The sequence below is a fragment of the Natrix helvetica genome (assembly GCF_964273705.1).
Source record: "Natrix helvetica genome assembly, chromosome: 11".
NCBI lineage: Eukaryota > Metazoa > Chordata > Lepidosauria > Squamata > Natricidae > Natrix > Natrix helvetica.
Window position 1 is genome coordinate 3,023,744 of NC_138562.1, and position 71,205 is coordinate 3,094,948.

The following is a 71,205-nucleotide window of genomic DNA, read 5'->3' on the forward strand; positions in this document are numbered from 1 at the left end:
TCAAAATCCCCATTCCCTCCCCACTCCAGGGGAAGAATACTATAAAATCCCCATTCCCTTCCCACTCCAGGAGAAGGATACTTCAAAATCCCCATTCTCTCCCCACTCCAGGGGAAGGATACTGCAAAATCCCCATTCCCTCCCCACTCCAGGGGAAGGATACTTCAAAGTCCCCATTCCCTCCCCACTCCAGGGGAAGGATACTTCAAAATCCCCATTCCCTCCCCACTCCAGGGGAAGGATACTTCAAAGTCCCCATTCCCTCCCCACTTCAGGGGAAGGATACTGCAAAATCTCCATTCCCTCCCCACTCCAGGGGAAGGATACTTCAAAATCCCCATTCCCTCCCCACTCCAGGGGAAGGATACTTCAAAGTCCCCATTCCCTCCCCACTCCAGGGGAAGGATACTGCAAAATCTCCATTCCCTCCCCACTTCAGGGGAAGGATACTTCAAAGTCCCCATTCTCTCCCCACTCCAGGGGAAGGATACTGCAAAATCCCCATTCCCTCCCCACTCCAGGGGAAGGATACTTCAAAGTCCCCATTCCCTCCCCACTCCAGGGGAAGGATACTTCAAAGTCCCCATTCCCTCCCCACTTCAGGGGAAGGATACTGCAAAATCTCCATTCCCTCCCCACTCTGGGGCCAGCCTGAGGTGGTATTTGCCGGTTCTCCGAACTACTCAAAATTTCCGCTACCAGTTCTCCAGAACCAGTCAGAACCTGCTGAATTTCACCCCTGGCTTGTCAACTTTAAACCTTTCACGCCAAGGATCTGGGTACTCACAGGACCGACTCTCTCAGGTGCCTTCTGCTAGCCTTACTAGATCTGGCATCATAGGCACATGTCACATGGAGGAGGACCCGGAAAGCAGGCCCTCTCTGCCCTATGGAACACCCTCCCCGGAGACATGGACAGTGTCAACCCTACTGGCCTTTTGGAAGACTTGACTCTTCCCCTAGGCATTGGCGCCAGACTCTTGGTGGAGGATTAGTAAGTAGTTTTCCCCCCCTTTTCCCATTCCTCCCTTGGAAAGCAACATCTTCCATGGATCAGGAGCTCCCCAAGAGCCAGCGAGAAAGACCACAGCCCGGATGGAGAAAAAGTCCATCTTTCTCCATCCTTCGAACCTCCCTGATGTTCCCCATAACTGGCCAGGCGAGACAAAGGCAAGTTTGAGAAAGCCTCCCCAGAAAACTTCCTTAGAAGATAATCCAAAATGAGTGGGAACAAGCTGACCCAATTCCAGCAGCCAATGTGAAAGCCATCCCGGCTCCACCAAAATCTGGAAAAGCTTAGGGAGAGGTCAACAGATGGTCTTCGTTATTGACGGAAATTAAAGTATGTTTTGGAAATGGGAAGAGGGCTGAACAAGAAGACTCCAACACAGAAAACTGAATTAAAAATTAAAGCGATTCAACTATTTGGGATAAAATGAAGAAATACTCTAAGGAGTCAGAATTTTGCAGAGCAGATATATGAGGCCAACACCATAAATGTCGGAGTTCCAGAAAAAAATTAATAGTAAGGAAATTATAAATACTTGAGAATGTTGAAAAATAGCAGGTTGCAGGGATAGATGGGATAGACCGGTGATGGCGAACCTTTTTGGCACCAGCTACCGGAACGTGCATGCATGCGGCTGTATGTGCGTGCATGTGTGCGCCAGAGCACTGGAAAGCCAAAGACCAGCTCCTGGTATGTGCATGCCTCTTTCTAGGCCGCTTTTCAGGCCATTTTTGGCCTGGAAAATGGCCTGTTTTGGGGGCATTTGAGGGCGTTTTCAGGCCGTTTTCTGGCGCTCCAGCACCAGCAAAAACCAGCTGGTCAGAAACCAGAACAGCTTGCGATGGACCACGTGCCCACGGAGAGGGCTCTGTGAGCCACCTCTGGCACATGTGCCATAGGTTCGCCATCATGGGTATCAGTGGTGGGTTTCAAAAAAGTTTGGAACCTACTCTGTGGGTGTGGCCTGCTTTGTGGGAGTGGCTTGCTGGCCATGTGACCAGGTGGGAGTGGCTTACTGGCCATGTGACCGGGTGGGAGTGGCTTGCCAGCCATGTGACCGAGTGGGAGTGGCTTGGTAGTCATGTGACTGGGTGGGAGTGGCCAAGACGATGTCACTGAATTCTTTGCCCCAATGGATGAACTACAATAAGATTAAAATAAGTACAAACATAAATAATACCAACTGCAAAAGAAATAAAACAATATTGGACTCAATTGTGGTTGTAAACTGAGGACTACAGGTAACAGAAGGAACCTCTGCTTTCAACCAACAATGTACAGTCTTTTCAGGAAGGATGAGAAACAGGAAAGATATAAACAAACAGGAAAGATATAGTCTTTCATCCAAGAAGTTAGTTCAAGAATGAATGTCATAGGTAGATTCACAGAGCAATACAGATTTCCTTTTTCTGAAATTTAGTTCTCAGTTCCAAAAAACAGGAATATATTAATTAGGTTCAGTTCGGTGCAAGTAGCTATTCAGAAGTTAGTGGTTAGAAGCAATGGTAAAGCAAGATATGGAATTAAAACCAGAAATATTTTGTTGGCTATTTGAAAGGGAGTACAATATATATTTAATTTTGCACAACAGTGGAAAAACAGAGATATGAAAACGAATAAATATTACAATGTGCAGGAATAAATAAATTGACAATTAAAATCAAGAAGGCTTTGAATACTTTTTCACGTGGGATTTGTTTTAGCAATTGCTAACTAACAGAAACAGAAATTAGAAATCCAAAAGTATGAAAGAAAACACCAATTATGTAAGGAAAGGTCACCAAAATGTATAAGGAAATATTATTTGTTCTTGATCATTATTAATGTGTAGATAACTCGGGGACATTTCACACCCACACCCACACAAACTATGACAGTGCCAGGAAAACACCAAAAAATAAGAATCCCCCCCCCCAAAAGACTGCAAATGAAACCAGTTTTTTCCCCCTAACCCTAAGGACAGGAAAGACAAAGCCACTTGAATAAAAGCCATCAAGGCATTGTGGGAAATTATAAAGGACAGTGCCAGGAAGCTCACAGAACCAGCAACCACCTCACAATTATCTAAACAACCAGGGTGAAACACATTAAATGTGGCAAAGCTGCCTTGCACCAACCTGGCCTGCCCATAGAAAAGCAGCCACTTTGAGACACATAAACCTGGTCTGAGCACTTAAAAGCAACATATTGCATCACAAAGAAAACATTTGCAAAAAGGAATAACATTTCTTGTAGTAAATATATTTTATAAACAGTTAAAAAATAAAATTTCCCTAAAAATAATTTTAAAAAAGATATTCTATAAATAAAAATATCCTTAAAAACCATTGTTAAGTATTCTGCACACAATAATTTATACTGTAACCATTTCAAGGTATTCTACACACAATAAATTGAAGTAAGCCATTTTAAAATATTCTATACTCAATACTTTTAAGGAAAAATATGCACAATAAATAAAATATTCTTTTAAAAAACATTAAAAGAATAAAAGAAAAAAAACCTGGGTCACTTACCAGCAGGCAGAATCAGAAGGCCTTCCCTCGTGAAAGCTAGCCTGCTGCCACTGCCCACCCGCTTTCGGCCGCGTGGCGCCAGCTCGCGGCTTTTGCAAGGCAAGGCCTGAAGGCCCTCCCTCGCGAAAGCTTGCCCGCCGCTGCCACCCACACGCTTTCAGTTGTGTACAAAAGCCACCGACAGTGCCATCACCGACGAGCGGCTTTCAGCCACGCACCATATGCCAGCTTGCAGCTTTCGCCAGGCAAGGGCTGAAGGCCTTCCCTCGCAAAAGCTAGCCTGCCGCCGCCCTCGCCACCCCGCTTTCGGACACATGGCGTACGCTAGCTCGCGGCTTTCGCGAGGCAAGGCCTGGAAGGCCTTCCCTCTCGAAAGCTGCGAGCTGGTGTAAGCTAGCCTCCTGCCGCCCCACCTCGTGCTTAGTTGCTTACCTGAGGAAAGTAGCAAGCTGCTGGAAGGCAAATTGAAGCGAAGGGAGGACCGATCAGCAAGCGCAATGTGACAGCTGCTCAGGAACGAGAAAGACTCTGGAGCCATGCTTTTAAATGGGTCACCTCCAGCCCACTCACTGATTGGCTGGACTCCAGCCAATCAGTGAGCGGTGGGCCGGGCTAGTTTAGTGCGGATGGGCAAGGGAGCAAGGGAGCTGCGATGGGACGGCCAGGGCGAGTGAGTGACAGGGCCGGGGCAGGCGTTCCGGAAGTTACTTCCGGGTCCACCGGTCGAACCTCCTCTCACCGGATCGGTAAATTTCACCAACTGGTTCTCCCGAGCCGGTGCGAACCGGCAGAAACCCATCACTGATGGGTATAGACAATTATAGGCTAAAATATGCATGTGGTTTGCTTGGGGAATAACTCTGCTATTTGCTAAAAGGTAGACTGTGTTGGTGTGGGATGACTGTTCCCCTGTGAAAAGTGAAAGCGAGTGCCAAACCGAAGGGAGATGAAGGGTGAAGGGTGCCTGGGGGCCACTGGAAGACTTCTGAAGGGGAATGAGGAAGGGAAACAAGCAACATTGGAGCAGTGCTACTCTCCCTCTTTGGAAGGTCCCTGAGAAATGTGTGAATGTGAGAACGTTTACATTCGTTGATTCACACAAATGATAAAGCAAATGCACTTGGATCACCAAATGGTTGATATAATTGTGAGGTTGAAAGTTTGGGGGTGAATGCAGTAAGAAGGATTTATGATGAAAATTAAGCATATGTGGAAGTAAATGGATTACTTGGCATATGATTCAAATCAAACCACGGAGTAAGAACATATGGCTGTGCAATATACCCTTAATGGACACATTTATGGTTAGTGTATAAAGAACACTTTCACTGTTGTTAGAGGTCTTAGTTGGCGACATAAAAAACGTATACAAAGATGCTGTGTTGTTGGTTGAAAAGCCAAAAGTTGGAAATACCACAACAAAGAAGGAACCTTTTAACCAATGAGATAGTTCTGCAAAATGATTCAAAAGTGCTAGAAAAAAATACACAAAAACATTCATAAAGTTCTGAAACTCAAATACAAATTAAAACCATAAATATTTTTATTAGATATGATTCCAGTGAAGATAAATGAAAAGTATCACGATACATGTGTTCCGATGTATGCGAGTGGGACAAAAATCAATCTTGGTACAGCAATAAACACACAAGTAAATTCCTATTACGTGGAAAAAAGAAAGCAGATTTTATGCACCTGACTTCCAGCTAAAAGATCTATTGTTCAGCACTGCAAGGATAAACATATGGCCCCAACTATTCACTGGTCAGCAGAATTGATGACATTCACAATTTGCAAATCGATAACTTATCAATATTGATTGCTTATGGATGTGAATGAATTAAGGCTTCCATTCATTGAACTGTTCACTCTACAACTTTATGTTTGTCTGTCTGGGAGTATAAAGTATTTGCTTTATATGTTTATGTTTCCTTTTTAAACTCCCCCTCCCCTTCTTTTAGAAATGCTGTGTATCTTTTCCTTTGGTGTTTGTGGTTAGCTAATAAAAGAATAATAACCATAATGATAGCAAAAAGGAGCCAAATGATTTGTAGAAAACATTAGACAGATCATATGATGCAACAAAGCAAATAGTCCTGAAAATGACAGTGTCAAGGACCAGGTTACTTGACAGAGAAAATGCAACGTGCATGCACCTTACTGCCTCCGTGCCGCTCCAGCTGCTCAGCGGAGCGTTGCACAGACGCTGTATGTGCAATGTGCATGCGCAGAAGCTTCAAAAGACAGGTAAAGAGCTCGGGCGGGCAGTTGGGCCCTCTGGAGCACCATAATGGAACGGTATCCGTACTGCTTGCAACCCACCACTGGTATAGGGTCTCCTTCTTTTGGGGGGGTTGGACTAAATGACCTACAAGGTCCCTTCCAACTCTGTTAATCTGTTAATCTAATCTGAAACACAGGATTGAACGATCTCTGTGAAAGACACATATTGAGGTAGTTGGGCCATGCAGAAGCTGTGAGGATCAAATACGAAAACAAATGTACGAAGGAATTGTGCAGGAGAAGACAGATAAAATCATGGCTGGGCAAAGTTAGGAAGAGTAAACCTCTGTCTCGATGCCCGACCCAGATTGGATCTTGCAACATTATCCTGGAAGCCATACATTTGTCTTCATTCATTGGCGAGAGTTAGAAACCCTTAAAAAGGTGCCAAGTTAAAAGAAGGCGACACATGGAATTGTGTTTCATGAGAGCAAGCATGGAAAGCTAAAGAGGAACAGTGGTGCTTGGAGCCATGTTTCCTGGCCTGAAAGGGCCTGCCATTTGGGGATGCCTTCCACCACAGACCCAGGCACCCATGGCCTCAGCAGATGCTCCGACTGGCAAAGACCACCCCCACCCCCGATCTTAGTACAAAAGCTGTTCTCCCAAGGTCATTTGAGGCTGTGCCAACAGGCTGGTCTCTTGGCAGCTGGCAGTGGGGAGAAGGCAGCATGGGAGAGTCTGAAGGAAGCCCTGAGCCCAGACCAGCCCTGCCATGCCTCCATCACAGTCGCCCCACCCCAGCACCCACGCAGGACCATCTCACCTGCCCAACTGCCAGTGCCGGCTGTGAGGGTAGCCAGAATCCACAAGACTTCCCTTCCCAACGATGGGCCTCAGTTGCTCCGAAGGACCATCCAGGGGGCGACTCAGTTTCCCTTTTCAAGCTCTATTAAGGCAATGAAAAGCCCTGAATGCCACCTCCTCCGTTTAAGGAACTCAGCCAGACGCCCCCTCCCATCAAAGAAGCGTCTCGTGTTCTTCTCTCTTTAAAACGGTCCTTATCTTTTTCTATGCCCTCCCACCGCCCCCATCGCATGTAGCACGCGCAGCCTTAACCACATAGCTACACCAGCGAATCCAAATGTTGAATCCAAAAGGAGAAATTAGTCAGGCAGCCGCAGTCCAGCATTAGCTAATCCAAAGTCTGACATTCCACTCTAAAGCAACTATCAGAAAGGATGAGAAGCGCAGACCATCTGGCGGAAGTTACAGTTGAAATAAAACTGAGACTAGGGCAGCTGTGGGTGGTTGGATGTTCTCTGAGTCAGTTAGGCGGGATCAGCAAGAGCTCACTCTCCAAATATGCCATTGAGACTGGATCCAACACACACAAAACCAACAACAACAACAACAACAACAACCGGCTTCCCTGATCTGCCTTCCCATTTTGGAGACCTTTCAGCCACCCTCGGCGAGTCTCTAAGGGCCCCCAAGAGCCGCAGCCCCACCAGTACAGCAACATACAACACTCCAACGCCTTTGGGCCGAAGTGGTGGGGGGGAGAGGGAGTCCCGTCCAGGGCGCCACACCGACAGCTCCGGACCGGCTTCTGCCTGCCCAGGGCAAGAGACCCGCCGCCCGAGGTCTCCGCCCGAGGGCAGAGAGCCTGCGGCACTCCGGGCCACAAGAGGAACACAGGAGGCATGACAAGGGGCTCCTCGAGGGCAGAGTGCTCGCTGCACCCAGCCGGACCTCAACTAGAGAGAGCCGGACAACCGCTGCGGCCGGAGGGCTCCCGCCTGGCTCTTCTCCGGGACGGCCGCTCCTTCCCTGGGGGCAGCTCCGGACCCCCGCCAAGGCAGCAGCTGGCCGGGCAGAGAAGGGAGGCTCCCCGCCGGCTCAGCTTCCGCACCTCCCCTACCGAGCGCCCCCGCTGCCTCCTCCACCCGGCACTGCGCTCCGTCGGCCGCCTCCCTGGAAACGGAGAGGCGCGCGAAGCAGCCCAGCCGCAGGGGCTCCCAAGCGGGACTGCGCGGTATCCTCCGCCGGAGGTTCAGGGCAGGAGAGAAGTCCGGGGAGGGGAGGGGAGCGGGCTGCCTGTGGCTCTGCCCCAGGAGCAGCTGGAGCCCAGCCCTCCCGCCAAGGGACCCCCCCTCCGTAGCCGATCTCCGGCCTGGGGGCAGCCGGGACCCCGACGAGCGCCCGAGCAAAGCCGACCGGAGTCGCAGGAAGCCAGCCCCGCCAGGGCGTCGGAGGAATGGTGTCGGCCGTCGCGGCTGCCCCGCAAGGGAAGGAGGAATCCACGCGCCCGGCCGCTCCAGCGCTGGAGCCCAGAAACTTACCCCGAGGCCGCTTCGGGGCCCCCGGAGCTCCTTGCGCGCCGCGCGCCATCCCCGGTCCCGGCATCAGCCGCCAGCCACGCGGCCCTTTCCGCCGAGCCAGCGAGAGCAACCGCCGGTGCCGCTGCCGGCCCTCGTCCGAGCGAGCGAGGGAGCGGCTCTGGGCGCAGGTGGCCGCCTCCCGCCCGCCCCTCCACAGCGACCCTGCGCGGTTGGCCCGACTGAGAGCCGCGCGGAGCTTCCCGAGGCGCAGGGCGGACCCGACGTGGCTGCCGGATCCCTCCCTCGGGGCCCGGTCAGTTTTCAGGCTTGCCGGATGCGCCTTCAGCCTTCGGTGCGGTGAAGAGGTTGGAAGAGGAGTGGAGAGCCTGGGGACGCCGGTGGAAGAAGCGTCCCAATTGTGCCCCTAATGAACAGAGTTGGAAGGGGCCTTGGAGGTCTTCTAGTCCAGCCCCCTGCTCAAGGGAATCAGTATTAGACCCAAGGTTGTCCAGTCCCTCCTTAAAAGCCTCCCGTGATGGAGCACCCAAAACTTCTGAAGGCAAGAATGTCACATTCTGAACGGTTTGTGCATGGGATGTTGTGTGTTCCCACATAAAGGGGTGGCAGGCCAGAGTTTGTGCAGTGACACACCCGTTCTCAATTGTGGTAAAACCCCTGGGCTTTGTGTCCCACTATCCCAAGTTCCAGAGCCCCATCTGCCTTCTTACTCTCAACTCAACCTATCTCATCAAGTTGTTGTTACAGAGAAATTAAGAGGCGGAATTAATATATAACACTTTGAAATTCTGCCCAAAAGGTGAAAGGCAAATTAACAGATAAAAAGGTAAAGGTTTCCCCTGTCCAATCATGTCCAACTCTAGGGAACGGTGCTTATCTCCAGTTCTTAGCAGAGAGAGCCAATATTGTCCGAAGACATGTTTTGTGGTCATGTGGCAAACATCACTATACACCAAGGCTTCCCACCAAAATGGTACCGATGTATCTACTCTCATTTCCATGCTTTCGAACTTCTAGGTGGGCAGGAGCAGAGGCAGAAACAGGAGTTCGCCCTGTCACACACTACTTGGACCTCAAACTGCCAAACTTCCAGTCCACATCCAGGGTCTTAACTGCTAGGCCATCATGCCCCAATGTTACAATTAACAAAGAACTCCTATGGAAGGAGTGGTACAAATGGTTAGAGGACAGGTGTAAAGCTTAAGGAAAGACTAAGTGAAGGAGACAGAGGAGTTAGAAATTAACAAGGTACAGGTAGAGATGAACAAACATGTATAAGTGGAAAGAAGGATTGTAAATTAAGGACTGTATATTATAGCATCATATGCATGTAGTCAAAGAAACTGAAATAAGGCGGGGGGGAAAGTGTATTTACAATGGATGTATATCGAGGTGGAAATGTTGTACAGAAGGAAATTGCAAAAACAAAATTTTTCTTCTTAAAAAAAACTGTTTAATAAAAATTATTTTTTTAAAGTTGAACTCCTATCAAAGGCACCACCCAATTCTATCATCCATTGTATTAGCTTTCTCCAACATGGTGCCCACCAGATAGCCCACGACTGCAGCTGCTCTGGTTCACCCGAGAGCACAGCTGCAGGCCTGTGAGGCTCCTGTCCCGACATCTATGGAGATTCTCAGTCCTCCGGGTGATAGTTGTCCCAAAGGTGCTATTTCAAGAGGCAACTGGACTTTCTGGTTTTTCTTTGAAGACATTTTGCTTCTTATCCGAGAAGCTTCTCCAGCTCTCTCTACTGTCCCAGCATTTCTGCAAGGAAGACGGGCTCCCAGGCTCCAGTGCTGCTACCTCCTGGTTAGCAACTCTTTGAGAGATGGCTGAACCTGCAGAACTCCGGCCAGAGGGTGAAAGGAGAGAGGAGGTCTCTGCCTGTCAGGGTCCAGGCGGATTCTGACCAGTTGGAAGAGCTGAAAGCCCAGCAGGGGACATTGTCCAACTTGGCTCCCTTCTCCTGCTGGATCATGGAACCCCTCTCCTGCTGCCAGCTGGGCTTCCACACCGGGTTGGGGCATTTCTGGGGCTGGTCCAGGAACCTGGCTCTTAAGGGAGAGCCCAGATGAAAGGCTCCCCATGCCAAGGCAGCCAAGAAGGATTTAGTGGGTCCTGCCTCCTCCCACACCCATCCTAAGGTCTTTAGGTCAGCCAGGAATGGCTTCAACTTGACTCAAGTGCAGGTTGGGAGGTGATGAAACCAGGATCAGGTGTACATGGCAGAAAAAGGTTGCCAGGAGGGATTGCCAGATGGGTCTTCCCTCTAAACTGACACATGGGATGCCAAGAGGATCCTGCCTTAAGATAACCTTAGGCACCCCCCTGCCCTCATTATTTCTCCCAGCTTCTTTATTTCTCAAATTTATTTCTCACCTTTCAAGGCAGCTTCTTAGAAAAAGTGCTGCTTTCTCACCCGGGGTTCCCTGCATCTTACAAAGAAAGAAAGCAGATCTGATTTCTCATTTCTGAAACAAGCTGGGCTACCAACAGTTTGTTTCTCCTATCCCCCTAACTGTAGGAAGACGGTTGGTGCTAAGACTGCTCCCATACATTTAACAGATTAACAGAAAATAACAGAATAACAGAGTTGGAAGGGACCTTAGAGTCATCTAGTCCAACCCCCCCACCCCCAGCCCATTTCTGACAGATGGCAGTCCAGTCTCTTCTTGAAAGCCTCCAGTGATGAAGCTCCCACAACTTCCGAAGGCAATTTCCGTTCCTTTGGTTGATTGCTCTCACTGTCAGAAAATTCCTCCTTATTTCTAGGTGGAATCTTGACCAAATCCATCTGTGGGATGTTACACACAGCATCTAAGATTTAATCAGCAACATTTGCTTTCCCTTTTTCTTGCTCCAAGATGCAAATCAATTATTCTGAAAAACTTGAGCTGTCCTCAAAAAGGAATTCAGAGTAGTCCCCCTTGTGGTCAATGCAGATGCTTTGGACATAAATACTGGATAATATTCATCAAGTTTAAAAGATACACTTCTGAAGTTGTGCTGTAGCCCCCCGTGCATGCATTCCCTATAAAAGCTGGTATTATGAGGGGGGGTCCTTGGTGCTCGTTCAGCAGCAAGAATCTTCTTTTTTTTTTAACATTTTTTTTATTGTTTTAATTAGACAAATAACACACACCCAAAACACTCTTCAATACAACTGCCAGCTAGCATGTCAATTGGTTACATTTGAATTCCGTGCATTACTACAATCATTCTTTATACTTCATTCACATTAAATTGTGCATTTTAAATCAAAAACGATACCCACATTCTCCTTTATCTACATTTGTTTTGAGAGTACTTTTATCAAGAGACATTCGTATTTATATTATTCAATGGATAACCATTTTAACACCGACAACCATCTATGAGAGCTACCACATTCTGTTTATTTATCGCCTATGATTCCTATTTCTTTCCTCCATCCACCTATACCATTTATCCCATATCTGATAGAATTCTGATTCTTCTTTTCCCTGGATTTCTTTAGTTAATTTGTCCATTTCAGCACAGTCCATCACCTTTCTTATTATTTCCTCTTCGCTTGGGGTTAGCTTGTTTTTCCATTTCTGGGCAAAGGCAATCCTAGCAGCAAGAATCTTCTAAGTGTAGCCCAAAGGAGAGAAGGATCACAGAAGCAGAATATCTGACCAGTGAAAAAGGGCCAACACCAAAATGAGGACATCGTATCACAGATTTTAAACAAAACGAGGAAGGAATCATGCTTTTGCCTCTGAATCAGTTCCCCTTTAAATGCAAATGATCAGATTTGCATTTAAACACATAATTTTTTTGCAAAAGGCACAATATGCTGAAAATGAGAGAGGTTGAAAGAATGCGAGTGGGTTGGTGGGAATTTTGGTTATTCCAGGAATCGAAATGAGATTAGGCACTGTTGGAATGCCACTTTTTGGACTGGGGGAAAATGACTGAAGGATGATTTCAAACGATTTTTTTTCCAAGAAAGATTGATACGACTTGTATTGTACCTGGCCTTAAGGCTGTAATAAATTGATTTGAACTCAGCTATTTTTTTTTAAAGGATTTGGGTATAAAATGATGCCCGTTGTTGTTGTTCAAATATCTACTAAACAACCCAGACATTCGTTCTCCTCTGTGTGGCAGGCAGAGAAATTCCACTAGGAAAATACCCACTTGGAAAAAGGATTTCCCCAGGAGGGGAGCAACGCAGGGGCAGGAAGGAACGTTCCCCAGGCACAAACTCTGAAAGGCACCAAGTGGGTCACATCTAGCTGTCAGCCATGCTTCTGTTCCTCAAAGGTGCTGTGTGGGATGAGAGTCCAGGCAGAGGAAAGCCTGCCTGCTCTGGCCAGACTCAGCCAGCCCGATGAACAGCTGGGATTAGGAGAGACTCGGACGGGGTGGGTGGGGGTGGGGGGCTTTAGAATTTGCAGCCCAGCAAGCCTGGGCTGGCTGATAATAGCAACTCACACAAGTGTGGGCACATGTACACATGCGCAGGCATGCATAATCACATGATAAAAAGTGAAATATGAGCTAATGATGCCTGCTGCCCAAATGTTTCCAGTCCTTGCTCCGAGAGGATGGGGGCGTAGAAAGTATTGGCCAATGCAGTTTTTAGCAGAAGCTAAAAGGACGGGTTTCCCCATAGATATGGCTGTGGAAATTCTCAATCACCCAGCTCATGACTGTCCCAAAGCTGCTCCCCCTCCCCCCCAACCTCCAAAGGCAACTAGGCTTCCTTGTTTTTTTTAAAAAAAGTTTTCTATTAGATAAACATTAAAAACATTGGACATAGTGGGACATTTCTGGCATAAACATTTCCATAGAGTGATTGGATCTTACAGCAATTACATTTTATATCCATTACATAGGTGTGTGTAGTCAGTCAGATTACCTGTCCGTTGATCCTTTCTTTTATATAATTGCTAACCATACAAATACATATCCAATTCACACATTCTTAACACCAAGTTTTCCAACTCTTAGCTTGTCTGTGTTTTTCTCTCCCGGACTTTTCCCCTCATTTCTAACCTTTGGTACCATTTGTCCCAGATTTTGTAATATTCCCTCCCTCCCTTGTCTTTGAGCTCTAGAGTCAGTCTCTCCATTTCTGCGGACGTCAATATCTCATTTATTATTTCTTGTTCCAGGAGAGTCTCCTCATTTTTCCATTTTTATGCAAAAACCAGTCTTGCTGCTGTTAAAATATGCAGCATTAAATATAGTCCACCTTTGCCATATTTTTCTTTTGTGATCCCTAGTAAAAATAATTCACAACTTCTGGAGGCAAGTTGTTCCGTAAAACATCAGCTGGCAAATAGCATCCAAAAGTAAATCAGAGTCCGAGGCAAAGTATTGCTCAAAGTTCCAATTTATTAAAGAGAGCCATGTTGGCCCATCTGGGAAAACCCGAATCTGAAAGCTTCCCGGTTTTCTCCTACCCAGTTGAAAGTTCAAGATCTTGCCCCCACACCCACAAGCCCATCCCATGGTCCAATGTCCCACTCCCATGCTGGCAGTTCCACCCATCCAGTTCCGGTCAGGTGCAGAGGTGCATAGACAAAGGATGACCTTGGCTTTCTAGAAAGAATGTTATTATGGCTACATAGCATCTAACTCTGTACAATCCCCCCTTCCCATTTTCCCACAATAGAAAATGCATAGTAGAATAATAGAAAGTGTGGCAGGCCAAAGACCCAAAAGAAAAGATGGTTGCAGGCCCGACAGAGAGTCAAAGTGGTTTCTGGATAGTGAAAGAATCATAGAACCATTAAGGCTGGAAGTGCCCTTGGAGGTCTTCTAGTCCAAGCCTCTGCCCAAGGCAGGAGTCCTTATACCTGGGGTGTCCAAACTTGGGAACTTTAAGACTTGTGGACTTCAACTCCCAGAATTCCCCAGCCAGCTGGCTGGGGAATTCTGGGAGTTGAAGTCCACAAGTCTTAAAGTTCCCAAGTTTGGACACCCCTGCCTTATACCAACCTGAACAAAGGGTTCTGCAATCTCTTCCTGAAAATCTCCAGCGATGGAACACCCACAACTTTGGGTGGAAGGTTTTTCCATGGGTGAACTGTTCTCGCTGCCAGGAAATTCCTCCTTATTTTCAGTTTCCTCTGATGAGCTTCCACACATTTTTTGTCTTGTTCTGCCTTCAGGTGCTTTGGAGAGTCAACGGTTGCCCTCAACTCTGTGACTGCCCTTGAAGGACCGGAAGACAGGCTTAAACCTTCTCTTTGTTAGGCTCAACACACCTAGTTCCCTTAGCTCAGGGGTGTCCAAACTTGGGAACTTTTAAGACTCGTGGACTTCAACTCCCAGAATTCCCCAGCCAGGCTGACTAATAGCCAGGAGCAGCTGACAGCGTACTGGTAACGGTGGCTCATTTGTCCCGCCCAGCTGCCCGCGTTCTATACCTTGTTTTAAAGCGACAGGCCAATTGCGCGCACGCGCATAGCATGAGCCCCCAGCCTGAGCCCCATCTAGCAGCTAGGTGTCACAGGGGGGGTGAACAGCATACCAGTAGCGACGGTAAGAGCAACCCACCACTGGTTTGTCCCTTCTTTTTCCATTCAGCCAATCTCCTGCCCTGCCAGGACCTCCTTTTCTGTACCTCCCTTAGACGCTGCCAAGGCCCATCTGGAGACTGGGGAAACACGTTAAGGGAAGAAGCCCTATTTCTAACAGTAATCTGCAAGTGATTCATCAGCGGAGAACACATTCGTGAGCACACCAGTTAATCCATCTGTAGATCCCCTCTGGTCATGGGACACATGAAGTGGCAGTTGGGGCTCTAAATTCTCGGAAAGAACATTGGTTTTTGTTTTGATTCTGGCAAGCAGTGGAGCTTCTCTCCCTTCAGCAGAAGCAACAGGCTGCAGCTGAGGGGGGGGGGGGAAATCCCAGGCTGGAAAGCAAAAACATCCAGATCTACTCCACACATCCTCCTTCCACTTCTCCACTCCTGACGTTTCACCTTCCTGTGGAATGAATGAGAAGGACAAATAGAAGAGACTATTTGCAGTTGAGGGTGGAACTGTGGGGTCCTTGGTGCTCTTTGAGCTTGGCAGTTTTCCTCCAGACGTTTCATGACCCAACTAGGGAACTTCACTGAACCTTAGAACCAGGCTTTTCTGTTTATCAACACCAGTGATGGCGAACCTTTTAGGGGGGAGCGCAGGGAGCTTTGCATGGGTGTGCCACACCCATAATGCTATGAGGACAGCCCCAGCGTGCATGGCCAGTGCTCCCCCCTGGTTTTGCCGTGCTTTTTTCACCCTACCCAGGCTCCAGAGGCTTTATAGGAGCCTGGGGAGGGTGAAAACAGCCCCCACCCCCCGAGGCTCTCCGGAGGCTTCTGGAGCTTCCCTGAAGCCTCTGGAGTGCGAAAAACTGGCCCTATGGTTTGCTCGTAGGGCTGGTTTTAGTCCTCTGGAGCCTTCAGGGAAGCCTCCTGAAGGTCCCTGAAGGCTCCGGAGGGATAAAACCTCCCCTACGAGCAAACCAGAAATCCATTCCTGAACTTCCGGTTTGCCTGTAGGGCTGGTTTTTTGCCCTCTGGAAGCTTCAAAAGAAGGCCAAAGTCAGCTGGCCAGCACAGGCTAAAATGTTACGGCTTGAGTCATAAGGTGAAGAACAACTGACGGAGAGGGACATCCAAGTGTCAGGGTTCAAATAGCATCCAAAAGTAAATCAGAGTCCAAGTCAAAGTATTGCTCCAAGTTCCAATTGATGAAGAGAGTCATGTTGGCACATCTGGGAAAACCCGAATCTGAAAGCCTCCCAGTTTTCCCCACCCAGTTGAAAGTTCAAGATCTTGCCCCCCACCCCCGACCCACAAATCCATCTCATGGTCCAATCTCCCACTGCCATGCTGGCAGTTCCACCCATCCAGTTCCAGTCAGGTGCAGAAGACAAAGGATGACCTTGGATTTCTAGAAAGAATTTTGTTATGGCTACATAGCATTTAGCTCCGTATAATCCCCCCCCCCCCATTTTCCCACAACAGAAAATGCATAGCAGAATAATAGAAAGGGTGGCAGGCCAAAGTCCCAAAAGAAAAGATGGCTGCAGGCCAAACACAGAGGTAGTGAAGTTGGCCCTGATGACAAAGGGCAGAAAGGCCAAGGAGGCAGGGACATGCCACAAAGTGTGGCGCTGGAATTGGCAGCAAGTCTCACCAAGACTCTGGAGAAATCCCCCATGAAAAAGGGTTGAAGTTTTCCAGATGCCTTCCTGGCCAGCAAGAGTCTCTTGGGCCTTCAGAGAAGCATTTTAGAAATGCTCTATGATGATGACTTTACTTTCCCCAGAAGCCATTCGAGAGCTCCCTTCCTGCCTAGTGGTTGAGAGTTTTAGGAGGTAAAGAAGAGGCAGCACAATTCTCCTTTCTCGCGGTTTTTCTTCAGTCAGAATGAAGAAGAGGCTTTAGTTGAATCCTGTCAAACTCCCATTTTATGATTCTAGAGATCCTATGAGAGAACTCTAGATATTTGGTTAGGATTTTAAAGATTTTTATGAGAGTCTCTGAGCTATTATTATCCTGCCCTGGAGATACTTTGGTCACCTGGTAACTAACCATCCATGCCTGGTTAATCGTATCCCTCCAGGACAGGGCTTGGCAACCTGAAACATTCAAAGAGCCACATGGGTCCTAAACAAAAGCCTGTAAGCTTCCATTGGCTGGTAGAGCCAGGCTAAAAGCAGGAACCAAAAATCAAGATAGCGCTGACAATAGAACCTGTTTGGGGGAGTGGCAGGCTGAGTTACTACCTACTCAGCTGAACTGGTCGGAACCCACCTCTGCTGGGTTATCATTTGAAGAGTGAGAAAAGATACAATACAATAGTAGAGTTGGAAGGGACCTTGGAGGTCTTCTAGTCCAACCCCCTGCCTAGGCAGGAAGCCCTCTACCATTTCAGGCAAATGGCTATCCAACATCTTCTTAAAGACTTCCAGTGTTGGGGCATTCACAACTTCTGAAGGCAATTTCTGTTCCACTGATTAATTGTTCTAACTTCCCAGAGCCTTGTTCATTAAAGAAACAGATTAAACACTCAACTGTTTGCAAAGGGGATGTTTATCTTTGACCTCCCCAAGCACAACAGATGACCCATCAGCCAGAGGTGGCTTCTTCACATTGGACCACTTCCAAGAGGCCACAAGACTCAGAAGCAGCTTCCAGATATTTTGGAGCTGCTAAAACTCTGTCCTGATACCCATCAAGAAGGGGGCAAATTGTGCCCGGCTGTGGGAGGAAGCCAAGATATCCAGGCCAATAGGCCCACATTTTGCCACTATCAAATTCAACAAGCACGGATGGAAAGAGAATATCACAGCTGCATTTGCACAGTTCTAACCTGTGGTTAACTGAATCATGGCTTCCGAGTCCCTTTTGGGAGAGGGGGCGGTCTAGAAGTGCAAATAAATAAATAAATAAATAAATAAATTTATCTCAATTCTGTGGTTTTGCACAAGACACTTGATTACAAAAAAATCATCACCCCGGTTTGACCCAACAGCCTGAAGTACAAATTATGCAAACTGACTTAACTTTAGGGATTTGCAAACTCAGCCTGCAGGAAAGAATACAGGGGACACATCATGTTCTCAATCCTTTGGGGGTTACAGAACTGTAGCATGAATGTGTCCTGTTGCCCAGTTGTGCCTTCAGTTTGTAGGAAGGCCCTGATTAAAATATTCTTTATTATTAATATTAAAGAGGCAGGATGTTATATTTCTCCAAAGGAGAAATGGAGAAACATGTTCTTAAAGCCAGAAAGCAGCCCCCAGTCTTTCTTAAAAGCCGCAAGCCAATGCCTGAAGTCTTTAGAGATGGAGATTTTGTGCTCATTAAGAAAGATTGGGCCAATCAATCAATCTAAATAAAACAAAACACCTTCAGCTCCAACTGATGGGATTAAGGATTTACATCCCCCACCCAAATTCAAAGAACAGGACATGACTTTTAGGACATAGTAGGATTAACCCACTGCCATTAGAACAGCAAAAGACGCAAGGCTTACTACATTGCATAACCTCCTGGAGCATCTCAGAACCCTATAAAAACCTATCCATTCCTAAGCCAAGAGGTCAGCCACCCCAGAATCATTTGCTGTTGTCATTGAAGCTTCTGGCATCCAAATAAGCAGAGTCCTTCTTTCCAATCAGCCTCCGTTTTATTTCTAGAGACTTTCTCCTGGCTTCAAACTGGACTGGATTTTTCTTCCAACAAGTTCAGTTAGTATCAACGGAGTCTGCTTATGAGTAAATGGGCCCAGATGTCCTGCACACGTAACAGGGACCAGACAGATTTATTGAAAATTCACACACAAAAATGCCCAACTCACTGCACTGAACTCAATGTGGCTATTTACACACTCCAGTCCAAAGCGCATACACAATTAGGCATCTCAGCCATTGTTTTTTGTATGATCAAACAATCCTCAAATATTCCCGAGGTAAGAGCACAGATGTCAGACGAGGCTTGGCAGTAAATCTTAGCTTTATGACTCATTAACCTTTTATTCCACAGGAGCCTTGGCCTGACTGAGGATTCGAACTGCAATTCAGCTACTGTATTTTTTTGGAGTATAAGACGCACCGGAGTATAAGATGCACCAAGATTTTTAAGAGACATTTTTTTTAAAAAAAAGTTTTTGCGCTCTGCAGATCTCCCAAAAACACAAAATGAGCCCTTTTCTGTCAAAAAAAAGGGCATGCATAGCCTTTAGGAGGCTTATAGAGTGCTCCTGGGACTGTTTGTGCTCATTTGTGCCCTCCCCAGCCTCCAGGAGTATTCTGAAAGCCTCCTAAAGGCTATGCACGGCCGTTTTTGCAAAGGGGGCGGGGGTTCGGGAGGCCAAAATTGCTGTATTCAGTGTATAAGACGCACTCAGATTTTCAGCCTCTTTTTTGAGAGAAAAGGGTGCTTCTTATACTCTGAAAAATATGGTACATTGTCACTTTTATTGCAATTAAGAATGGAAGATTATATACACCAGAACATTTGTACACTGAAGTGCAAATATAGTATATACATAGTCCAGGCAGCCTAAACTTGAGAGATTTTCTTCCAGCTTTCTGAGTGAACAGATGCTTGATTGTTTGGTTAACAGCCCCAAGAGCAGCTGAACGGGTAATACCACCACCTGCACAATGGTTCTCTCTCATCTGGAAATTTCCCGTTCTTGCCTTGCCCATTTCAGCCCTTACACAAAAGAACACGGAGATCCACAGGTGTTTTTTTGTCAAAAGGCAACTGGACCGTCTGGCTTTTCCCAGAAGTGGTTTCGCTTCTCATCCAAGAAGCTTCTTTAGCTCTTCAGAAGCGAAATGTCTCCAAAGAAAAACCAAACAGTTCAGTTCCCTCTTGAAAAAAGCACCTTTGGGACAACCATGAGCTGGAGGACTGAGAAGCTCCATAAACATTTAGAGTACGGAGTCTTGAGCAGGGGGTTGGACTAGATGACCTCTAAGGTCCCTTCCAGTCCTAGGATTTACATATTCTACTTGCCTTTTCATGCTGCAAGTACAGGGGTCACCCCTGGGCCTGAGACTTGGTGTGAACTAGCGCCTCTCAGTTTACTGAAAGACGGAGCTGCCCTTTTGGATAATAGCTTTGGGAGGTTTTTTTCCCAAGTGCTCTATAAAAGTGGTCCCACTTGTGATCTTAAGGTTGATCAGTGCAATCTATGCTGAAAATATTGGGAGTCACTTTTGGAGATAGAGAAAGGGGGACATCTGTGTTGCTGCCCACTTCTGGCAAGATGACCTCTCAGCTACACGAGGCCCCAACTCTCCACTTCCAGATGTGCTGTGTAGAAGTGGTGGCTCGTTGAGCTCGCAGGCAAGACTTTCTGCATCGGTTCATGTGAATTTTATTGAGGCTTTTGCTCTGGCAAAATATCTGGGATCAGCCAAGGCCCTGTGCTTGGAAGCATCTCCCAGAAACACAAGCTGAATCTCCCAAAAGACCCTGAAATGAGTTTATGGTTCCATGCATCGTGGGAATGAACGCTGACCATCATACTAAGCCCTATCAGGGTTACTTGTTTAGGCACAACGACTGATCGTTATCCAGAGTTTAGGATCAAGCACCTGATGCGAACCTGGCACAGTGATCCAAATGGAAGGGTGGGCCTGATTCGGGGGCCTGCCTGCCTCCTCCCCTTTTCTTCAAAGCCCTTGGGGGACACTGGCTGCTCCCCCACTAAGATAAATCCCAGGTCCAGGTCCAAGATGAAATTAACACGGAGGTGACTGGAAAGTTGAATAGAACCACCAACAGGAGGTGATTCTGGGACAGCTGATCGGTTGGTTTAGCTTCTACATGGACTATTATAGAGCTTTTACAGCATCTTGTAATCTGGAGTCCTGCTTTGTGTGTTTTTATTATTTGATTGGCTTTACTTGTTTCGCAAAGGTTCGTGATGGGTCTTAATTATTACTTTCTTAGTCCTAATCCTATCAGGCATGTGTAATTGATTTTATCCTGTTATCTATTGCCTCTAGCCTAACTTTTCTTAAGGGATTGGTATTGTTTCCACTTTTTTTAATGAATGGGGTTAAGATCATCTCCTGTCCTTTCTTAATGCCATCTTACCGTATTTTTTGGAGTATACGACACACCAAGATTTTGAAGAGGCAAGTTTAAAAAAAAAGTTTTTGCACTCAGCAGACCTCCCCAAAACAGCCAATTTTTCGCAAAAATGCGTCTCTTTTTTGTCAAAAAAAAAAAAAAAAGGGCACGAATAGCCTTTAGGAGACTTATAGAGTGCTCCTGGGGTCTTGGGAAGCAAAAATGAGCACAAAACAGCCTGTTGTTCATTATTATTATTTATTTCTTTGGATTTCTAAACCGCCCCCTCTCCCAAAAAGGGACTCGGGGCGCTCATTTCTGCCCTCCCCAGCCCCCAGGAGCACCCTGGAAGCCTCCTAAAGGCTATGTACAGCTATTTTGGTGAAGGGGATGGGGTTTCGGGACACCAAAAATGCTGTGTTCCATGTATAAGACTCATCCAGATTTTCACCCTCTTTTCTGAGGGAAAAAGGTCCGTCTTATACTCTGAAAAATATGGTAATTCCTAAAGGTGTTTGTGGATAGATTATACAATACAATACAATACAATACAATACAATAGTAGAGTTGGAAGGGACCTTGGAGGTCTTCTAGTCCAACTCCCTGCCTAGGCAGGAAACCCTGTACTGTTTCATTGTCCCAGTCTTTCTTAATGGGCCCAAAATATTTGGTGGGGGCTATTAAGACTGAGGCTGCTTTCTGTCTTTAAGAGCATGTTTTTCTACTTCTCCCTTTCAGGAAATATAACTTTCTGCTTCTTTTGATATCCCCCAAAATATTTCATTCTTCGGGGGGTGGGGGGTGGAGCACTTCCCACAAGGGCTGCTCCAGTCTCTTCCGCAGAGGTGCCCCGGTTTCACCTTTGGGGGGGGAGGTCTTTGGGGACCTCTTAAAAAGGGCAGAGCTTGGACTGAGTCGGCCATCTATGGAGACCTGGCGGCTGCCCTTGGGATCAATGCAGCTCCACAGCCCCTTCCCCGCCGTACCCAGCCAAGTGTAGAGCCCCCGAGCCACCCAGCCTTCCTTCCTTAACACCACCCTATTTCAGATCCTTTGGGTATAAGGTAGCGGCTCTTGAGTTTAACTGTTGCCAGCCGGGTTTCCGATGGTGAGCTCCCACTGGCTGAGTTCCCAGCTTCTTGGCGCAAGCTTCGGCTGAGCCCAATGTTGAGGAGCTGTGCCCCTACTCTGTCCTCCTGAAAGCCACTGGTCAGATGTCCAGCCAAGGAAGCTGGGGATTCCCGCAAGGGCAGCGCTGAAACTCTCTTGCACCCTGGACCGCGCGGCGGGAGAAAAGCCCTGCCGTTGCTGCTCTGGTACAGGGACAGATTTGGTGCAACCGGACTCAATGTCAGTGAGAGGGACCTAGGAGTCCTAGTGGGGCAATCATCTAAATAGGAGCCAGCGATGTGGTAGGTTGCATTAATAGAGGGGGAGAATGAAGATCATGTGAAATACTGGTACTGCTTTACAATGCCTTACTAAGACCACACCTGGAACATTGCATGCCGTTGGTCACCCTAAAAGTGTTGAGAAACAGTGCAGTCAAGAGCAACCAGGGTGATTAGGGGCCTGGAGGCTAAAACATCCATTGCAGGAATTGGGTAGGGTTAGTCTAGTGAGTGGAAAGAAGGACTAGGGGTGACATGATAGCAGTCTTCCAATAATTGCTGTAAGGAACAGAGGATCAACCTATTCTCCAAAGCATCTGAAAGCAAGCCAAGAAACAATGAATGGAGACGAATCAAGTAGAGATCCAACCTAGAACTAAGGAGAAATTTCCTAACAGTGAGAACACTCAATCAGTGGAATGGATTGCCTTCAGAAATCGTGGGTGATCCATCACTGGAGGCTTTGAAGAAGAATCTGGCAAACCACTTGTCAGAAATGGTGCAGGGGATTGGACTAGAAGACCCCAAGGTCCCTCCCAACTCTGTTAACCGATTATGGAGTGTAGAGATCATGGGAAGCAATTGTTCTACTGCTGGCAGTTATTGTTATTCGTTACAGTCACTTACTCCAGTAGGTGCTGGTGGAAGAACACTAGTTCCAAGCAACACGAATGAAAAGCGTAGCGACAAATTGGAACAAATCAGAGGAGAACTATCAAGATGGTTAAGGGTCTGAAAAATAAGCCCAATGAGTAATAGTTAAAGCATCTAAGTCAGGGGTGCCCAAACGTGGGAACTTTTAAGACTTGTGGACTTCAACTCCTAGAGTTGAAGTCCACAAGTCTTAAAGTTTCCAAGTTTGGACACCCCTGATCTGTTTAGACTACAGGCTATGGGAGAATATCTTCATTTTCAAACATCCAAAGAGTTGTCATATAATACAAGACGTGGACCTCTTATCTCTTGCCCCAGAACCTGTTATCTGAGAAGAACATACTCATGGGAATCAAGGGAATGAACGGCTGGAATGAAAAGCTGCACAACCCACGACTCTGGGTTGGGGAAGTGGTGGGCTTGTGGCTAACGAGGCTAATGCAATTTTGAAAGCAATTCCGCAGTCTGACTATTTGACAATTTATATATTCCACAAATTGGTTTTTCATCTGGAATAATAACTCCATGCTTCCATTGATTAAGCCTGTCTACCTGGTAATGTAATTAGAACAAGGTTTCTCAACCTTGGCAACTTGAAGATGTCCGGACTTCAACTCCCAGAATTCCCCAGGCAGCTGCCTGGGGAATTCTGGGAGTTGAAGTCCGGACATCTTCAAGTTGCCAAGGTTGAGAAACACTGAATCAGAAGGTCTTTTTTTTTTAAGAAAGATGCACTTTTATTAACAGCATGCAGATAAATCAAACCACTCATTTCACAGCACATATAAAAAACAAATGGAAGATTTTTAAAAATCCAAGATAGGGCCATTCAATGCTTTTTAAGACAGAAGGAACCACATCCAAAGGCCCATATTATAGAATGGTCAAATCTCTACAGTTAATGGAAGTTTAGCATGGACTTAGAACTGTGAATGGCCAAACTACGGCATACGTGCCACGGGTGGCATGTGGAGCCATTTCTGAGGGCACGCGTGGCGTTGCCATGTCAGTTCCAGTGCGCACGCGCAGGCTGGCCAGCTGATTTTCACCCTTGATTTTCATAGTTTTTCACCCTCCAGAGGCTTCCCTGAAACCTTGGGAGGGCAAAAAACCGCCCAACGGGCAAACCGGAAGTTCAGGAACGGGCTTCTGGTTTGCCCATTGGGCTGCTTTTCACCCTCCGGAGGCTTCAGGGAAAAACTGGGTCCATTGGAAGTCGGAAAATGGGCCTCCGGGAGGGTTGGGGGGCAGGGGAGGCTGTTTTCACCCTCCCCAGGCTCCAAGAAAGCTATGCACATGTGCACAGGGGATGGGTGGGTCACGCATGCATGTGCAGGGGGCACAGTGGGTGGGGGCATTAATTGATGGGGGTGGGCTTTTGGCACCTGAGGCAAAGAAGGTTTGCCATCACTTAGAACCTGCACAAAGCCCATGTTTCCTAGCGATCTCAGACAAAAACCATTCTATGCAGGGGGAATGACCTTGGTTCTCAGGGGAAATTGTTTTGTCCTGGCTGTAAAACCCCAGCTATCTTTATTCCCCACTCCCTACCCCTCAGCTCCACTGTGGCAGCACTGAAGCCTCCAAGATGGTCTCAGTCAGGCCAGCTTCAGCGTTGACACCGTCTTAAGCAGCTGTTGTAAAAAAAAAAAAAAAGATAAAAAGCAAGATCCTTACCTCTGGTTTTGACCAAGAGATTTCCTTTTCAGCAAACTTATTCAATTACCTTGTAAGCGCACACACACACACACACACAAAATGAGTGACTTAAGTCTGATTCAAAAGAAAACTGTTTATTTGTTAAATGTATATGCTGCCCATCTCACCTCTAAATGTAAAGTTTTATTTCCAGGCCAAACCTGGAACAACATATATTGATCAAGAGAAGGATAAAGTTCACATTTGTGCCCATTTAGAATGATATGTGAAATAAAATGTCACCACAAAGATTAATTTTAAAGGATCCAGCAAGTATTTTAAAAAGAACTTTCCTTACGCAGAGATTACTTAAGTTGAGGTTCTTAAAGAGGTCTCCCCACAGATACCTTCACATTTGAACAGAAATAATATTCCATATCAGCTTGCTCTTTTCTACATTCAATGGCAAACAAAGCAAGGAGAACAAAACCATTTATCCCATACTTTATTTAGTTCTGTAAAACCCATGGTAAAGAAAAAAACTGCAGATATTTTCAGTAAGAAACACAAAGAAGCAATTTATATATTATATAGGACAGTTTTTACTCTTCAAAACCCCCGACAAGTGTGCAACAAAACAAACTTAATTTAACAGGTAATATAATAATACAAAATAAGGTATTACACCGTGTGAATTAAATTACTTATCGCTAAGCTGTCAGCTGCCGCCTACATCTTGCTAGACAAGAACAAAGAATTCCGTTTCAAGAGCAGCTTCTCCCAGAGGCTTCACAATGGATGTGAATGTGCAGAAGCCAGGAAGTACAGCTTGTGCCACACCTTGCTGCATAAATAAGTTTCCTCGTTTTGCAATTAAAAAGCCAGAGCTCACAGAGAAAGCCCGTAGCCCTTTTCCCAAGTCAGACCGACCATCCCTGCAAGACACACAGTGGGATGACCCAACTGAAATCCTTTCTGATGACCAGGCTCTATGCAAGAAGGTCAGAAGTTGAACTTCATGTTTCCAGAATCAAGACCTCCCGTGCCAGAATCACTCGGCATCTCTACACTTAGCTGCTGATTATTCTGGTACAACTCATATTCCCCCTCCTGCATTAAAGAGAGATTCAAGATCTCTTGCGGCTGATCTGGGCCAAATGGCTTTATTCTTGTCTTCTTCCACAAGGCCGTTTTGAACCCATGCGCAGGGAGCCAAGAGGGTGCGCCAATTTGAACGATTAAAAACAGATGAAAAAAACTGGAAAAAAGAGACACCTCTTTCTTGCACCCTTTCCTTTTCGTTTTTGGACAGTAAGTGAAATTGGATAACATTTCCCATCCCAAGAAATCAAATGTTTTGAAACTGTAAGACGGTATTCTCCTAAAGACCGGTGGCCTTCTGATTAATCCGGTAACTGTACATAGTCAATATTTTCTTTTGTCGACTATCTTGATGGCCCAAAATACGACCGCCTCTAGCCTTTCTCTTATTGGAGGCTCACGCAGAATCAGTAGAAAAGAGGACTCAACAGGGGGAGGCATCAGTAGTTCTCGTCAAAGAAAGCGGAGGGAGGGAGCTGGAGGCCTTCTGTGGCTTCAGGCGAGGAACCTGCCGGCCTCTTCAGAACATTCATTATAAATATCGGCAGAAACAGAGAAAGAGGCGGGGCAGGTCAACCCCCAGAGAGAGGTTTTTCATTGGAAAGCAACAAAAACACCTTCCTTCACTTTTGTCGTCTTTGCCAAGAGCGCCTCTGCTACGGCGTGAAGGTCAGGATCATCCAGCTGATGACGAAGTAGAAAAGGAAAATGGGATAGACGACCAGAGCTTTGCGGTTTGGGGGTTGGCTGTCTGCCAGGAAGGCCGTAGAGGCTGGGAAAAGAAACAAGGGAGATGTTTCACATGTTGGAAAAACCGGCACCAGGAATATAACACATCAAATAAAACCAGCCTCACATCCATACACCCAAAAGCTATGGTTCCTTGCCAGCCCCGGCCCGTTCCCTCCCCAGGGGGGCAGTACAAGCTGATGCTTGGATCTGGAGTGGATCTGGCCCAGGAGGGCTTGCTCAGACTGGCCAGGAGGAGAGGGAGGGGAGAAAGGCATCCCCTCCACTGGCCACGGGAGGCTGCTCTCAAGCCGATGCTCCAGGAAGGGAAGCTGGGCCCACCTGGAGGGCAGCCTCTCCACGAGGATTCCTGGCTCAGCTCCTCTGCCTTGTGGAATTGGCAAGAGCCAACTTGGGAAACAATAGTCATCCTTTCTTTTTATTTATTCGCAACCCGCCTTTATTGTTTTTACAAATAAATCGAGGCAGCAGAATCAGTAGATACACCTCTAACGCCCCTTCCTCCTCCTATCTTCCCCACAATGACAACAACCCTGTGAGGTGGGCTGGGACTGAGAGGGAGGGACTGGCTCAAGGTCACCCAGCCGGCTTTCCTGGCTAAGGCAGGACCTGAACTCAAAAAGTGCTTTCTTGCTAGTGCCTAGGCCAGGGGTGTCCAAACTTGGGAACTTTAAGACTTGTGGACTTCAACTCCCAGAATTCCCCACCCAGCCAGCCATTTAAGACTTGTGGACTTCAGCTCGCAGAATTCCCCATGCTGGCTGGGGAATTCTGGGAGCTGAAGTCCACAAGTCTTAAAGTTCCCAAGTTTGGACACCCCTGGCCTAGGCCCATGACGGCCAACCTATGGCATGTGTGCCAAATGTGGCACGCAGAGCCATATCTGCCAGCGTGTCAGCCATCAGCAAAAGCATGCCAGCTGATTTTTGGCCTTCCGGAGGGCTGGGTGAAGCTGTTTTCGCCCTCCCCAGCCTTCAGGAAAGCCTCCGGAGCCTGGGGAGGGCGAGAAACGGCCCCAACAGGCCAACTGGAAGTTCGGAAAGGATCCGTTTCCAGAGGGCCTCCGGGATGGGGGTGGGGGTGGGGGACCCCTTTTTCGCCCTCCCCGGGCTTCAGGAAAGCCTCCAGAGCTGGGGGAGGGCAAAAACTCCCCCCACCCATGAGGGGTGGCAATGTGTGCATGCATGGGGGGGATGCACATGCGTGCACAGGTGGGCGGGGCGCATTGCACAGTGGGTGTGGTCACGCGTGTGCCCTATGGCGATTTTGGCACGTGGTTACAAAAAGCTTTGCCATCCCTGGCCGAGACCAACTGAGATAATCATTACAAAACCCATATAAAAAGGCTGCAAATAAAGAGTTGCAGAGCTGTTTGGCTTTTTAATGGAATATTAATTCTTGCGCAATTATTTAAATTTTGAAAACCGATGTGATGTACCGAAGAAAAGTGGACCGGTGCTGAGTAGAACCAGACGGAAGTGCCCCCTCAGCCTTGGAGAGCCGAAGGGAGACCAGGGGCCAGTGGTTCTCTTGGCCCAGCCTGCCTCACAGAGTGGCTGTAGGAATGAAATGAGATCCCTGCAGAAGTCACCTTCAGCTCATGCAGAAATGGCAGGATTAATTGTACAGTAGGTACCTTGGATTCCTTCAAAAATTTAACAACTAAGGAAAGCTTCCCGAAACAAAAACAGCAAAATGTTTTTAGGGTAAGATATGTAAAACATTACAGATTATTTTTATGCCAGTGAAGTACCAGTCCATTAAAATATAAATCTCAATTTCTATTAAAAAAACGAAACAAAGCAGGTTAACCTATTCTAATTGGAGTCGGAAGTAGCAATTTGCAAGGATTGTTGGGAAAAAGCCTGAACTTGGCTCCTTCTCTCCTTGCAGTCCTGCTTGAAAACACAGAAGAGCAAAGAGAAAAGACGACAAGGGGATGGAAATATATATATATATACAAAATTATAATCCAGATAACTAATGTCAGTTTTTGTGGGAATATGGTTTCTTTCTTGATGTTCTGTGATTATTGTTTCCCTCCTAACTGCTTGTCTGTAATCTGTATAACCCCGTTCCCCTCCTTTCTTCACCTCCACCACGCCCCAATCTAAGCCATCCACTTCATGCGTTTGGTGAAGTGAGCTATAGCTCTCAAGAGCTTGGGCTTTTTAAAAACGTTAGTCAGAAGAGGGACTGTTGATCTCTTTCTAAGTACTGTAAATTTTGTAGCTACTGTAAACTAACATGACTCCCCTCCTACACTGGCCTATGATACAGTGTTAGTGAATTCATTTTCTGCTGCTCCTGTTTTTTTTAAACAGGTATGCCTTTATCATCCTCAGGCAAAAGCTGCCTGTAATGCAACCCATAAAATTCTGATCAACATAAACACTGGGATTATGATATGCAGATGAACTCAGGGGTAACCCAGTGGTCCTCGTTCCCATGCACGGAGATCGTTCTGACAGCTTTCCATTCCCAACTTACCTAGAGTTGACCAGCCAAACATTGCTACGACGACTAAAAGGCGCACAATGAAGCCGGCGGTCCCACTGTTTGCGATCAGTATAAGCCTGCAGACCAAAAGAGCCACGGTGAGTGGCAGGATGCAGTAGCCCAGGACACAAAGGCTCTGGAAGAAAGATCTGGGCGAAAAAGAGAGAAGTCCTGGTAAAGGATAATGGGCAGAGAAGGGAGAGACAAAGAGAAGAATAGAACTACCGCCAGACAAAAGGGAGCCTAAGCCGTCTGCTATCCACCCGCCTGTCATTAGAAGATTTTAGAAAGCTTTCACAAAACCAATTGTTTTTAGCTTTCTCCTTGATGAGCAAGCTAGTAGCAGGAAAAGAACATGCTTAAAATTAAAATGTTTAAAGGCTGTTTTAAAAATTAAGATATTTAAATAAACATAACATCGGCTGCTTAAAAGCACTCTGCACTTTGGTTTAGCAAGGCAGGATCCTTAGGCCACAGAGATGCCCCAACTTCTATGTCTTGGGCCTCCAGAGTGCCTGTTCTCAAGATCTATTGTTGCTCTTTTAAATAACAATAGTGTCATCTGCTTTCAATAAGGCCCAAACAGCAATTTAAGGCTTCAAGATAAAAATTCTGAATAAACCAGCCTACTGTTCAAGACCAGAAATTGCCCCAATCAGGTATGCCTTTATCATCCTCAGGCAAAAGCTGCCTCTCCCTGAATTAAAGCAATTCTCATCTGGAGAATCGCCAAGGAAGTCAAACTCTTTCCCCACCCCAGAAGACAGCTCTCCTGGTCACTTACATGGTTCCTCCCAGGAGCTTGGAATTTAGGGTTATGACAACTGCTCCAAACCAGATGATAACAAAGACTTCTGCAAACTGAGGCCCTCTGTCCTCTGTGCTATCTGCCGCTCCTCCCTGAAGCATTCTAGAGAAGAGAAATGAATTAGGAGAAAGAAGCAGGCACCTCTGTTCTGATTTATTCATCAGACAATGGTATTATGATCTTTTAAAGGAAATAATCTTTATTTACTGTTGTGCCACTCTTTTATTTCTCTTTATGATGGTCTGAGTATCCTTCTCAGACAAGAAATGTGGGACAGAAATATTGAATAAAAAAGATGGCAGAAGCAACCTTTAGTGTCCCATCCCTTGGCCTAAGGCACAGAAGAAGCTTCCAAATTGGTGGGGGAGGTTTATAAAGGAAAGTTGGGTTGTAAGATCTGTAATTACCATTTTTTTGGAGTATAAGACACAGCAAGGTCTTGAAGAGGAAAATTAAAAACAAATTTTTTTTGCACTCTGCAAACCTTCCAAAAACGGCCCCGTTTTTGTAAAAAAAAAGGCATGAATAGCCTTCAGGCGGCTTGTAGAGTGCTCGGGAGGTGGAATGAGCAAATAACGCCCCATTTTTTGCAAAAACGTGCCCATTTTTTGTCAAAAAAGGGGCATGGATAGCCTTTAGGAAGCTTATAGAGTGCTGGGGGGGGGGGGGGGCTGTCATTTCTGCCCTCCCCAGCCAGCAGGAGCTCTCTGAAAGCCTTCTAAAAGCTATGCACGGCCATTTTGCTAAAGGGAGCAGAGTTTCAGGAGGCAAAAAATGCTGTATTCAGTGTATAAGATGCCCCCAGATTTTCAGCCTCTTTTTTGAGGGTAAAAGGTGCGTCTTATACGCCGAAAAATACGGTAAAATGTTCAGCACAGAAAGAATGAAGTGCAGGCTCTTCTGCAATGTACAGATTTCAAGAGTCATATGGATGTTTATTAAACCAAGTCCATACATTTGGTTCTTGAAATGGTGCTCCCTTGAAATTTGTAGAATGTACAACTGCTGCGTTGCATTTATATTTTCCAGTGAACAACACAATTTTAGAGCATTAGGGTGGGGAGTGGTAAATAATATAAGTACTTACAGTGCAAGGAAAACACACAGGATTAATGGACCCCATAAATCCCCTGCAAAGAAATAAATCACACAGATGATTTCTACAAGGGAACGCAAAATTGATAACCCCCAAATGGCTATTTCCAAGCTCTCCCTCCCTCTTGTGTTACACTGTATTCTGAGGCAAGCATGCCTTCACAGAATTTAGCACAGTTTAAGGCAAGGGTCTCCAAACTTGGCAACGTCTTAAAGTTGCCAAATTTGGAGACCCCTGTTTAAGGTTTTCAACATTTCTGGCACCTACAGTCTTTGAGGAGTGCGCTGCTTTTTTTGGGATACATGACATGGACAAATTTCTTTCCAACTGCTTTCAAATCCCGCATCTGAAAAATCCAATGAAAGTTCAGTCAAAAATAAGTTTAGGTAAGATACATTTACACAAGTCATATCAATGCTAATTGCAGTGATTGAGCTGAATTTCTCTTTTCTTCTTTCTAGTGCTGGCAAAAATTTAATTTAAACCTACAGATTCCAATTTTGATCAAAGGGGATTTCACTAACCAGCTTTTTATTCAATCCTGCAAACTAAGTGATTCATTAAAAGTAGGATTGACACCTCAAGTGGATTACTTTTAAACTACAACAATTAACAATATGCAAATGCATCTTCAAAAGCAATACAATATTCCAGGAAATCCCAACTCTGAAAGCTGACAAACCGACTTGAGACACCTTGGAATACTCTACAGTTTGAAAATGATTTTTGTATTGCATAAATATTGCTTAGGAGAGAGCAAATTAATGCAGGTAGCAGAAAAACACATACAAAAATTATCTGTAACCAAGATAACTGTAATCTGACGCAAAGCAACTGAAGGTCTTTTGTAATGGCTTCACTAATATTGCCACAAAAAACTGATTTATCAAAACCACCCAATGTTGATATCCTCAGATGTCTTATTTTTGCACTTTATTGCCAAGAACACTAAGAGAAATCTGATGGAATTTTTTCCCCTTCACCAAGGTACTTACCACAGTCTCTTTTACTGGTTCATCTAATGTGGAATAGTCTTCATCCGGGGTACTAGAGCCCATAGGAACAGTAATTTCCCCTTCTACAGGGATATCTTCTGATATTGACACATCTGCAAGACCTGCAAACTATTTACACAAGGTTTTAAAAAATATTAATTATATCGAGCAAGCAATTAATAAATAGCACAGCAGGAGTATTTGCATTTGAAAATATTTTGTACCTGATCAATCCCAGATAACGGGAAATATAATCAGAAGCATGCAGGATATTCTGATGTTTAAGAATCGCAAACATGAAGTGTCCTGAAGTGACCTTCATTTCAACAGTTGGGAATGGATGTAAAACAAGTCTGAATGCAGATAGTAAGGTTGGAACAGCCATTCTGGTATCAGAGTGCCTTGATTTCAAGATGGTTTATGCCAGGGGTGTCCAAAGTTGGGAACTTTAAGACTTGTGGACTTCAACTTCCAGAATTCCCCAGCCAGCCTGGCTGGGGAATTCTGGGAGTTGAAGTCCACAAGTCTTAAAGTTCCCAACTTTGGACACCCCTGGTTTATGCACTTCTTACTACTTTTCATATCTGAATTCAGATATCCACATATCCCAGAGAGGGACATGAATAGGCCAAACCTGCTTAAGGAGACTCCATAATATTCACCCTTGATGGAAAGGCAATGGGACTAGGTGTACAGCTACAACAAAATGGTCAGAGATAATTGGATTTTGTACCTTGCAGCAATGGGCTGAGTTTAGTTCCATTATTAAATGCAGGAAGTCCTCAACTTACAAGCACAATTGAGCCCAAAATGTCTGTTGTTAAGTGAGTTTTGCCCCATTTTATGACATTTCTTGCCACAGTTGTTAAGTGAATCTCTGCAGCTGTTAAGTAACCTGTTGTTAAGTGAATCTGGTTTCCCCATTCACTTTGCTTGTCAGAAGGTTTCAGAAGGGGATCACGTGACCCTGGGACACTGCGACCGTCATAAGTATGAGCTAGTTGTTGAGCATCCAAATGACAATGACTGTGGGGATGCTGGAAAAGTTGTAACTGTGAAAAACAGTCATAAGTCATTTCTTTCAGTGCTGTTGTAGCTTTGAATAGACGCTAAAGGAATTGTTGTAAATTGAGGACTACCTGCATGACACCAGGGGCCAATCATTTTATTGTACATCTTTAAATCCTGTTCTGAGAACCGCACTGGAAGCAACTTCCACCTTTCTAAACGTGTTAGAGAAGAGCAAAACACGTGCAATTTTGCAAGCCACCTTCTTTCAATGTGTGTATAATTGCGGCCTATCCTTTTAACCAGGATCATCAGCAAAACTATTGCAAGACTATGATATCAGAATTAAATATAACTGTTCAATCTTAACGTCCCATTTAGGAAACTCTGGGCACTAGACTGTTCTCCAGCTGTTTTCCAAAGATAGAAGGAAACTATTACCTAGAATGAGGACCCAGATTGTTGCCAACTAGATTAGATTGACAGAATTGGATGGGACCTTGTAGGTCATCTAGTCCAACCCCCCACCCAAGCAGGAGACCTACACCATTTCTGACAAATGGCAGTCCAGTCTCTTCTTGAAAGCTTCCAGTGATGAAGCTCCCACAACTTCTAAAGATAACTTCTGTTCCATTGGTTGATTGTTCTGACTGCCAGAAAATTTCTCCTTATTTCCAGGTTGAATCTGTTCTTGATCAGTTTCCATCCATTATTCCTTGTCTGGCTTTTAGGTGCTTTGGAAAATAGCTTAAACCCCCTCCTCTCTGTGGCAGCCCCTCAAATATTGGAAGACTGCTCTCCTGTCTCCCCTGGTCTTTCCTAATCAATCAATCAATCAATCAATCAAACTTTTATTTATAAACCGCGCCCTTTCCTAAACAGGACTTTCTCTTTGCTAAATTAGCCATGCCCAGTTCCTGCAACCGTTCATCATATGTTTTAGTCTCCGGTCTCCTAATCATCCTGTTTGCTCTCCTCTGCACATTTTCTAGAGCCTCAACATCTTTTTAATAGTGTGGTGACCAAAACTGGATGCAATACTCTATGTGCGGCCTTTCTAAGGCATTATAAAGCAGTATTAACACTTCACTGGGTCTTATTTCTATCCTTTTCTTGATGCAGCCTAGGATTGTATTGGCTTTTTGTGGCTGCAGCAGCACATGGCTGGCTCATATTTAAGTGATAGTCTACTAGGACTCCAAGATCCCTCTCACAGTTACTACTATTTAGCCAGATACCACATATGCTGCCTGGTGGTCCTTTGGAAAACAGCTTGAACTCTGTGGCAGCCCCTCAAATATTGGAAGACTGCTATTCTGTCTCCCCTGGTCCTTCTCTTCACTAGACTAGCCAGGCCCAGTTCCTGCAAGCGTTCTTCATATATTTTAGCCTCCAGTCTCCTAATCATCCTGTTGCTCTCCTCTGCACTCTTTCTAGAGACCACATGCGCTGTAAACCGCTTGGAGAGGGCTATAAAAAGGACTGTGAAGCTGTGTATAAGTCTAAGGCAAGAGGTCTTCAAACTCGGCCCCTTTAAGACGTGTGGACTTCAACTCCCAGAATCCTCCAGCCAGCTATGCTGGCTGGAGGTTTCTGGGAGTTGAAGTCCACACGTCTTAAAGGGGCCGGGTTTAGGGAACCCCTGATCTAAGGGCTATTACTATTCAACGCTATTCTAACCCAACCTGGAAGGTCGCAGAGGAAGAAAGGCGAGGACCGGAGCCTCAGCTCCCCACCGGCACAACAGCCGCTTCGAGCCCCACCAGCCGCCCCGCCTAATCAGCGGCGCTGCACCCGGAGCCTCGGGCGACCCCTCGGACGAAGCTCTCTGCCTCGCCGCCCCGGGAACGGCCCGCAGGCCCGCCGCCCTCGTCGCCCCTCCTACCAGCGGCTTCGTGGCTCCGTCGCCCCCCGCCGCCGCCTCTCCGTCCATCGCCGCCGCCGCCGCCGCCGCCATCTCGATCCGCGGCTGTGGACCGGAGACGTGGAGATGGCATCATCGACGCGCGACGGCGCCGGGGTGACGTCACTCGGCGGGGAGCCCCCCTGGGGGCGTGGCGGTGACGTCATCACGCAAAAGCCGAGGGGAATCCGGGGAGTCCCCGCGCTTTGGCGCTGGAAAGGCAGATTAGGAAGGGACCTTGTAGGTCATCTAGTCCACCCCCACGCCTCCCTTTCGTCGCTCTCCGAACGGCCCGGCAAGGGAGGCGCTGCCCAGAGGCTCAGCTGCGAGTCGGGCCGGGCTACAAAGCCCCCAATCAACCCCCGATTCGCTAGGGCAGGCAGTCCTCGACTTACGACCACAACGGATACTATTTTCATTGCTAAGCAAGGCAGATGCTGAATGAGATTCGTCCCGCTTTAAAACCATTTTTGCCAGCGTTGTTAAGCGAACCACCGTGTCATTAAGCGAATCTGGCTCCTTCCATTGGCTTGTTGGCAGCCAGCTGGGAAGGTTACAAATGGAGATCACCCCATGACTGCTGGAATGGTTGTGTGAAAACCCTCAGTCTAAGTCGTTTTTCAGTGCCATCCTAACTTCAAGCTGTCACTAAATGAATGGCTGTAAAAGAATGATCTGTTAAGGATGTTAATGGGATACTGAGACAGCACGGAGAGTGTATACAGGAGACATATTCTTTTTATTTCTTTTCACTGCAAGTACAAAATGTTTCACAAGGATCATTGTTTCATTCAAAATAAAGAATCCTGAAATGGCTATTAAAATAGTGGCATTTAGATTTACACGAAAACCAATGCAGAATTTCACATACAAAAAAAAAACACATGAGGTATTTTCTCCTCGAAATAAATAAATAAATGCAAAGTAGCAGGAACTCTTTGAATTCCCAAAGATGTCCCTAATTTTTTCCTGTTTTGGAAACAACTTCCTTTTAAAAATTATACATGGTTCAGCTGGGATTTATTAAAAATGAAAACTAAAGCTAAATACAAAATTACTTGAAATGCTTCTTTTTCCAACCTGTTAGAGAGTGTTTCTGATAGTGTGAAAATAAATAAAATTCCTTTTAAACCCAAGCTTTGATATCCTTCGCCTGTCTACAGTTATCCAGTGCTGTTGACTGGGAAAAGCAAACACCACATTTCTAAGCTCTGCTGTGACTGAATTTTCAAAAATCTGCTGATTCAAATCAAGCTTGTAAATCAACAATATTTTACCTTTTGTGTTTACATTGTTGAGAACGAGCATTGTGAATGAGGTAGAAAAAAGATGGCCTCTTTTACAAGAAATTTTGTGAAACAGGAAAAACAGATTTCATTCAGCAATGTTTCTTCCACTGTATAGGTGCAAAACAAATTCTCATTGCTTAAAAAAACATTTGTTTCTTAAGTCTGTATCACTACAGCAGTCTTCTAAACACTAATCATTTATGCCCTAAATAAAATAAAGTACAGGAAGAAGTTTTGAAATGCAATTCTTGTTTTTCACATTATTCAGGCAAGATCTTATGACAGATAAGGTCTTCCCAACTTTGTACATTGCAGAAAACTGATGCCAAGCAGAAATCCAAGGGCTGGTAATAATAGTGCAGCAGTAAGATTCCTTTTGTACATGAGTGATCCCTTTTAGTTTATGAGACCTAGCACTTGAAACCCAGTTCTGATCAATGAAAGTCTTGAGGTAATGGAACCATTTGTACAAGATTTCAGATGGAATCTGATGGCAACTTTCTCATATCAAACTCCTTGACTTACAAAGAGTAATTGGCCTAGTTTGGAGGAATTATTCTATATGGTGGTTGTGGTAGAGATAGTCTTCTTCTAAAGGAACCAGGCCCTCTACACCCTCTGCATCTGGGCAGATCTTATATAAACCAACTTATCAGGTAAGTATATCGTGTTTTGAGGAGATCTCTATAACTCCTAAAAGGAATGGCCTCTCTCCTGCATTAGCGCGTCACAAACATGTGATATGGTTCTTAAAATTAGGACAAGGTACAAAATAAAAATGTGAGATATTAAGAGCAATTAATTAGAGATAATTAAAGTTCAAAGTATCTTTTCTAAACTTGCTTTAGCCAACATGTCATTCACAAAATAACCACCACAAAATTTTCCAAGGAAAATTCCTATTAAGTAATCATTAAAAATAACGAACATCTTGTAAGATTAGTGAAGTAAGTCATTCTAAAGACCCCTGAAATGATGGCCTTAGATTTGTGTTTACCCAAAGAGTACAGTGACACTTGATCACACACACGCAATGACAACCACAAATGAATTTTGACAAATCAATTTTTAGTGACCAACTGGAGTCTCATATAATCTATGAGAACCCAGTCAACCAATTCACTAATTGTGCCTACATTTCAGGCAAAACCTGGCACTGATGAGGTAAGGAAGAATAATTTAACTAACCCAAAGTCATTTCAACCTAATAAATGAGATAAAAAAATGACAGCTCCATACTGAAGCTGTATTACAAAAAAGTGTACTAGAGACTCTGGGAGAAATTACACAGTAAAATTGCATTCACCAAAACGATTCGATGTGGCAATAGCCACAGCAATATTCAGTGAAAGAAAAGCCACACATTTGGCTGAGTACTTATTGTCTTAACATTCAGTTCCAAAATACAATGATCCCAACTGGCAAAACTGATCGTCCTGATACCTCCTGCCTGAAGCCCACAATGACCAGGCCAAACACTTCCGGAATTCTAGCCCTTTCAGCATATTATACAAGGAACACACCTTTCCATTTCTCACCCCCAGGTATCCTTATATTCCTGACAGAGTTGTCATTAGCAAACCAGGATGGTGAACTGCTAGGATGCCTCCAGGCTCACTTAATTAATGAATAACAAGGTAAGCAAAAAAATATCCACATCCAATGAAGCCTGGTTAAGCCTGACTCAACAAGGCAGTCTTGCCCTTCCTTCCTTCAATTATTTCCCTAACTACTGGCAGTCCTCATGGCTCCCAGATCCCCTCCCCTCACGCCCCCCACCGCCAGCAGCACAATAGCCTTGCTTTCAATGTGCACAAGACACGAAGAAGGAATTTGAGTGTTTAAAAAGGTGGCAGTGCCCGGGTGTGTGTGTGTGCTTAGGAAGTATACAAAAACCAAAGGTGCGAAACTGAATAATTTTGTCCCTTCCCAGCCAGCGAGGACAGTCCCGGTCACAGCAACAGACTAGTACAAGCAGCAGACTTGTAAGTCCAAATTAGGGTTATTAAGTGAGGACTACCTCTGTTTATACAAGGAACTGAATTCTGGAATTGACACCATGAAGGTGGATTGTCAGATACCTCCCTGACAGTGGTGGGATTCAGCCAGTTTGCACTTATTCTTGAGAACCAGTTGTTAACTTTCTAAGCAGTTCGGAGAACCGGTGGTTGGAAGAAATCTCCTTTTGTTTTCCCCCCCACTTTACAGGGCTAATCCTGTAAGGAAGGCAGGAAGGAAACATCCTGGTGCTGTTTCTAGCCTCATCTTTGTTGCCCTGCTTACAGAAACTGCCTCTCCGGTTAACCCTGATGACACTGTCACAGCTAAGGCGAAGCGCCCATCGGCATGAGTGATGTTGAGTTGGCCATGCCCACCCAGTCACATGACCACTGAGCCCCGCCTACCCAGCTGGTCATTAGGGCAGAGAACCGGTTGTTAAATTATTTGAATCCCACCACTGCTCCCTGAGATGACAAAGTCGTAGCTGAGAAGGCATTTCAGAAGGGCTTTTGATCATGCAAAGGCAAGGAAGGAACACTGAATGAATGGCATCGCTATAAGTACAGATAAGCCAGGCAGGATGCGGCTCCTCTGGAATCAATGAAAAATACATAATGAAAAAATACACAACACTCAGAACTTCTGGATTTTTTAAAAAATAGCCCTAATCTGCCAAGGCCTTCCGCTGCAAGCATTTTGTGATTTAAAAAAATCAATTTCACGCAGTACCTACATCTCGGCTCAAAGAGGAAATAAACATGTGTGGCCAGAGCAGAGCCCTTCCCTTTATATTTGCTGAAGGGCTCAGAAGCTCTGAATGATCGAGGCATACTTTGTTGAAATTACGACCAGTGTCCAGAGGAAAAAGAACACCTCAAATCCACAGCAATGTAAGATAATTTTTCAGGGTTCATTGGAGCATTGTAACTTCCCTCCAGGCCCTGAAAATAAACTACATTTTTAACCATCGACAAAGAAACCTACTTAAGTTCCAGGATTTTCAAGTACTGTACAGTAACTCCATCGTGAGATGGAGCTACATATTTCAAGCAGCCGAATGGGACAAACCAGGAGACAGACATGGGCATAGTGCTCAGAAGCTGTCCTCTGACTCCGGAACCTTCTTGCGAAGCTGATCAGAAGGTGAATTTCATGGAGAAATCAAGCAGACACATGATAGTGTCTTGGATTTCCTTTCTCCCACAATCTGCAAGTAAACGCTTTTTGCTCTCTCTTTTAAGATTTTCCTCTAAGAGAGGAGGAGATAAGGTCTTGCTCAGCCACTCGACTCCCAGCAGACCCTGGATAGGCTTCTTCGGCTGTTACAAGTCTTCTCATGGATGAGTAGTAAACATCCTAGTTGGACATTATGGCCTGAAGTCCCAATAAATTAGTCATAAAGCAAAAAAGGCATCAAAATGTTAAACCTTCTGCAGAGCTTCCTTCCAAAACTGGCCTGGAAAGTCAATGAACTTTTGCAACCTTGACGTCTGGCTCAGTGCCAGCCTTCTGGATCCATCAATGGAGGCAGGACCACCTTTTCAGTTTGGGGTGAGGCTGGATGGCATGAAAGAAAAGACAGCCTGACCACGCCACAGAATCCCCTCTGGAAGGCAGGGTCTCTTTAGCTCGACCAATGTCGCCAGTGCCACAACACCCATGTGAAGGATAGCAACGGCTGACATGTACAAACAGGAGGAGAAATCGTAAATATTCACAGTGGCGGCTGCTCCGGAGAAACATGGCTAGAGGAGCTTCACAGGGGCTCCCCACTTTCAAGGCTCTGGTTTTGGAAGGAGGAACGCAAGACTGAAGCCGCTTCCAGAGAGCGCCCAGCGGGAGCTGCTGCACAGGCAGACCATGGAAGCCCTTCAGGGGTCGCCTTCTGTTTCCCTGGGATTCCCATCTCGGCCGTCCCCTTCCCGGCCCAGGCAGAGAAGGCCTGCAGATCCAGCTCCGTGCATTCCACCGGGGCGTGAGGCCAGCAATGCTGTGGTTCCCTGGTGCAGGAGGACGGCTGTCCTGAGACCTCAGGACCACTGCTGCGCTCCTCTCTGCTGTCAGAGAAGCCTCGGTGGAGCCCAGAAGTCCCTATCAGGGGCTGCGTCTCCAAGGGGCTCCTGGTTTGGGGGGTCTTGGAAGCGACTGTCGCCGGCTTGGACCAATCTGTATCAGGCTGTGGATGTGGGAGGAGGGATCCAGAAAGATCTACCCCTGGGATGAACCGAAGAGCTCTGACACTGCCTGAAATCAGAAAAACCCAGTTAAGATCGCCCCTTTCTCCAACCCATTCAGAGCAAGATGGAAAGTGCTGCAGCCGCTCAGGGAAAGGGAAGGCCACAACCACCCAAGGCAGCCAGGCAGCCCTTTGGATTTGAAAGCAAGAAAGCAGCCAGGTCTTTCCTGGGATGGTGCAGCCACCCCCTCGCCCCCCTCCCCAGCACCTCTTTGGCCTCCATCTTCAAAGTGCTACATGGCCGTAAACCTTGCAAGAAGAAAAAAGGGTCAGTTTCGACTGAAAATTGAAATTGATCAAAAAAAAATATTGGAAAATAAAATCACAAATGTATTGGGCAGGCAATTGTAAGGCAGCCTGAAATCAACATGTCCTTCATTTTTATTTCACAGCCTTCATTGTTGGTATGGCAAAAGCCCCTGATGTACGTCACCTGGTGTCATCGGATACGAGATGGGTAGCAAATACCGTATTTTTCAGAGTATAAGATGCACCTCCCCCCCCAAAAAAGTGGGTGAATATTTAGGTGTGTCTTATAGACCGAATACGTGTGTGTGTGTGTGTGTTTGGCCTCCCGAACCCTCTGCATGTCACGTTTTCGCCCTCCCCGGCCCCCAGAAGCACTCTTTAGGCCAAAAACAGGCTTGTTTTTGGTGAAAAGGGGCCATGTGGAGGACTGCAGAGTGCTTCTTGGGGCTGGGGAAGGCAAAAACGTGACGCATGGAGGCCAAAAACTATTTTTTTCTTGTTTTCCTCCTGTATTATTTAGGTGTGTCTTTTAGTCGGGTGCATCTTATAATCCAAAAAATATGGTAAATTTCAGGATAAATACATCAATACCAAACAGGAGGGGGAAACGCCTCTTTCATCAGGCCGGAAGCCCACCTGAGCATCCTCCTGCTGGATACCTTCCTCTCTCAGGGTCCACCCGAGGGGCTTCCAGAAGGCCAGATGAGAGCCAAAGGCTCTGGAGAGGAGGCTGGGAAACCCTCAGGAGGCCCAGCGCTCCCCACCAGCGTTAAACTCTTTGTTCCTCCTTAACAAGGAACACAGCTAGTCCCCGACTTATGACAATTGAGCCCAACATTTCTGCTGTTAAATGAGATATTTGTTAACTATGTTTTGCTCCATGTTACGACCTTTCTTGCCACAGTTGTTAAGTGAATCACTACAGTTGATAAGTTAGTAGCCCAACTGTTGAGTGAATTTGGCTTCCCCGTTGACTTTGCTAGTCAGAAGGTCACAAAAGGGACACACACACACACACACACACACACACACACACACACACACAGGCCTCTGCAACCATCATAAATATGAGTCAGTTGCCAAGCGTCCAAATTATGATCCCGTGACCACGGGGACGCCACAAAGGTTGTAAGCATGAAAAACGATCCTAAATTACATTTTCTGGTGCCGTTGTAACTTCAAACAGTCAGTAAATGAACTGTTTTAAGTCGAGGACTGCCTGTAGTGTGTAATTTTACACCTAATTAAGCTGAATCATAAAATACAAAATATTCTGCACACAAGGTGTGAACCTGCCTGTCTTGTCTTCCATCCCAACGTCCGCAGACGTTTTGGCGAGTCTGGGCAAATGACGGTTTTGAGCCTCTTTATACAATACAATAGCCGAGTTGGAAGGGACCTTGGAGGTCTTCTAGTCCAACCCCCTGCCTAGGCAGGAAACCCTATACCGTTTCAGACAAATGGCTGTCCAACATCTTCTTAAAGACTTCCAGTGTTGGGACATTCACAACTTCTGGAGGAAAAGCTGTTCCACTGATTAATTGTTCTAACTGTCAGGAAATTTATCCTCAGTTCTAAGTTGCTTCTCTCCTTGATTAGTTCCCACCCATTGCTTCTTGTTTTGCCTTCAAGTGCTTTGGAGAATAGCTTGACGGCCTCTTCTTTGTGGCAGCCCCGGAGATATTGGAAGACTGCTATCATGTCTCCCCTAATCCTTCCTTTCATTAAACTAGACATACCCAGTTCCTGCAACCGTTCTTCATATGTTTTAGCCTCCAGTCCCCAAATCCTCTTTGTTGCTCTTCTCTGCCCTCTTTCTAGAGTCTTTTGTAGATCAATGCATTAATCCCCCCCCCCACACCTCACTTATGGAATTGAAATTTGAATTCCAAGCATGGGAAGTGCCTTCTGGAAATGTGCATGTCCCTTTCTCCCCACAAGTGAAGGAGCATCAGGCTTCTAGGCAAAGTGCTGCAGGACTCATTCATGAGTCTCACAGAACATCTTCTCAAGGTTTATGGGGCCGACTGTGTACATCTCTAGCTCAGAGCATGGTAAACACATAAGAAAGAGGCTCTGAATGGACACAGGCTCCATCTTGGTTACTCTATGAAAACCCACTGGAGAAATTCACCTTCTGGGGGCCTGTAGGAAGACCTGAAGTTCCTGATGTCCAAGGAGCAAGCATCTGGCAGCCGTTCATGGAAACCAGTTGTCCCAGCAGATGCCCGAAATGTCACTCTCTGACCAGAGACATTCTGACTTCTCAAAAACACTTTGGAAACATGCAAACAAAAAGAAGGAGAAGCAGGAGTTGACACACCTTGCAAGAAAGTCTTTCTCAGTTTCCTCTCCTGCTGACAGAAAACGTTTGATTGCTCCAATTGGCATAGGTTCTCCAGAACTGGATTCAAAGGCAGCCCTCAGGAAGGGGGACTATGGGAGAAGAGGCCCTTGCCATTTCTCCCTTGCCTCAGCTACTCTAGTCAGCATCTGTTATCATGCAACACTGGGACAGAACTTCCAAAGTTTCTGGGCTGCCTCGTTTCACCAGTTCAGCTCCCCGCAAGTCTTTCTCTAAGCTGGACAATTGGAGCCCAATCATTCCATCCCACCAATAATTTTAAACCCAGTGTGTAAACCCAGAGTCAACACTGACCCTGCTTAGTTTGCAGGTTTTAAGGTTGGTGGTCCCCAGGGGTGGGTTGCCAATTTTTAAATTACCCATTCGGGTGCCCTCACGCACATACTCGCGTGCCTATGCAACACTTCTGCGCATGTGCCGAAGCATCCGGGCGAGTGGGCGGAGCCTCCCACCGCTGCTACTACCGGTTTGGGCAATCTGGGCTGAACTGGGAGCAACTCACCTTTGGTGGTCCCCCATCTCAGGGGATCAGTGATACACCTATCAATCTTTGCACTAAGCTTGTATAATTGTTCAGCACAGGGTCACTGCCCTACCTGAGGGAATGGCCCATCTGGCCGTCCCTTCTTTCAGCAAATGTCCATACAAATGTCACCCACAGGGAGTCATGAAGGTCTGGAGTTGGCCTTGGTCTTCTCCAAACCTTTCTGCTAGCCCCCAGGGGAACACAGGTGACTGCAGCTGACATCTGTCCCAACTGTTGGGTTTGTTGCATTAAGGCAGAGGTGTCCAAACTTGGGAAGCTTAAGACTTGTGGACTTCAACTCCCAGGATTCCCCAGCCAGCATGGCTGGCTGGGGAATTCTGGGAGTTGAAGTCCACAAGTCTTAAGCTTCCCAAGTTTGGACACCTCTGCCTTAAGGAATTCTCCATGTTCTTTGTACATCTGCCTGTTGCTGGCAGATCCTGCAGGAAGGTCTTCAGTGCTAGACTTGAGTGTCAGAGGCCATCTTGATCAACAAATGGGAGATTTTCAGCTTCTCGACTTAGCATCACAATTAAGCTCAATTGTTAAGCAAGGCTGTTGTTAAGTGAATTTTGCCCCATTTTATCTTTTTTTGCCACAGTTGTTAAGTGAATCATTTCAGTTATTAAGTAATCAAGTGGCTGTTAAGTCCCCTGCCCCCCCCCCCCCCTTCCTGACTTTGCTTATTGGGAGCCAGTTGGGAAGGTTGCAAATCACAAATAAAATAACAGAGTTGGAAGGGACCTTGGAGGTCATCTAGTCCAACACCTGCTTAGGCAGGAACATTACACGACTTCAGACAAATGGATATTTAATCTCTTCTTGAAACCTTCCAGTGTTGGAACATTCACAACTTCTGGAGGCAAGTTATTCCACTGATTAATTCTTCTAACTGTCAGGAAATTCCTCCTCAGTTCTAAGTTGCTTCTCTCCTTGATTAGTTTCCACCCATTGCTTCTTGTTCTGCCCTCAGGTGCTTTGGAGAATAGTTTGACTCCCTCTTCTTTGGGGCAACCCCTGAGATATTGGAACGCTGCTATCATGTCTCCCCTAGTCCTTCTTTCTCTTAAGCTAAACATACCCAGTTCCTGCAACCGTTCTTCATATGTTTTAGTCTCCAGTCCCCTAATCATCTTTGTTGCTCTTCTCCGCACTCTTTCTAGAGTCTCCACATCTTTTTTACATCGTGGCGACCAGAACTGAATGCAAATAGTCCAAGTGTGGCCTTACCAAGGCATTATAAAGTGGTATTAACACTTCACGTGATCTTGATTCTATTCCTCTGTTGATGCAGCCTAGGACTGTGTTGGCTTTTTTGACAGCTGCTGCACACTGCTGGCTCATATTTAAATGGTTGTCCACTAGGACTCCAAGATCCCTTTCACAGTTACTACTACTGTGCAAGGTACCACCTATACTGTACCTGTGCATTCCATTTTTGTTTCCTAAATGTAGAACCTTACTCTTTTCACCATTGAATTTCATTTTATTAGATAGTGCCAAATGTTCAAGTTTGTCAAGATCCTTCTGTATCTTAAGCCTATCTTCTGGAGTGTTGGCTATTCCTGCCAACTAGATCCATGTGTGTTTCTGTCACGACATCTTCCTTATTCTGTACGAGATTAAAAAGCATATTGCTGGTGAGTGAGTGAATGAGAGTGAGAGTGAGAGTGAGACAGAGAGTGAGTGAGAGAGAGAGACAGAGAGAGACTTATTTCCCTTAGCAAGAGTGGAGAAAGGAGGGGAAACTGCAGGCAGGATTCACTCACCATGTTGGCACTGGCTCTTCCAGAATTGCTGGCAGTACAGGATGGCGACCGTCAGGAGGACCAGCGCCAAGATTGCCAGGGCACTGCTTGTGAGTACCACCAGAGCTGGGTCTTGGGCAGGATGCGTGGAACTTTCTTCCAAGCCAATTCTAGAAAGGCCTACCAAGATCAAAAACATCACTCAAAGCAGGAAGGCTGTTACGTATAAGCTGGGTTGACAAAATTAGAAAGGAGGAGGAGATAAGCTTCCTGGGAAAGCCAAGGGAAATCATCACAACCATTAAAAAGTGAAAGTTAGAATAATTTGGACATGGGATGAGACACCCAGAAAAATACATCCTCCTTCACGTAATCCTCCGGGGAAAGATTGAAGGCAAAGGAGGTCCAGGCAGAAGAAGAACATCATGGCTTCAAAATCTAAGGGTTTGGACAAAACTCAGCAGCACTTTTTCATGCAGTTGCTGATAAAAATAGGATCGCCAATGTCCGATGACGGATATGGCACAAGAAGAAGAAGAAAGCAGGAAGGAACAGGTTCCCGTCTTCTATTTGGTGAGCAATAAACCCCAGTTGGGAACCTGCCTTTGGCTGCACAGGACCTGTGTGTGCTCCGTAATGCAGAATGGAACATTTCCATCTCCCAAGTGCAAAATGAGCTTTGCTCTACAAGCCCAACTGGATGTTCCAATTTCCCAGGAATTAGCAACCGCTGAAGTTCCCTCTTCCTATCTCGCTGACCCGGGGGAAGGGGGAGGGAGGGGGGAGCATGCTTTGCTCTTGTGAATGCACAGCTACTAAAAACCCCCAGGCCTTCCTACTAAGAGGACAGCGTCAAGCGAGATGTAGCCTGCCTTGAAGTTGAATATATTGGAATTGAAAAATAAATAAAAGCATTTTCAGCAGGGCAATGCAGATTCCGTTCAGAAAAGAAAATGTGTGCTTTGAACCTGAAATCACCACTGCAGAACCTCTTAAGGAATAGATGTGTCTAGCCCTCTTGACTGGAACAACGTCTCAACATGCCACTAGGTCTCAAGAGTTTTATAGGCCATGAGGTCAGGCAGCTTTGGCTGGGTTTTCTTCCTATGGATCAGGAGTCAGCACTGATAGGTTCTGCAGGGTTTCCACATATCTCACATTATTGAAAACAAAACAGAGCGCATAATTTACCCATCATGCATCCAGAGACACAACTAATAAACACCAGTGGTTATCAATTTGTTCTCCACCTCAGATGCCAATGTACCATTTGCAGAATCAAACTTCCCTGATATGCAATTTCATAAATGGAGGCCAGGAATGTAATGGCTCAGCACTTAAAGATGCTGAGCTTGTCAGCTGGAAAGCTGACAGTCTGGGTTCGAGACCCAAGAGCCATGTGATGGGGCGAGCTCCTGTTCCTTGCTCCAGGTCCTGCTCATCTAGCAATTTGAAAGCATGCAAACGTGAGTAGATAAATAGGTACCATTTCGGTGTGAAGGTAACCATGTTCTGAGCCCCTTGCCGTGTAGTCATGCTGGCCACATGACCACAGAAGTGTCCTCGGACAACACTGGCTCCCTTGGCTAAGAAATGGTGATGAGTACCGGACCTTAGCATTGGACAGGACTGGACAGGGGAATCCTTTACCTTTCCTTCTATGTAGGGAGGGAGCCCAAATAGTCAGCAAGCCTCAATCTTACTTGCAGTGTAGAAGAGGGCTCTCCAAACTTGACAACTTAAAGATTTGTGGATTTCACTCCCAGAATTCCTCAGCCAGCCATGAAATTCGGGGAGTTGAAGTCCACAAGTCTTAAACGTTGCCAAGTTTAGGGACCCTGGCGTAGAACCCCATCAGGAGGGTGCGGTCTGAAGCATAATGAGGACAAGGAGCTCCTAGAAGCCCTAGTTAGTACATACACTGTGGTTCGGAGGATGGGGTCTGCTTTGTGCAAGGCACACATTCAAGGTCCTGGAATCCACCAATCTGAGTTTTACTGTAGAAGCTGTAAAGAGAAAGAAAAATGGGGCAATGTTTAATACGGAGGAGATGCAGAGGGCTACTTACCATCAGAACATGGGCAGAGGGCACCAGAGGCTTCCCAAGGACTGCAAAGCCTATTACTCTCAGCTACTTCCGCACCCATGCTCCACTGAGGACCGATTCATACACCAAAATCGTTTCCAGTGCACTGAATATGTAATCACGAGAACAGTTCATAATCCATAACAAATTCAACAAAATAGTTCCATCAATCCAGTTCACATTTAATGTACCTTAGAGCAGCCCAAAGTGAACTGAATTACCAGGTAGGCACCCAGATCTTAGTGCAAAGGAAATAGGTGAATTATTGGCTTCCTTCCTGCTCCCAGGTTCATCTGCTTTTTCTGAGCTCCACCAGTCTTCAGAATGCCAATGTTACTCCTTGGTGCAAGGATCTTAGGCATGTGGAAAAGAAGGGTTAGGAGCAGCCCACCTAGTGAAGTAACCACTTTCTGAAAATGGCATGGATCCCGGGATTTGACTAAAGAACTAAATAGGTTGCCTCTCCACAGTAGAGACAGAATCAAACAGGGTTTGTGGGAATCGGCAAGATATCTAAATGACCTGATCTTCCCAAAACAAAAAGTAGCTTTCTTCAGAGCCAGATTTAACATTCTCCCCTCAGTACTCCTCCAGGGCAGGTATAAGAGAACTCCAATAGCAGAACGAGTATGTATATGTGGCAAAGGAGAAGTCGAAGATATCTCACATGTTTGATTGCACTGTGAGCTATACGGAGTTTGTAGGTCAGCATATATTCTCCCTTTACTAGAGAGATTGCCAGGGAGGGCAGACAATTTTAATGTAAGCTTTCTCCTCCAGGACTCAAACCCGTCTGCCACCCATGCAGTGGCAAAATTCTGTGTTGCTGCCATGTCCACGAGAAAAAAAATGGTTACAGAATTATAGCTGTCAACTTGTCCCAATTATTTGGAGTTATTTCTTAACAATGTTTGGACCATAGTATTTATTCCCATACCTATCAGCTTTTCACCCACGTAAACTAGGGAGTGACTCTAACAGTTTGAGAACATGTATTTTCTTAACAGGGATATTATTATCCACTATTAATGTCAGTACTTTTTTTAATATATTGTAAAAAGTGATGTCTATTGCTGGTCTATGACCACAATAAAGATATATTCTTCTATTCTTCTTGTTTGTCCGCCACAAAAAAAACCAACAACAACCAAATTCTGGTTTTGATTGGGCTGAGAGAGAGTGGGTGGCTCAAAATCACTCAGGAAGTTGCACAGGCTGAACTCGAACCCGAGTCTCCCCTGAGTCAGTCTAGTCTCTCAGAGAGGAAGAATAGTAATAGTGCTACACGTAGGGACCCCTCAATCCCTGCTGGGCAGGGGACGTTCCTCTGAGGGAAGGGCACCAACAGGAGAGCCCAGAGTGTCCATTTCCCACTACAGCACCCAGTTGTGAAGATGATTCCAGAAACTGGAGGCAAACGGGACAACTGCCAAGCATTCATTTTCAATCCCAAGGGAGAAGAGAATGAGAAACCACTCCAAGAAAAGTTTGCTAAGAAAATCATATGGTTAAATGATATAAAGTGATTGACAATATCGTGCCAGGCTCCTCATATCAGAAGGCCCTCAACAAGTTACTGAAAATGAGCTAAGGAGCCTTTGGAGTAATGGTCACATCATCATCATCATCATCATCATTATTATTATTATTCCGTATCCAGAAAGTCATGGGAACATAAAGTGGGAAAAGTTGTCGAAAATGAGAAGGTGAAGATCTTGTGGGACTTTCGAATGCAAACGGATCGTCATTTGGAGCACAACATGCCAGATATCACGGTTGTAGAGGGCCAAAGTGTACAGTTTATTGATATCGCTGTTCCTGGAGATGCCAGAGTTGAAGTAAAAGAACTAGAAAAAATAATGAAAGATCACGACCTGGCCATCGAAACTACACGGCTATGGATGAAGCATGTAACAGTGATACCCATTGTCAACGGGGCACTTGGCACCATGTCAAGAATTTCACAAGATACATCCACAAATTGCAGCTTCCTGCAATAACACCAACTGCAAAAAACATCTTATATATTAAGAAGGTCCTTGGTTGATACCTAGGATGCTGGCAGCAAACCGTATTAACCATTAGTACCAGTCACTGGTATTTGTAATGCATTTTTGAATGTTCAGTTGGCTGAGTTTCATGTTTAATGAATAAAGTAAATAATAATAATAATAATAATAATAATAATAATAATAATAATAATAACAACAACAACAACAATAATAATAATAATATTCCAGTGGTAATCGGCACACTGGGTGCTATTCCAAAAGCACTGGAATTACATTTAAAACAGTTAAAACTTGACAAAATCACCATCAGTCAAATGCAAAAAACTGCACTGCTTGGATCTGCACGTATATTACGAAAATACGTTACGACGTCCTAGGCCCCTGGGTGGGGCCCGACTAGTAATCAATGCCAAATCCGGCGAATCAACTGGCCGCTGTGATACAATCGTATAGTAGTAGTAGTAGTAGTAGTAGTAGTAGTAGTAGTAGTAGTAGTAATAATAATAATAATAATAATAATAATAATAATAATAATAATAATAATAATAATAATAATAATAAAAACAATAATAGCCTCTGGGACATCAGGTTGCTGGATGCTCATCAGGCTAAAAAAAGTTTACAAAGGGATTTCCAAAGTTTGGACTCTCAACTGCCAGGAAGATTGTGTACAAATGGGAGCAATTTGACACCCTTGTGAACAGCAATCAGGATCACACCAAACACAAGGGGTATGATACGCTGGGAGATCTCAAACAATCCAATCCATCTTTCCCTCGCAGGATTTGATTTTCTTGGTGATGCTCTTTGGAATTTTCCTATGACACTCTTAAAAAAAGGAATTTTACAGGATAGCTGTAAAATTACTCAAGCACCCTGTAACAACCACAAATGGGACTCTCAATAGTGACCCAGTTCTGCATTTACCGTTAGAGGTCTTGTTTTGATCAAAGGCTCCCTATGGAGCCGGATGGCCTTACCCGGAGAAGCAGCCTCCACAGGTGGCGTCGGAGGTGGCACTGCAGTTGGACTTCTGGGCCCGGTTGATCAGTGCGCAGGAGAGACAGGACTTGCAGCCATGCGGTCCCCAGCTGTCCTTGAACCTCCTGGGCTGGCATGGGGTGCACTCAGCCTCCCTCCCTTCCCCATAGCCACACTCCTGCAACAGAGACGCATCCCAAGACTGTTATTCTGTCTATGCATATGAAGAAGGAGGAGGGAGGGAGGGAGGGAGGGAGGAAAGAAGGGGGAGAGAGAAAGAGAGAGAGAGAGAGAGAAGGAGAGAGGAAGGGAGGGGGGAAAAGGGGGAGAAAACTCTCTCTCACACACACACAGACAGAGACAGACAGAGGGAGGGAGGGAGGGAGGGAAGGAGAGAGGAAGGGAGGGAGGAGAAGAAATAGAAAAGATATATATTCTGTTTTACAGAGGAAATGCTGTGAATTACTTTACAGAGGTGATGAGCTTCCACCTATTCCACTAAGAGTAATTTAACATCAAAATATGTTTATTATGACAATCCTTCTAGCACACTCTTCACTGCTGTTTTTTCACCTGGCTAAAAGAAGCTCACCAACACCAACTGCATCTCTTACTGTCTCTTACTGTGTTCTCAGCAAATACAACATCTAAACCATCTTTAAAGCTGAAGAATTTGGGGAGGGGGTAAATGGTCTTTTTAAAAGATAAATAATAATAATAATAATAATTATATATATATATATATATATATATAAATTATATATATATAGTTTAATTTTGAAAATGCCTGACTGATTTCAGCTGAAACAAAATGGCTTGACGTTGAAGTCTACAGTCATAAACTGCTGTTCTAGACCCAAAGAGTTTCCTACGCAGATTCCATTGGGGCACAAAACGTCTGAGAAGGCACAATAAGCACATCTTCCGGTTACCTTGGACAGTTCGAATCCAGGGCCACACTCCTTGCAGGGGCTGCATTTGCCATGATCGTCCAGGTATTCGCCCTCTCGGCATTCCGCAGGGTTTGCGATGGATCGGGACGCAAGAACCTGGTGGGGAAAACAGTCAGCATGATGTGGCATCTCACACTCACTAGGAAGGGAGTATGAGCACTGTCTCCCAATAAGACTTCTACACAACACAAGAGACTGAAAGCGGAATTACTATGTTTTTAAGGCTTCCATGGCATTCATCCAGAATTCCTGATAAAGTCCAGGAAGCGCACATGGAATTGGATCAGTAAATTCCTCTCAGAGGTAGTTTCCAACGGCTGCCGGCCACCTGACTTCAAAAAAAGCTAAAGTGATATCACTTCTGAAAGCTGGCAGACCACAAGACAGAGTTGAAAGCTATCACCCCATGGCCCTTTTTAGCTCCTGCTTTAAACTCCTGGAAAGATGGATTGTAAACTGTCAGGTAATGAGGATTTAATAGCAGCCAGTTGATGTAAGGTTGTAAACTGTAATCCGTAAACTGATACAATGAGGCTGATGCAATGAGGTTGATTTATTGTAGGTGTGGTATAGCCCAGTGGTGAAATTCAATTTCTTTTACTACCAGTTCTGTGGGTGTGGCTTAGTGGGCGTGATATGGCTTGGTAGGCATGGCAGGGGAAGGATCTGCAAAATCTCCATTCCCACCCCACTCTGGGGCCAGCCAGAGGTGGAATTTTCCACTTCTCTGAACTACTCAAAATTTCCGCTACCTGTTCTGCAGAACCTGTCAGAATCTGCTGGATTTCACCCCTGGTATAGCCTCTTTTAAGACTCTGATGGGAGGTCCACACAAGTCTATATATAGATGTGTCAGTCATGCCTCCTTCAATATCCAAGAAAGAAAAACCTCAACTCCATGTTAATAGAGATAAATACTTTTACTAGATATGAAGTGAAAACAGCTAAAAGGAAAGCAAGATCTGAGCCAGAAAGGCGGAAACATATACATATCAAACGTTTACCCAGCACCCTCCCCCCAATTCCTCAACCCAGTGTCCAATCTGCAACTCCCTAAGGTGTCATGTGGGATGCATCTTCAAATAGACTCATCAGGTTGGTATGCGAAACGGTTGGCCTTGACCAAGTCTCAATGTCAGTCCCCAGCATGCGCGGAAAATGGTAAGAACAAGACTCCTCCAGTACAATATTATTCCCTTCCCCAATACCATGCACCCTCCCCGTTCCTATGGCAGCCGATAGCAAGCAAGCATAGCAAAACAGCCGTAAGCAAGTAACCAAAACAGAAGCTGAGAAGGCGGCGTTTCTCTCTCTCATCGTGTATCTCATTCTCTCCCTGTGTCCAAGCTGTGTGGTAAGGGATTTTTATCTATCAGGTATATGTCTGTATATTTCTGTATATATAAAGAACTCTTAATTGTCTTAAAGTTCTGTGTGCTGGTTTTGCTCCCGGGTTTATCTCATACTAGTCACGCTGCCAAAACTCTGATATAAACAAAATAGGTTCCATAATAGATGAACATCTCTCTGTTGGAACAAGCCGGCTTCCCACAAGACTGGAACTCTGTAGATCTTGTGTTAAGCTTAACTTATTGAAGCAGGATTCCAATGAGGCCTCAAAATCACGGCTGGATTCGTAGACCTAAGGGCAGGATATGAGACAGTCTGGAAGGATGGGTTGTTCCATAGAAACTGTGCTATATTATCTCCTGCAAAAATCTTTATCGGCTAATTAACAATATGCTGAGTGATAGGCCCTCTCAGATAATAATGGGGGATGCTAAAAGTAAGATAATTCTATCCTCTGGAAAAAAAATGTAGTTGCCCCTAAAAGCAGCTTTAAGCCAAAGGAAGGTGGTCCTTGATGGTGGAAGGAGAACCCAGAGCCTCAACCAGCCCAAAGAGAGACCCTCACAGACAAGGGAGGGTCCAGAGAGCAGCTGCAGAAACTGGCACCTGAATCTGAAGAATCCACCAGCAGAGCCATTAGATTCGGTAAAGGGATCTCCTCAGGAAATTCCAGATGGGCATCAAGGCCCAGTTCTGCTTGCTGACCAACAATTGTTGCACTTTTCAAGAGGAACAATATGTGCATCAAATCTTTCATGTTGAACGGAATAGAGAAGCTTCCCCACCCTTGCAGGGCTGCTAGGCTAGTGCCTCACCCGCCGATGGCCACATTGGGGCAAGGTAGGCTGAGGTGCTGCCAAGGTGCATTGCCCAACTGTCAGAGTTTGGGCAGTGTGACTATTATTATGAGATAAACCCAAGAGCAAAACACAGCGCACAGCACGCAGAGCCTTTATAGAATTAATAGTGGTTTATATATACATATTGCATTTTTCGGAGTATAAGGCTCACCTTTTTCTCCCCCAAAAGAGGGTGAAAATCTGGGGGCATCTTATACATTAATCTGGGTGCATCTTATACATTGAATACAGCTCCTGAAACCCTGCCCCCTTCACAAAAATGAACGTGCAGAGACTTTGGGAAGCCTGCAAAGGGCTCCTGGGAGCTGGGGAGGGCAAAAACGAGCAACAAATGGCCCATGCATGCCCTGTTTTTTGCAAAACAAATGGGGCAGTTTTAGCAAAAAAAGTTTTTTGTTTGTTTTTGCCCCCCCCCAGCCCCCAGGAGCACTCAACAAACCTCCTAAAGGCTATGCATGCCCTGTTTTTGGCAAAAAAACAGGCCCGTTTTTGTGAAAAATGGGCTGTTTATTGCTAGTTTTGGCCCCCCAGCCCCCAGAGCACTTTGCAAGCCTCTCAAACTCTCTGCATGCCCCATTTTTAAAATGAGGCATACAGAGAGTTTGGGAGGCCTACAGAGTGCAAACACTTTTTTTTTTTTTAAATGTACCTCTTCAAAATCTTGGTGCGTCTGGGAAGGAGAGCTGACATTGCAACGGCACGACATGCGATCTTGGTGCTCCGAGATTGCAGTCAAATTTCTGCCGCTGGATGGTCCATTTGGACCTAAACCGTCCCACAGAGGTTATTAGGTCCAAAGCTAAATTTAGTTTACTAGTAGTTTGTATAAAATGAAGCGACAATAGTTATAGTTAAATAATGATTAATAATGATAACAATACATATAGATATATTAGTTTGATAATATGAAATTTTATATAAACAACACATGGAGATTATGAGAGGTTTAAAAGTTTTATCTAGAATATGTTATAAAGATATATTGTGATTGGATGATCTTAGGATGATTTAATGGAATGTTATCATATAATCCTATTCTAGATTTTGAATATTATATATAAAAGGATGTAAAAACAATTATAGTCAAATTAAGGTTGAGATATAATAATTGTGATATACATGAATATAGGTGAATTTAAAATATAGGCGATTTGATATGAAAAGCAGGTGGTGACTATGGAAGAGATGCATGGAAATATTGTAACCAACTGACACACTTTCTACAATTTATAATGGAAGATTTTTTTTTAATTTTAATTTTTATGTTTGTTTGTCCTTGTTCAAAAACAAATACAAATTGTTTTTTTTAAAAAAAATCTTGGTGCATCTTACACTCCGGTGCGTCTTATACTCCAAAAAACATACATGTGGTAGATAAAATCCCTTACCATTCAGCTACAGACACAAGGAGAGAAATGAGATACATGACGAGAGAGAGAGAAACGCCCTCTAGTGGCCACCTATATATATAGATACCTCATTGCATCAGCCTCATTGTATCAGCCTTACATTGCATCAGCTTACAGTTTACAACTTTGCATCAGCTGGCAGCTATTAAATACTCATTACTTGACACCAACCCTCACCTCGCTGTGGGCGAGTCAAGGCCAACCTGGGTGTAACACATCATTATGCAAAGGCCACAGCTTCCTTGCCTGTCTCAGACGCAACTCCCACTAGCGGCATTTGCAGGATAACATCACTGGGAGCATCACCACTTTGGTTTGCCATAGATCCTACTTTTCCACAGCTTCTTATCTGCAGGCCAGACTCTTACCTGGGTCACGATGATCAGCATGAGATGCAGCGCAGCTCCTTTCTCCATGTTAAACCACTCCATTTGCAGCTCTTTGGAATACAAGCTACGCAGAAACAAAAACATAAGTATCTCTCCAAAGCACCATCTCTTTCCCCTCCAATAAATCTCTTCTGTTTCAAGACAGTGTTTGACTTCCTCAGAAAGGCCTACGGAATGGTCCTTTCGGGTGGGAGACAGCAGGAAATCCCCAGGCTTCAGGCTGAGCCAAGAAGGGCAGAAGGCAGTAACAACAGCAGAGCTCTTTGGCCCCAAGGTCCAGGGAAGACTCGGTTGGGTGCCCAGAGTCAAGTGTCACTCAAAGGGGACCTTCCTGTTTAATACTGAAGCAACCTGAACAGCAAGGACAAAATGAGCTGTACAGAGTCATTTCAGAGCGAGTTGGGTGGCGAATAAATTGAATAAAGAAATAAATAATAAAATGGCAACTAGCTCACAGTTTACAGGAGTATGTCTGGCAAAAGATCCATTTGGAGTTGGAAAAAGTGGGGGGGAGAAGGGGAAAACAGAAAAGGAAATATTAAATATACAAGTATATATTCAAGAGCGAGATATAAAGGGGGGGGGGGGAAACATAGGATAGATTAGCGGAGGTAAGGGAATAAGAAATGATATTAAATTATATTTGGGTTTGTGGAAATATCTCAAGGAAACATAAACTGAGATTTGAAAGAGCCCCCCACAACAATAGAAAAAGAAAGGGAGAGAGGAGGAGAGAATGAGAGGAAGACGGGGGAAAGAAGAAAGAGCTAAGGAGAGGAGGATGGAAGGGAGAAGAAGAAAAGGACAGAGAGTAGGAAGGGGAAGAGGAAGAGTAGGAGGAAGGGAAGGGAAGGAGGAAGGAGAGGAAGAAGAAATGAAGTAGAGAAGGGAGGGAGGGAGAAAAGAAAGGGAAAATAAGGTGGTGTTACAAAAGGAGGAAGGGATGGTAAATAAAGCAACCCAAATGGTATATTATAACCTATTAAATGAAATAACAAATGTATAAGAATGACAAATGTAAAGAAAAATAACAATTATGTGAATGTATACTTACAATGGTATGTAAGGGAATAAAAAATTTAAAAAATGGAAAAAAAGAAGATCCATTTGGAGTGTAAGGCAGAGTTTCAATGTAATGAAATGCGAAAAGTTCATTCATCTGTCAGATTCCACCTTGAAAAATTACCATTTGTTGAGTTTTGGTGAGGTATCAAAAAAGACTATTCATGATTATCTGAAAAGGCTCTCAACTTACAGACTTCTACCTTCTCCAAGGTCTTCATATAGTTCAACAAAAACCACATCTTGCAATAGATTAAATGCAGAACCAAGTATGAGAATTCAACTGTCTTCTATTAAGCCAGATATTGAAAATATTTGCAGAAATAATGTCACTCTTCTGATTAACTAATATGTATGTTACCATACAATAGAATTTCCAATTCACTTTTGCAACATGAAATCCATAGCTCTATTATCTAATTTAAATCTTTCTTTCAGTTGTGAATATGTAAATCAATAAAAAACTCACTCTTCTAATTCCAACTCCTCTTTAGATTTGGGGATAGGAATAGAGCTATGGATTTCATGTTGCAAAAATGAATTGGAAATTCTATTGTATGGTAAGATACATATTATTGCTAAAGTTTATACATTGCTATTGAAATTGAACTTGGAGAATGAGTATGTAAAGCATGGTATGATTCAGTGAGCAAAAGAGTTTTGGATACAATCTACTGCTTGAGCAGTAGGAAACATGTGGACAAAGGATTTAACATTTACATTGAATTATAATTTAAAAGAAAATTTCTATATGATAATGTAACGATGATGTTTGTCCATTGTGTTCGAAGAGAACCTTGGCATCTAACAGGTTGTGGGCTGTCCATGGTGTGTCCACAGGTGGCTAGTAAGGCCCATACGGGCACAGAACATTCTGCCACTTTATATATAAAAAAAGAATGTATACAAGTACTTCAAGCAAACATTGGAAACGTAAATGTATAAAAGAACTTTTTACCATTTATGGTGGACTTTGGATAAAGCAAACAAATAATTGGAGCAGGATTCGCATCTTTAATACAGATGGTTCTTAAAGTGTACATAAAGATAAAACCAGGGAGTTTTCTTTTGGACTTAATTGATACACAACCTTAAACAAAGCAAGAACGTTGATAATATATCCTGACAGCAGCAAGAATGATTCCCACAATGGACCAAAGCTGCAAAAGTTGATGGCTAAATTGACTTTCCATTAAAGAAAAGAACGCAAATAATTTTGTTTTTACTTGGAAACCACTTATTTGTGTTTGAGGTGGGGAAAAAAATGAAATTCTGATTTTGGGTTTTGACGATTAGATTGGCTTTTGTTATAGAAAAGGCGAATGCAAACTACAGTATTACGTAAAAGTAAAAAGTTGAGGTTATTTGTGCGTTCCTGTCTTGTTCTATTGCGCCAAAAGGACCTTGAAGTCCAGGTTTCCTTTTTCTTTTTCCCCTGACACTTTCCCCTCTTCCCCCTTCCCCTCCCCTATATCAAGCCAGGACAAATGAAGAAAGAGCGAGCCACTCACCCGCCGATCCCCGCCGCCTCCGCCGAATCCAGCCAGGGAAGGAAACGCGCGGCGGCAGCAGCAGCTCCGCTTCTCGTCCCGCCAGCAGGAGCCGGCGCGGAGCCCGGGACGTGTTCGGACTTGCCCGCCGTCGCTCGCCCTGCCCAGCCGGGAGGGAAAGAGGGAGGAAGGGCCGGCTTACACGCCCCTCTCGGCGGGGGAGGCGAGGGTCGCCGGGAAAAGCCAGAGACCCTGGCCCGGCGCTGCTCGGCCGGCGGAGCGAAGCGGACGCAGCACCTGCCGGGCTCGGCGGTGGCGAAGGGGCGCGCGGCTCCGCGGGGCAGAGGATCGGATGGGATCCTAAGTGAAGGCGGGCATCTCTGCGCGGAATCCCAGGCGGGCGCAGCTCCTCTGAGCGCCCTGCCAGCCCCGGCAGAAGCTCTCCTCCCGCTTCGCCTCTAGGCTTTCCCGGCCAAAGTCTCCTGGCGCCCACCCGTGGAAGCCGTGCGCCCACCCTCCTCACTGGGGTCCCCGGAGAGACCTGGCCGTCCAGGGACTCCTCGGACTGGGCCATCCCCACGCAAGTCTCGGGGAAAAAAGAAACGAGAACCAAACGGGCGCGACCGAATCCTCAGCAAAGCGTCTCCTTAGATACCGCCTAGCAAAAGGACGCCGAGCCAAACCCTGGAATTGCAGCCGACGTAATTCCTAATGCACCATCGAAAACTTCCCTGTAGAGTCCCGACGCTCGCTTGTCCCAAAGGTGCTTTTTCCCCCCCCCCAAGAGGCAACTGGACTTTCTAGTTTTCCTTTGAAGACGTTTGGCTTCTCATCCAAGAAGTTTGCAAGGCATAGAAATCCTCCCATTCCCCACCATCCGGTCAGAGTTTAAGAAGCTTCTTGGATGAGAAGCAAAACGTCTTCAAAGAAAAAAACCCAGAAAATCCAGTTGCCTCTTGAAAAAAAAAAGCATATTTTGGACAACCTGGACTTGGATGACTGAGAATCCCCATAGATTCTGTAGGAAGTTAGCACCCACCCCTCTCCTAGAAAAATGAAATATCCTGGGAAATATAGAAAAGGCAGAATATTATATTTCCCTGGATCAGAAATGGAGAAACATGTTTTTAGGCAGGAAGCAGACTCACTCTTAATAGCCCCCACCTTTGTCAATGGGCCATTTTAAAAAAGTCTGGGACAGTCTATTCTACATAACAAAGATCCCCCTTCAGCTCCAGGGTGATGGGATTAAGGCATGATAGCATTAGCCCTTTACCCATCTCACCACAGGGCACCTGGGAAGAAGAAAAACTCAACCAAAGGTGGACTCAAGACAGCCTAGAGAGTTGTCCCTGCGTGGCCCCATGGGAATCTGACAACCAATCAGAATGCAAGATCAAGATCAAAGGCCAGAGAGGGCATAAAACCAGGAACTTTCAGGATCTCACTTTCTTTTTCTTCTTCACTCAACATCTGGAAGCACATGATCCCCCTTTTCTGTTCAGGGGCTCAAGCCATGTGATCCTGTCCACCATTAAACCATCTTTCCAAGCAGCCTCCATGTCTCCAGTGTCTTTTTCCCCACTTGGAGCTGAACCCAGAAGGACTTTTCTTCCAACAATTCACATGTTATTGATTCTGTCCCTCTGTTAATGCAACCTAGGATTGTATTGGGTTTTTTGGCTGCTGCCACACACTATTGGCTCATATTTAAGTGATTGTCCACTAGGATGCAAGGTCCCTCTCTCAGTTACTACTATTGAGCCAGGTTCCATCTAATCTGTACCTGTGTATTTGGTTTTTCTTGCCTAAATGTAAGACTTCACTTTTCTCTACACTGAATTTCATTTTGTTAAATAGGGCCCTGGTTCAGGTCTGTCAAGATCCACCTGGATCTTGAGCCTATCTTGTGGGTGTTGGCTATTCCTGCCAGTTCAGTGTTGGCTGCAAATTTGATGAGTTCCCCTTCAATTTCCTTACCTAAATCATTTGTGAAGATATTGAAGAGTATTGGGCCTAAGACATAACCTTAGGGTACCCCACTGCTTCCTGGGGTAGATGTTGCATTAAGGACTACATGCTGAGTGTCATTTGTCAGCCAGTTACAAATCCAACTGGTGGTAATGCTGTCTATTCCACATATGTGAACTTTTGTTGGTATTCTAAGTTGAATTTATGTTTAATACTTAAATAATATAGACTGTTCAGTTTGTAGTGTAGGCTAAATGATTAAACTATGTTAAGGAGGGGCAGGATATTTTAGCTTTTGACGTTCATAGCACATCTGACTTTTGTATTTCATCTCATGAAATTCTGTTAAAGCCCTGCTCTTTTTGACAGTTGGCTATTTGACGGGTATTTTAATGCCAACACATTTGATTTAAGCTATTTAAAGCACACTGTTTTTTGTAAGCCACTCAAATATTCTTAGGATATATTATTTTTCAGATGTTTGAATTGGTAAAAGCAGTATTTATTTTTTACTTGTAAACTGCTCAGAGTCATTTAGTGAAATGGGGGAGACGTATGAATTTGATTAATAAAATAAATACGTTTCTAAGAAATCAGATGGGAGGCAATTTTACTTGCAATGGAATATCTGGTGAAAGTCTTTTACACCCCTACGATATTCAGGTCTTGATGTGCAGGTGGCTGTATAATAGTGTAAATATGTCTTGTGCTATTTTGTTTTGTTTTGATTTCGGGAATCCTAACCGCACAACCACTCAACCACCCGATGGGCAACCAGCAAACCGAAAACAATCCATCATTACTGATTGGAGCCAGTTCAGTGATTCCAATTAGTAATTAAATTACAACCAATAATTAATGGACCAAAGAAAGTCCAGAAGTGCCTCCTGAAAAAGCACCTTGGGGACAACCGTGACCTGGCTGACTGAGAATCTCTACAGACTTCTAGCTATACAATTTGGGATGGACACCTTTGGAATGGTGTGGGAGTAGGAATGGGTTTCCACAGTGGGGGAAAAATTGCAGACTACAGGAACCATTTGTACCACTCAGGAGACCCTGAGGACACAGATAAACCTCCAAGTAGCCTCAACAACCCCCTAAAAGGATGCAAATGAACAGCTGTCTGCAAGGAATATAAATCCTTCCCTTCCCCACCATCCAGTCAGAACTGAAGAAGCTTTTTGGATGAGAAGTGAAACATCTTCCAAGAAAAAACAAGGAAGTCCAGTTGCCTCCTGAAAAAGCAACTTTGGAACAACCAGTTCGGTGGTTACTTGATTTGTATTCAGGTGGATTCTATGGATGGCATCTACATCGATGAAAAGCTTCAGGATCTGGCACACTGAAGTCCAGGAAGGCAGGAATCCCAAATGGTATAGTCTCCTGCTCAAGCAGGGGGTTGGGCTAGAAGACCTCCAAGGTCTCTTCCAATTGTATTACTCTATGCTCTGTTTTTGGAACTTGCCTGAGGAATTTCATTTTTTAAAATGTTTGTGAATGTAGACTTCTGTTCGATTTTTGCTTCTGTTGCTTCTTTACACACTTTTCATGGTGCAAATGGGGGTGGGACAAGTTGGGAGGGCAAAATTCAGCCCTGGCAGTGGGTGATTGAAAATGCTGGGCTGTAAAACGAGACGGCTGGATTGACTCTTTGCAGAGTCCATGGAGGGAAGAGACGCTCTCTCTCCTGGGCTCTAATGACTGATCGGTACTGTTATGCAGGAGCACTCCCATGAGCCATCCTCTTTCCAAAAGACACCAATTGCCCAAACGCACAAGGGGTGTTTCTGCCATACTTGGGTTAATCCAACTAATTATGAAGCAGCTTGGGATACTAAAATGCTGCACAAGACACATAGCAAAACGTAATGGCACTTACACTCTAAAATGTATTCTCCCCTCCCCCCCCCCCAAGCCTTGGCGTAAAGCACTGAAAGCATCAGATTACCTGATGAATTATGGTGGACTTCTGGTATTCATGCCTTTAAAACTCTCCCCAAATCCTGGCTATTAATTTGTGCTTTGGCTGTGGCCAGGAGGAATTCACCAGCGACAAATCAAGTGGTCATTTGGACGTTATTGAAGAAGAGGCATGTGGTGGGTCTTACTTGCCATTGACCTGGGTTTCAAGAGGAGAAAAGAAGAGAAAAGGAGGATGCTGAAGAAAAGAACAGTGATGGCAAACCTATGGCACGCGGAGCCATTTCTGAGGGCACGAGAGGCATTGCCCTGTCAGCTACAGCGCGCATGTGAGCGCTGGCCAGCTGATATTCGGCTGGGCAGCAGCCTGGAAGTCGGAAAATGAGCTGTTTCTGGCCTCCGGAGGGCCTCCAGGGCAGGGGAGGCCGTTTTCACCCTCCCCAGGCTCCTAGAAAACCTCCGGAACCTGGGGAGAGCAAGAAATGGGCCTTCTGGTCTGACTGGAAGTTGGCAAACAGGCGATTTTCGGCTTCTGGAAGGCCTCTGGGATGGCTGAGTGGGGAAGGCCTTTGTCGCCCTCCCCAGGCTCCTAGAAAGGGCCTGGAGCCTGAGGAGGGCAAAAAACGAGCCCACTGTGCCATCACGTGCCAAAAGCCGGGGGAGCGTGCATAGAATGATGGGTGTGGGCATGCATGTGCACGACCCCCCCCTCCGCTCCCCCCGCTTTTGGCACGTGATGGCAAAAAGGTTAGCAATCACTTCTTGAAAGAAATGTCATTTTGGGTTCGGCTCCAAGCTCCTCTTCTTTATCTTCTTTAGGTTCTGCAAGAACCTCCTAAGGACACAGAGGAATGAAAACAAAACATGAAATCTACACCAGTGTTTCTTTAATTTACACCCCCCTTCCCACTTTTAAAAATTATGGAGAACCTCCAAAAGGATTTTATTTGTATGGGTTATAATTACTGATATTTATTGAAACAAAATTTAGCAGCTTAAATATCTAAATATAAGCTCCATTTGTTGAGAAAGGTATAGTTTATTAGAGGTCAAGTGTATTGCAGCAGTGCAAAGCCAGAACTGAAAATCGCGCACCCAAATCCCCAAGTTCTACTCTTCCCTCCCTTAACTGCCTCTCATTGCCCATCCCAGTGTAGCCAATCAGGTTCAGGCAGATGTTTTCATAATGGCCAGTCCAATCACAGATTGGTATATGGCTCCCTCCTTCTTCCAGTTGGGTGACCTTGAGGCAGTGTCTCGGAGGTACAATATCTACTTTCTTTTTCCCCTAAGCCTTCTCCCCCTTCATTCCTCCCCACCCCCAGAGTTCATGGCAGTCTGTCACCACATAGCAGCAAAGCTCAAGCAAGCATAAGGTAGCTGGCAGATCCATTCATATCGCTAGCATTTCCCAGTTATTTGGTGGTTGTTAAGTAATTGAGCTCCCCGTTAGAAGAGTGAGTATGCAGAGAAGCGTAATGAGAGTGATATGGAATAACACACACAAATCAGCATGCAGAGACACTGAATAGTATAAAAATATAGTAGTTTACTATGTAGAAATATAGAGGTATTCAGAGTCCGGTTAACAGTCCAAGTCATACACAGTTCAGTCATTCAGTTATCAAATAGTCTCAGTTTAACACACAAAGTAGATAACAGTTGCAAACCACAATACCTCAGTATACACCAGTGCTTCTCAATTATTTTCTGTCATGCCCCCCCTAGGAAGAAGAAAACATTTCGCGCCCCCCCCCGCGCGACTGTAAATAGTATCATTTGTCTATAAAATTGTTATAAGTACACCTCTGCATAACATAGCACACCGGTCTTTCCTCGTCTCCCACCGTAGTCACATGCTTTCTTTCCTCTTTCCCTCTTACTTGTCTATCCTTCCTTCCACCCTCCCTTCCTCCTTCCCTTCCTTCCTGCCTCCCTTCCAGTTCCCTCCTTCCTCTTTCCCCCTGCCTGCCTGCCTTCTTTCCTCTTTCCCTATCCTCCTATCCTTCCTTTCTCCCTCCCTCCTTCCCTGCCTCCCTTCCAGTTCCATTCTTCCCTCTTTCCTTCTGCCTCCTTCCTGCCTTCTTTCCCTCCTGCTTATCTATGCTTCCTTCCTTCCTTGCACCTCCCTCCCTTCTGCCTGCCTGCCTTCTTTCCTCTTTCCCTATCCTCCTATCCTTCCTTTCTCCCTCCCTCCTTCCCTGCCTCCCTTCCAGTTCCCTCCTTCCTCTTTCCTCCTGCCTGCCTGCCTTCTTTCCCTCCTGCTTATCTATGCTTTCTTCCTTCCTTGCACCTCCCTCCCTTCTGCCTGCCTGCCTTCTTTCCTCTTTCCCTATCCTCCTATCCTTCCTTTCTCCCTCCCTCCTTCCCTGCCTCCCTTCCAGTTCCATTCTTCCCTCCTTCCTTCTGCCTCCTTCCTGCCTGCTTGCCTTCTTTCCTCTTTCCCTCCGGCGTGTCTGCTTTTCTTTCCTTCCTTCCACCTCCCTTCTGCCCTCCTGCTTTCTTTCCTCTTTCCCTCTTGCTTGTCTATCCTTACTCCCTCCTCCCCTTCTTCCCTCCCTCCCTGCCAGCAGCTCCTCCAGCATCCCAGCTGGAAGCAGCAGCACAACAGTCGCCGTTACCAGGGGCGAAGGGGTGGCGGTGGCAAGATCGGGCGACCGCCGCCCCTTTGTCCCTTCCCCAACAGCGGCTGTTGCGCTTCTGCTTCCAGACGGAATGCTGGCGGTGGAGCTGCTGGCGGGGAGGCGAGCTACGCGGTGGCGAAGACGGGCGGTCCCATGCTTCCCTCCCTCCCACCCCCGCCCGAGCAGGCTTCTTGCACAGCTCCAGCCCGCGGCTCCAATGAAAATCCACAGTCCGAAGTGCTGCCACTTCCAGGCGGGATATATTATGCCTCGCCCACGCCTTCGCCGCCGTTGCACCCAGATGGAAAGGGAGCCTTCGCGCCCCCCTTTACGGAGCCTCGCGCCCCCCCAGGGGGGCGCGCCCCACTATTTGAGAACCGCTGGTATACACCAACCAGCTTCTAACAAAACAGAGAGAGGGAGATCTAACAACCATTCTGGCTCCCTCTTATGGCTGCTTGAGGTAACAAGCCAATTACATTTCTCTAACATTTAAAGTAACAGTAAAGTAATCATAGCTTATATACATTGCCAAGCAAAGCCTAGGGTTACCGTACATCCCTAACAGTGGTGTTTTAATATTGTATTCTTTTTCAATATAGATTGTGATTTTTTTTTGATTTCACGGATACCTAAGAATGTCTTTGGGACCCAAGGCATCCTGGCACCACATCCAATTCTCCTGATAAAGCACACAAGTCAGAATTACTTTGCGATGGCTAGAAAATTGGGACGCTTTATTTGATCTGAATTTCAACATTTAGGCATCCCTCTCAGGAGGCATCCCTCCTGAGAGGGATGGACTTTTTCATTCAATTTTGACCACACCAAAATTATCGGCACATTATTTTCAAAGGCACCAAGACTTCTAAAAGATAAAAAAACATACGTGTTATTTTAAGCAGCTATTTTTCAATTGCAGATTGTAGTTTTTGTTCAAATGTCAAAAAGACCACAACAGAAAATCCATCTCTAATACTTGTCATAAAGGAATATATGTAACAACATGGGTCACTTGGGGGAGAACTAAATGCATTTGTGTGAGTGTTAACCAGAAACAGAATTAACATGCTATCCATCAGCACATAGAATAGAATAGAATAGAATAGAATATTTATTTCTAAGCCGCACCCTCTCCCGAAGGACTCGGGGCGGCGTACAATAAAACAAATAAAATACAAAGTACAATACAAATCTGGACAGGACATACATATAACAAGGACGTATATAAGACGTATACAAGGAGGAGGTAGGCTGATAGCTAAAAAACGATTAAAAAGTCACAATATTTAAAAACCGCAATAAATAAATTCAATTGAATTACACTAATAAAAACCCGTCAGGAGCGATATAGTTAGATCATGGTTGAGCCAGGCCAGCTACTTGGAATAGGTGGGTCTTGAGCTTAACTCGGAAGGAACGGAGGTCAGACGTAGTCCTAATATCCGGAGGGAGGTCATTCCACAGGGCTGGGCCCGCCACAGAGAAGGCTCTACTCCTAGGCGCCGCCCCTCGACACTGTCTGGTGGACGGCACCTGGAGGAGTCCCTCTCTGTGCGAGCGAATTGGTCGTAGGGATGTATGGGGCAGAATACGATCCCGCAAGTAACTAGGTCCTGAGCCATGGAGCGCTTTAAAGATAGTTATCAAAACCTTGAAACGCACCCGATAGACCACAGGAAGCCAGTGCAGCTCGCGCAGGAAAGGTGTCACATGGGAGTACCTAGTACTCCCCATAATTACCTGCGCGGCTGCGTTCTGGACCAGCTGTAGCCTCCGGGTGCATTTCAAGGGAAGCCCCATGTAGAGAGCGTTACAGTAGTCCAGGCGGGACGTCACCAGGGCGTGAGTGACTGTGCGTAAGGCGTCCCGGTCCAGTAGAGGGCGCAATTGGCGCACCAGACGAACCTGGTGGAACGCCCCCCTTGCCACGGCTGTCACATGGTCATCCATGGACAGCTGGGCATCCAGGAGGACGCCCAAATTGCGCGCCCGCTCCACGGGGGCAAGTTGAACGCCCCCGATGGCCAAGGATGGAATTAATTGGCTGAACCGGGGAGCCGGTACCCACAGCCACTCCGTCTTGGAGGGGTTGAGTTTGAGTCGGTTGTCATCCATCCAGACCCGTACGGCCTCCATAATCTGCATCTTTGGCAATCCGTCTCTTAGAACATAGAATAACAAAGTTGGAAGGGATCTGATAGTCTTCCAGCCCAACCCCTTCTCAAGCAGGAGACCCTATACCAGGGATGCCCTTTGAATTTTAAGACTTGTGGACTTCAACTCTTTTTGGAATTTAAATAGATAGATGGAATTCTTTATTGCCCAAGTGTGATTGGACACACAAGGAATTTGTCTTTGGTGCATATGTTCTCAGTGTACATAAAAGAAAAAATACAGTCATCAAGAATCATAAGATACAACACTTAGTGACAGTCATAGGTTACTAATAAGTAATCGAATCATACTAGGAAACAAATAAAATAATATAAATTGTAAAGATACAAGCAACATGTTTATAGTCATAAGTGGGAGGAGATAGGTAATAGGAAGGATGAGAAGAATAATAGTAATACAGTCTTAGTAAATAATTTGACAGTGTTATGGGAATTAGTTGTTTAGCAGAGGGGTGGCATTCGGGGAAAAACTGTCCTTATGTTTAGATACTTGTTCTAACTATAGTGGTTTCCACCAGGGTCCTCTGTTCCGGCGGGAACAGAGGTTTAATCCTATTGGTCGAAGGGTCTGACAGCTCCCTATAAAAGGGCTGCTGTCAGACTCAACCTTCACTGGATTGTTCTCACTTGTACTTAATAAAGAGCTGTTGTTACCGTTAAGCCTGTGTGTGCCTATCCATCACCCAATCTAACATTATGTCTAGTAGTTCTGGTGTGCAGTGCCATATAGCGTCGTTTTGAGGGTAGAAGTTGGAACAATTTATGACCAGGATGTGAGGGGTCTGTAGATGTTTTCACAGCCCTCTTTTTGACTCCTGCAGTGCACAGGTCCTCAATGGAAGCCAGATTGGCAGTAATTGTTTTTTCTGCAGTTCTGATTCTCCTCTGAAGTCCGTATCTGTCTTGTTGGGTTGCAGAGCCAAACCAGACAGTTATAGAGGTGCAGATAACAGACTCAATAATTCCTCTTTGGGCAGTTTGAGCTTCCTGAGTTGGCGCAGAAAGAACATTCTTTGTTGTGCTCTTTTGATGACGTTTTTGATGTTAGGTGTCCATTTTAGGTCTTGAGATGATAGAACCTAGAAACTTGAAGGTCTCTACTGTGTTGTCTAGTATTGTAAGAGATGGTAGTATGGGAGGGTTTCTCCTAAAGTCTACCCACCATTTCTATGGTTTTGAATGTGTTTAGTTTAAGATTATTCTGGTTGCACCACAAGGCTAGTTGTTCAACCTCCCATCCGTATGCAGATTCGTCATTGTCTTGAATGAGACCAATCACTGCTGTATAATCTGCAAACTTCAGTACTTTAACAGAGGGAACTTTTGAGGTACATTTTAAAAATTTGCGGGTGATACTAAGTTGGCAGGAATAGCTAACACCCTAGAATACAGGCTCAAGATCCAGAAGGATCTTGACAGACTTGAACACTGGGCCCTATCTAACAAAATGAAGTTCAACGTAGAGAAAAGTAAAGTCCTACACTTAGGTAAGAAAAACCCAAAATACACATAGAAACTGGGTGAAACCAGGCTTAATAGCAGTGACTGTGAGAGGGATCTTGGAGTCTTAGTGGACAACCAGCTAAATAAGAGCCAGCCGTGTCTAGCAGCAGCCAAAAAAAGCCAACACAATCCAAAATCGCATTAACAGAGGGATACAATCAAGATCAAGTGAGGTACTAATACTACTCTATAAAGCCTTAGTAAGACCACACCTAGAGTACTGCATCCAGGTTTGGTCACCACATTGTTAAGATTCTAGAAAGAGTGCAGAGAAGAGCAACCAGGATGATGAGGGGACTGGAGGCTCAAACATACGATGAACGGTTGCAGGAACTGGGCATGGCTGGTCTAATGAAGAGAAGGACCAGGGGAGACAGGATAGCAGTCTTTCCACTATTTGAGGAGGGGAGAGGAGGGGGTCAAGCTATTTTCCAAGGCAGCTGAAAGCCAGACAAGGAATAATGGATGGAAACTGAACAAGGAAATATTAAACCTGGAAATAAGGAGAAACTTTCTGACAGTGAGTGTTAGATCTGGGCAACGAGAGACAGACTGCGGACACATAGTGACTTAACAGCTCTTTATTAGTAGTAGTAATGATCCAGCTTGCTCTGTGGTTGGAGGGTTCCCCTTTTATAGGGATCGGGTACGCCCCTCGACCAATCAGAACGATACCTGTTTCCCGCTGTAGCAGCGGACCAGAGGGGAGACTTACTACGATATATGCTAATATCTAACACCCCTTCCCTCCTAGATGGAACGTTGCGGTAGGTAACATAGTCTTTTAGGTATGTGGGTGTTTGTCTTGCTCGGGAGGAGCGTCGTAGTTCGAGTTGGTTAGAAGTGGTTGCAGGATCGGGTGTTTTTCCTGTTTCACGTTCGGTGGTTTTTGTGCCTTTGTTGCTAGGGCGTTCTGGAGCCTGCTCGGTTGCGTTGTCTGGGGTTTGCTCTGCTTCGTGCGTGTTTTCTTGTTCCACGCTTGGTTCGCAGGTGTCGTAGTTTCCTATGATGGGGCTCTCGCGTGGTTGACCTTCTGTAGGCAGGGAACTCTCGTCTTCGTTTCGAAGGTCTGAGTGTGCTAGGCGACCCAGAAGTTGATCGATGTGCCTTTTCCAGTTCCGCCCATCTTCTAGTTCTAGCAAATACGATCGTGGACCCGTGATGCCAATGACCTTTGCCGGCATCCACAATGTTCCCCCTGCATAGTTGTGGGCGTATACTGAATCCCCTACGCTGAAAGACCGAATTTTTCTTGTGGAGTCTGGGGGAGCTGTGGCAGAGTAATTTGGGTGAAGACGGTCCAGGTGAGACCGTAGACGGCGGCCCATGAGTAGTTCAGCAGGACTCCTACCCGTTGTTGCGCTTGGGGTAATATGCTGAATTAGGAGGTAATGGTCAATGCGTGTTTGCCAATCACCTGGACCCATCCTAGCGAGGGCCTCTTTTGCGAATCGCACCATTCTCTCCGCCTGTCCGTTTGATGCCGGATGGAATGGCGCGACGAGGGCATGCCGAATTCCCTGCCCTGCTAAAAACGTTTCGAACTGCATGGCTGTGAATTGGGCCCCGTTATCGGAGACTAGGAGGTCGGGCAGGCCATGAGTGGCGAAAAGTCGCCGTAGAACCTTAATGACTGCCTCTGCCGTGGTTGAAGTCATTAGGACTACATCTAGCCATTTTGAGTATGCATCCACAACTATAAGGAAAGTCTGACCCTGGAATGGCCCTGCGAAATCGATGTGTATTCGCGACCAGGGTGCTTTAGGTTTCTCCCATTCTGTGGCGGGCGCTTCCGGGGGTGCTGGTCTCGATTCCTGGCATGGGTCGCAAGTGGCCACCCACTCCTCTATTTCTTTGTCCATGTTTGGCCACCAAACGTAACTTCTTGCTAACGCCTTCATTCTAACAATTCCCGGATGACCCATATGTAAAGCCTCTAATACATTCCTACGTAAAACATACGGAATAACAACTCGATCCCCCCACAATAAACAACCTTGTAACACTGAGAGTTCGTCCCGTTTTGCCCAAAACATTTTGAATTCCGGGCCCACGTTTCCCTTCGGCCACCCCCTCCAAACCCAAGTTTGAACCTGCTTTATCACATTGTCTTTAGAGGAGAACCTTGCAACGTCGTATGAAGAAACCGGTCCAGAGTCCAAACAGTCAATGAGCAATACCGGTACTTCTGGAGTGGGGTCTGGCAGAATGTCAGGTAATGGGCAACGGCTGAGTGCATCTGCGTGTCCGAGAGTGGAGCCCGGTCGATGAATCAATTTGTATGAATACGCAGCCAGGAAAACAGTCCACCTGGTCATGCGTGGAGAAAGGGAGACCGGGGTGGGGCGGTTTCCCGCCAAAAGTCCCAACAACGGTTTGTGATCTGTAATTAGTTCAAAATCGCGGCCGTAGAGGTATTCATGGAAACGCTTTACTCCAGCTACAGCAGCCAGCGCTTCCCTGTCCATTTGGCTGTAATTCCTTTCGGCCGATGAAAGAGTTCTGGAGTAGAAAGCGATGGGTGCTTCTTTTCCGTCGGGCATCCTGTGGCTGAGGACTGCTCCAACTCCGAAGGGTGATGCGTCGCAGGTCAATACCAGCGGTAGGGTCTGGCTGTATTGGACAAGCAGTGAGTCAGTGGTGAGCAGGCGCTTTACCCCGGCGAAAGCTGCAGCTTCGGATCGTCCCCATTTCCATGGTGCGTTCCTCTGGAGTAGACGGTGTAGTGGCTCAGCAACGGTCGCCTTCTGCCTCAGAAAAACGCTGTAGAAGTTAAGTAATCCGAGGAAAGCCTGCAACTCGGTCTGGTTTCGTGGTGTGGGGGCGTCCTGGATCGCCTTAATTTTCTTTGAAGTGGGGTGTATTCCCTGACCATCGATTCTATAACCCAGGAATTCTACGCTAGGCACGTTAATTTGGCATTTTTCCTTTTTGAGGCGGAGACCCTTTTCTCTGATTCTGGCCAAAACAGTTCTGACTCTTTTATTTAATTGCTCCTCGTTTGCAGCGGACACCAAGATGTCGTCAAAATAGGGGACGACTCCCGGTATCCCTTGCAAAAGTCGTTCCATGACGCTCTGGAACAATCCTGGGGCAATACTCACACCGAATTGTAGCCGGTTGCATTTGAATGCTCCTCTATGCGTCACTATAGTCTGGGCCTCCGCTGTGGCGCTATCAACTGGCAGTTGCTGGTAAGCTTGTGCCATGTCTAACTTAGCAAATACCTTTCCTGGTCCCAACGAGTGCAATAAGTGCTGTACTACAGGCACAGGATATGCGCTCTGTTGTAGCGCGACATTAATTGTGCATTTATAGTCCGCGCAGATGCGGACTGATCCGTCTGGCTTGACTGGGGTCACGATGGGTGTTTCCCAGCGCGCGTGATCTACCGGCTCAAGGATTCCTTGCTCCACTAACTTATCTATTTCCTTATCTATTTTTGGGCGGAGTGCAAAAGGCACTCGTCTCGGTTTAAGTCGGATTGGCGCCACCTTGG

At 45.7% G+C, this 71,205-nt stretch overlaps 2 protein-coding genes across 3 annotated transcripts; both read right to left on the reverse strand.

Moving 5' to 3' along the window:
* Positions 1-24,481: 24,481 nt before the first annotated feature.
* On the reverse strand, positions 24,482-34,625 carry YIPF6 (Yip1 domain family member 6). The gene is made up of 7 exons (XM_081964178.1): positions 34,485-34,625; positions 31,592-31,720; positions 30,864-30,942; positions 30,588-30,630; positions 29,477-29,602; positions 28,684-28,841; positions 24,482-26,215 (listed from the first exon to the last, which is right to left on the reverse strand). The coding sequence occupies exons 1-7, from the start codon at positions 34,554-34,556 to the stop codon at positions 26,100-26,102; spliced, it is 723 nt and encodes a 240-aa protein (XP_081820304.1). The 5' UTR covers positions 34,557-34,625; the 3' UTR covers positions 24,482-26,099.
* Positions 34,626-37,987: 3,362 nt separating this feature from the next.
* EDA2R (ectodysplasin A2 receptor) lies at positions 37,988-57,663 on the reverse strand. 2 transcript variants are annotated; one of them, XM_081964349.1, is made up of 8 exons: positions 57,530-57,663; positions 54,936-55,020; positions 50,928-51,044; positions 49,995-50,173; positions 46,837-46,922; positions 44,938-45,096; positions 42,412-42,552; positions 37,988-40,036 (listed from the first exon to the last, which is right to left on the reverse strand). In XM_081964349.1, exons 2-8 carry the CDS (start codon positions 54,996-54,998, stop codon positions 39,549-39,551), a joined length of 1,233 nt encoding a protein of 410 aa, XP_081820475.1. In that variant the 5' UTR covers positions 54,999-55,020; positions 57,530-57,663; the 3' UTR covers positions 37,988-39,548. The 2 variants fall into 2 exon arrangements, with proteins under 2 accessions (XP_081820475.1, XP_081820476.1); XM_081964350.1 differs by lacking the exons at positions 54,936-55,020; positions 57,530-57,663 and adding an exon at positions 53,808-53,909.
* Between the last annotated feature and the right edge of the window lie 13,542 nt (positions 57,664-71,205).

Excerpts from the sequence above, each read along its gene's own strand:
- YIPF6 (XM_081964178.1), bottom strand. The coding sequence starts at position 34,556 with ATGGCGGCGGCGGCGGCGGCGGCGATGGACGGAGAGGCGGCGGCGGGG. Across the intron at positions 30,943-31,591 it reads AACCAGTAAAAGAGACTGTG|ATGCGGGATTTGAAAGCAGT; the intron begins GTAAGTACCTTG and ends TGGATTTTTCAG. Across the intron at positions 28,842-29,476 it reads AAGCTCCTGGGAGGAACCAT|ATCTTTCTTCCAGAGCCTTT; the intron begins GTAAGTGACCAG and ends TTTTTCGCCCAG.
- EDA2R (XM_081964349.1), bottom strand. The coding sequence starts at position 54,998 with ATGGAGTGGTTTAACATGGAGAAAGGAGCTGCGCTGCATCTCATGCTG. Across the intron at positions 42,553-44,937 it reads GAAGAGCCAGTGCCAACATG|TGTTTTTGAGAAGTCAGAAT; the intron begins GTGAGTGAATCC and ends ATGTTTCCAAAG. Across the intron at positions 40,037-42,411 it reads TTCCTACAGGCCCCCAGAAG|GCAGTGTCAGAGCTCTTCGG; the intron begins GTGAATTTCTCC and ends TTCTGATTTCAG.